The sequence below is a fragment of the Garra rufa genome, chromosome 20, assembly GCF_049309525.1.
Source record: "Garra rufa chromosome 20, GarRuf1.0, whole genome shotgun sequence".
Lineage (NCBI taxonomy): Eukaryota > Metazoa > Chordata > Actinopteri > Cypriniformes > Cyprinidae > Garra > Garra rufa.
In genome coordinates, this window is record NC_133380.1 from 30771134 (window position 1) to 30832654 (window position 61521).

Below are 61521 nucleotides of genomic sequence, written 5' to 3' on the forward strand. Positions count from 1 at the left end.
CTATGTCTGCATAATCTTCTATGAACTGACGCGAGTAATTGCACACTCCTAGGAAGCTACGCAGTTCAGAGACGTTTGTGGGAGGTTTGATATTCTTTACTGCTTCAATTCTACTAGTCTGGGGTTGGATACCATCAGGACCAACAGTCAGTCCCACATACTCCACCTTGGTTCTGCACCATTGTCCTTTAGCTAATGACAGTTTAGCACCTGCCTCAGTGAGCTGGGTGAGAACATGTCTTATCTCAGCTACATGATCTGGCCAGGTCTGACTACGCATGAGGATATCATCAACAAAAATTACATTGCTGCGTGTAGCTGCATCACTCATTGCCTTGCGTAGAAATATATTAAACTCTGCGGGGGAGTTTGAATAGCCAAATGGACACCTGTTCCAAGTGAATTGTCTACCTCCAAAGGAAAATGCTAGCTTGTACTGGTCTGCAGGGTCTACCTTCATTGTCCAAAAACCATTTGCCACGTCCACTGTGGAGAAATATTTGGCTGTTGTCACCTTGGCTAACTCTTGGTCAAGATGTATCATGGGCCAACGTGACAGGGGAACCTGTTTGTTGAGCTGGCGGTAATCTACAGTTAAACGCCACTTTCCACTCGGCTTTAGGACAGGCCAAATTGGAGAATTGTAAGTGGAGTTGCATTCGCGAATGATCTTTTTCTCTAACAGGGAATCGATAATTTCCTGAATAGAGTCAAAAGCAGCAAGTGGGATTCTGTACTGACGCACAAAGGTAGGCGGGGCATTTGGATCTGTGGGAATACGGACAGTGTGGACATCTGTGACACCGCAATCATAGGAATCCCTAGAAAAGATTTCCTGGTGTTCATAAAACACCTGCCGTAATTCCTGACGCTGGACCTCTGTGTCCAGAGCATCTGCCTGTGCTAACTGTTGTTGCACCTCTGCCTCAAAACCAGGGTATGGTTCAGTACAAGGTTCCGCATCTTGCTTATCATTCAGTGGTACGGATGGCTCCTGGGCCATCACAATATGTACCACTATCTCGCCTTCACTGTCAAAGTGTACTCTGCACATAGTCCCCTCAATCACAGCTGGATGGGGTGTGATGGAAATCATTTTTGTAGGGTAGGTGAGATACACTTGCTCATAGCTGTCTTTCTCTATCGGCAAATCAGGAAGCTCTCCTATAACAGGAATAGTTAATTCAAAATCATGAAAGGAGCTATCAATTATATACCCTAGAGGGGTGCGTGGGGGAATGTGGATACTTCCTCTTGTGAGGTTTTGTACCAGCATGTAAGTTGAGCGGTTGTACAGTTCAAGCTGTGGGTTCCCACAGATTGTGAGTCCCAATTTGCAAAATTGAGCAGAGGGCTGGAAATAGGCTAGTACCGTCTGATTCAGTTCTTGACCCCTTTTAATGATAAGCCTGATGGGGACCTCTGCCGTTTGGGCAGGAACCACCATTTCGAACTCATTCATTACCTGACATGCTTGAGGGATTGTCTGACCCGAACGCATGTTGTTAGAATCACCGGATAGCACGTTAGGACCAGTATCTGCCCTGGACCACAACACATTGTTGACTGTGTCTAACAGCACTCCCAGTCTCACTAACACATCAGAAGCGATGTATACTGAGTGTGGCAGGTCAGGTACCACAAGCATGTAGTGCTTGAACTGTTTATGGCCAAACTTAAGAGAGACTGAGCAGACTCCAACACTCTTAACTGTTGTCAGGGGACAACTGGAAAGCCGCAGCTCCTGTTTCTTTTCCACCATGGGGGTCATGCAACATTTATCCTGTAGCTGCATATAAAGTTCCTGACTTATTGCTGACTTCTCTAACCAGAGTGTAACCACAGCATCTTTGACAGGTACATCATTGATGTGTATGCCCCCTACCACATGGGGATTGTACACCTCAGTGTTATGAGGTTCCAGGGCGCACAAAAATGCATCTTTCTTCTTTAACAGCTGCAAGGGAAGTCTGTTCTCGTGAGCTGTGCCTGCTAAGATTTGCATGTCCCTCGCATCAGGTGTTTCTCCATTGAAACTGGAGTCCTGCATTGTCTGCTGTCTAACGTGAGATGTTTTTCCTACCTCGACAGCCTTGCAGGACTTCTGACTGGAGCTAGTCTCTCTGATGGGCTGTGGGATTCTGACCTGTGCCCATAGTTGACAGCTGTGATAGTCAATCAAAGGTGCGAGTCTATCTAACAAATCCTGGCCGATAAGAAGCTGTTCTGTATTAAAACCAACAACATAGAGAGGGTGAACTATTTTCATTTCACCAAAAGTTAACTCCACCCAAACCCTCTGACTGATAGGGGCCTGGTCTTGTGTGTAGCTGGTTATCTTGATCTGACAGCTCTCTACCTTAAGCCACTTGCCTAGTGAGTTAGTTGCTTGGGTAAGCTCTTTAAACAGTCCGGGTGACACTAAAGAAATTTCTGAGCCAGTGTCTAGCAGCGCATCACATACTAAGGCACCTTCAATGGAAACAGAAATGTAAATCCTTCCAGCCCTGCCCTTTTGTGTCAAGTCACCCAGAAACTGACAGAGACTGGGGTGGGGTCTGCTGACATGTGAGTGGTTAGGCCTCACAATCTGTTCCTTACTTTCCCCTTTCCCTGGCTCTTCCCCCCACCCTATGAAGTACACTTTAGGTGGGGGAGGGGAGGGGTCCTGGCCTAGTCATTGCTTAAAAGGAGGGTCTTTCTCCTTCTTGGAAGTGTTCTCCTCAGACTTAAGGTCTTGGAGGGCTTTAGCAATCATTTTCTGAATTTGCTTAAAATTTACCTGGTCCCTTTCTTCAGTACCTTTGGACTCCCTTTTCTTCTGACTGCCCTGATTGTGACTGTCCTTTGATCTATCTCTGGGTCTCCTCTGCCTTTCCTCTCTGTGTGCATGCCTGCCTCTCTTGTATCCTCCATTACCGGAGGATTTATGGCCCTGGGTGTCCTGTGTGGACTCACCAGATTTTGGCCGAGAGGAGCAGTTGGTCCGCGCAGTTCCACTTTGGGGAAGCTCTGACCCTTCTAGCTCCAGAGGAGCCTCACTGTCATTTCGCAGTTCAAACACATGGGCACCTGTCTCCCTGTCTTTCTTGTCTGAGTGCAACTTCTCATTCTCCCAGGCCCGCATGGCCAGCTGTCTTAACTCTGCTGCAGTCATGCGATCAACATCTACCAGAAGTGAGAGGGATTTCCTAATGGTAGGATGCAAATTACTCACAAATAAGCTCTTAAACATCACATCTTCTTCGGCTCTAGGGGAATCTGCACCAGCAAAATACACTCTGCGTAAGCGTTCATAATACTCTCTGGGTGACTCATAGCGACTTTGCTTAGTCTGCAAGGCAGAGAGTCTGGAAGTAGACGGGTTCTGGTACATTGTATATTCTGCTCTCAGGGCCCTACACAGTTCATGGAAATTACCAGCAATGGCCGGACTTTGTCTCTCCATGAAACCGTGGACAGTTCGCACTGTTGTTTTCCTCAGAAGGAGGAGTTTATCTGCCATAGTGGCCTCAGGGATATAAGACAATGCATAACTCACATCCTTAAGGTACAACTCTATATTGCTTCCTGGAGTATCAGGATTAAACACTTCAATGTCACGTGCTAATTCCCTAAGCTGCCGCAGTCGGCTATCCTTGGATAGTGCTGGGCTGGGAAAATCAGGAATGGGGCGACTAGTCTTTCCCCACGCTGGGGACTCAGCGTCTGTTCCATGAGAATGGCTGGGAGTGGAGACGGTTAGGTCACCCGGTGCTGCAGCATTACTATGGGACTGATAACGCTGTTGCTGTGAGGGGCTACCCAGTAGGGGGTCTTTTACTGCTGAGACAAATGAGCTGAAGCGCACACTAGGTGGTTCAGGTTCAAGGGGCGTGTCCCTACTTATGTCTAACTGCTCCATCCTTTTCTCTATTTCCTCTAGCCTCTGCTCTGCAACAACAGCTTTATCTGCCCACTCTCTGGCTCTGGTAGCCATTCTATCGTGCTTGTGTTGGACTTCTAGCAACTTATCATCTGCTCTATCTAAGTCCTCCCTGAGTTGGACTTGGGTCTGTTCTGAACGGTACAGATGTTGTTTAAACAACTCAGACTGTTTACGAGCATCAATGTAAAGTTTGTGCTCTCTTTCTAAGTCCATTTTTAGACCAGAAATTTCAGACAAGGCTGACGTTAATTCATCTTTAACCTGTTTTTCATTCCTACTCAATAGCCTTAGTTTGTCTGCCTGTGCTGACAAATCATACTGAGCCTGAGCCAGTTCTGTTCGCAGAGCGGCTACATCCTGGCCACCAGGTATGGTGCCTGGACTTGAATTGTCAATTTTGAGTTGCTCACACTCAGTTTCTAGGTCTAGATTTTTATCTTTTAACCTTTTAATTTCTGCTTCTTGGCTGTCAGTGATACACTGCAAGTCTTCTTTCTCTGCAGATAGCCTAACAGTTTCGACCTTCAAATGGTCGTTTGCCTGGCGCAGATCAGCCAGCTCACTCTTTAGCTCCTGGATTCTCATATCCCTGTCTCTCACCTGTTCGTTGGCAAGGGATACTCTGTCTATAGCTTGGGTTAACTGAGCAGCCCAATTTAGTGCTAGACTTGAGAGGAGTTTGGCTAGCGTGGGGCCCTTTAAGGCCTGGCCCGCAGCTTCAGCTGTTAGCTGTGCTGTCTTGAGACTGATTTCTTCATAGGTTAAGCCCTTAAGCGTTTCAATGTACCCTGGATTCACAGCACTGGTCAGGTCTACGACCAGCTTTTCAGGCAGGGTTAATTCAGCCATTTTAAAACAGATATTCTACTGCACTTAGCGACTAATCTGTCCTAACGCTTGCCACAAAAGTGTTATTAGTTGGAATCACTGAGACAATGTAAGTGACACTTACTAGTGATAAAGCTTTAGCACTTGGCTACGCGTTGTCAGAGGTAACTACCCTTATCTGACACTCATCTAAGTTTCACCAGGACTCACTTGATAGACTTACAAGGTATAGCAACCCTTGGCTATACTTTAGAATCAATTAGCTATAATCTAAAATTACAACTTCTTCTAACAGTAGAGTTTCCTGAGTGAGGAAACCTTTACCAGATCTATGCCACTGTAAAATGGTCCAAAACTTAACCACAACTCTTATTACTGCAAACAATTCAACTGCAACAAATCCTATTCACAAATAGTACCACAAAGCTGAGTAAGGAAACTATGAATCAGGCTTGGGAGGAACCACCTGCTTTTACAAATAGTAACTGACCAAACTGAGGAACCTAGTTTCCTGTTAAAGTAATTACTCTTGAAATCTTTAAGTCAATTCTTTTGTGTTGATAAATCAACTGGCTCGTTTCAATCTTAGCTAGCCCACCCAGGGACGCCAATTATGTAGTAAACGGGGCTCACGTCACCAATGATGCTGTGATTTTGGGTCACACGTCACTCAAGGTGCATTTGTGAGTCTATCAGATGACCAATTCCCACCTCGCTGGGTTCAGTGTATCAGTCAAAGACTGTTAATTTGGCAATAGGTCAATAAATTGAGACTTGCACCCTGGAAGGAGTTGGTCAACTGATTTATCTGAAAGATTGGTGGTTTAGCTAGCTAGTAGAGCCTTGAATCATCAACACAATGAAAACACAATTGTAATAAAATTAATGAAATTTATTAACAATAGATATGCAAGAGTAAATACAACACTAGTGATAAACCAATAAATGAATACACACTGCTAATAGATAATAGGCAACTAAATGTGAAAGAAGATACCAAATAAAGTGTAGAAACTAACAAAATGGAATGAACGCAGAATGGCAGAATGCAATGCTGTTGAGCTAAAAGTAGCAATAAAAGAGATTTCTATGGTAATGTTGTCTATGGGAAACCCACTTAATGGCTCTGGTAGGTTTAATGATAAATAACTGCGTATTTATCTTGGAACAAACAATATAGCTATCATTTGTAATGCTGACCACAAGTAAATGTTATCTAAACAGGTTAGAAAACATAGGCTGCAGGTATAAACTAAGCCAAGGTCTTTAGGAAAGAGGTTTGGTAAGTTTATAGTTACGTTCCACTTGGTCGGGTGATCAGTCCGGCGGCAGAGACGTCTTCCACTGGTGATGCGGTTTGCATATAGTGGGGAGGGCACAGAGTTGCGTTCCGGTAGCCGTCGAGGCGCTGACCTGGAGGATGCTTGACTTCTGTTGTGCCAAAGAGGGTCCTTAGGGCGTGGACCGGGCAGCTGGGTCAGATGGATTCTCACAGGGTCCTTTGCAGCAGGGCTGCGTCGTTGAGGATCCGTGTGTTCAAGGCAGTGTCTGCCAATGTGGAGGTCCTTTGCGGACTGGGCTGCGCTGCTTTCGGAGTGGCAGGAGTCAGACGGGGTCCGTCACTGCTGGGTCCTTTGCAACTGAAGGGCAGCCGAATTCAGTATAGAAGGTTTACTCAAGAGCTGAGTGGATCCTTAGCTGTCTTGAAGTCTCTTTCCTCGTCAGGCCAGAAACTCAGGACCTTGTATCTGCTAATGTCTTAACCTTGCGGGGTTCAGACTCAGAACGGTGTAGCTGTTAATGTCTCTTCCCTTACGGGACTTAGACGCAGTACAAGGAGTGTCTTTTCGGAGGCTACCTTTATCTCTTTTTGATGAGGAGGAGATTGGAATCTAGCGCCTCTCCATTCCAGGAATGTGATTGGCCACTTGTGTCTGAGGTGGCCATGGTGTTACCCGCCCTAGTGTGGAACTCATTTGCATATAGTAGAGTACAAAGTTAGACAGTGTCTTTTACAATTTACCCAATGCAACATTTCTTTACCAAACCTCTTTCAAATTGTTACCCACATTATGAGGAGCAAAAAGAGTCCAAACATGATAGAAAACTGTTGAACAATCACTTATTCATATCATAATATGTTAATACGCCTGCTTCTGTGAACTGTTAGGTTAACAGTCAATGGCCATCAACATACACTGTACTTTATCAAAGGGTGAAGTGAATCTGTTGCAGTTTACATCAATTTAAGGTCCCCAAACATATGTATGAATGGATTTGGATGGATCTTTGTGGCCTTCTTTGTTTCGGCCACTGCTGTTGCATCCTGAAGGAATTTTTATGGCAGTCATTCCCAAACCTTAGGATTGGAGAGGGTCAATCCGTAATCCAATGAGAAGTCCTCTCTTAGGTGGTCGTGGTTGCAGAAGGTCTCTCTTCCTGTTCTGTTAGAGGTGTCTGGTAGTTGTCTTGGCATCTTATCTGATGTTTCTGAACATTTGTTTATGTTCCTCAACCAAGATCCAATCACAGTGTGGCACATCTCCCTCCACCCTGGCAGATAGGGAAGGGGGCCTGCCATAAACTGACCCTTGGAATGCCATTTCGACCGTTGTTCACTACACAATACATCAAAATTATCAACAACAACATCAGACAGTCTGCAGAGAAACTTGGCCTTGGGCACCAGTGGACATTTCAGCATGACAACGACCCAAAACACAGAAAAAGTGTTGAAGAAATGGTTAGCAGACAAAAACATTAATGTTTTGCAGTGGCCCAGCCAAAGTCCTGACTTAAATCCAATTGAAAATCTGTAGATGGAGCTAAATTTTTTCCATAATGATGCCTCTTGTATATCGTCTTATTATTTTCTGGGAGACGTCTGTGTCACTTCTAATCAAAAAAAAAAAAAAAAAAAAAAAACTGCTGGTTGAATAAAAGCAACTTTAAGTCAGAATTTGCCAGGTGTATGAATAATTTCGGGCTTGACTGTATGTTTAACAGGACTTGTATCTAAATGTTTCAGATTATAAGTGTAATGCTGAAACCATGTGCACTATTGAGCAAGTTTATGTTAGAAAAACAAACAGCTAAACAACGTGTAGCTGGTTATATGATGCAAGCATTAAAATGTGTTTACAAATCATGCAATAGGGCTGGTTCTCGACGATTTCACCTTTTTTAAGTTCAGTTAGTGTGTAATGTGCCTGTTTGATCATAAAGGACATCTGCAAAGTTACAACGCTCAAAGTTCAACGCAAATTCGATTTGTAGGGCCTACAACAAACAGCTGGTAAGGACTACAACAAGCTTCTTCCTGGGTTAGTGCCATCATAAACCCTGCCCTCGGGAACATCCAATAGAGGGGGTGGGGCCATGTTGGGCTGCTTTAGCGTAAACAGACCGTTTCTTACGAGAACAGAAAAGTGGTCTGAAAAAATAACGCAGTTGGGTCATACTCCATTTGTGGTCGTCCCTCTAATTTACAACAGCTGAAATAAGCTTTAATAAATCATAAAATGTTTGCATGTTTGTATTCTGTAGGGTAAACACAATTTGTGCACTGCTAATAGTTACATTTTTGTTTTAAAATACATATTTAATTGAGTTTGAGAGATTGCATTTGTAACAAAATATGAATGTTCCCGTAATACCTCAGAGAGGTATCACGAAAAAGTAATTGCAACAAACATTTTTAACACATATAAAGAGGTTGTATTGTGAATAAAGATTTTAACATTTACAATGTTATTAAATTGTTTAAAAAATATATATTTTGTTATATCTAAGAAAAAAAGTTATGTTATATTGATGTCTGTGGTGTTACAACAATTAATGTCACCCCTTTAAGAAAAGGGGGAAACCTATTTGGACTACTTCCTGTGTGTAAAGGTCATTGCAGATGCTGGTTAATCTAAAGAGGAGCATGGTGAGTACATTCTTTCTTATTCATTTTTTAAAAGTTAGCAAAATTTCTGACAGTTTCTTATTAGTGTCTGTAATGTTATGTTGATATCTTGCAGATCTGACATATTTTAATACAAAGTTTGATTAATACATACTTAGCAATATTTCCAAAATGTCCCCTGATCTTGAAATTATCATGATGGTAGCCTCTATTTTAGAAAAGTCTGTATTTAGGCTAATTTGTCTGTGGTGTTACTGTCTGAGGTGTTACTTTCTTTCCTGGTAACACCACAGACTCTAGCAGTGGTTCTTAATTGCAGTCCTTAGGGCCCCTGCTCTGCACATGTCTTGCACATTGCATGTCTCCCTTTATTGAGATCATCGTTTGTTAGTTTAGTTCATGGATCTCTCTCCGAACAAGCTGATGAGCAGGACAAACCAACATTTTACTTCAAATGTTAGTAACACCATAGACATAAGTGGTTGTGTCACCAGTATTTGATTAAAATTATTTAATAATTGCTTCTATTTGATTGGATATAGCATATTAAACAAATTTAAATGCATAGCATTTTTACAAATTCTGCCTCTCATTTGTCACCCCAATTGAAGAACGACCCAATTTTTTAAAATGAAGCATGAGCACGTTACAGTGCACCCCATAAACACAATCCAGCCTTCGGAAAAAGCTGGTAGACCACCTCTTTAATCGATTCTCATTTTTACCAAACTATATCGAATACCTAAATCCCAAGAATTGACTGGTCTATAGCTTGTTTTTATTTAATGAACGGAACATTGTAGCACTAGCCTAGAAATCTAGACGCACCCTAGCGGCAGCAAAAATTATTTTGCAGCCAGGTGGGTCTAGACACTCTCAATAGACCCAAATTGGGTCAGGCCAATCACAACGTGTATAGAGTAGGCGGGGCGGGCTTAACATATGACGACAGAGTTGCGACGGCTGCCACTTGAAAAACAAAGAATGGCGGCTGCAGCTGTCGAACAGCGGTCTTTCGAATCGGCTTTGGCCGCGACTCTGGAGGACTTGGAGTTAAGATTTTCTTTAAGAAACGAGCAAAGAACGGCACTTAAGTCATAACGTCACTTAACGTCACCTTCTTCGTTGCTCTGATTGGTTGAAGCGCTATCCTATTGCGTGCATAGGGATTTTGAGAGACAACCGTTTATCCCGCCCCTCGGAGTAAGCCGCGTCTATGGAGAGTTTCCAGACTAAACATCTTGATGTAAGTCTGGCTCGCCAGGCTATTGTAGCACACCTCCCTTTTAATTAATCGCAATAAGCTTTGTGCTTTGTTACTTTTGATATAAAACGAAGGGTAAGATTTCACATTTTTTACATTTAATTAAAATTTTCAAACAAATCTTGTCTTTTTTTGGGCATTTTATGCCTTTATTTTGGACAGGACAGTAAGTTGACAAGAAGCAGAGTGGAGACGGGATTGGTAAAGGTCCACGAGCTGGGACTCGAACTCAGGAGCGCATTGGCACTGCATGTTAAAGGAACCGTATGTAGGATTGTGGCCCAAACTGGTACTGCAATCACTTTCAAAATACTGTAGAACGGTGTTTCCCCTCCTGCTCCCCCCTGACTCGAGGTTGCCAGCTAAGCTGCAGGAGTAGGCTGCAACAAGGAGCTTCCAATGGCAAGTGACGAGTCCTACACAGTAATTTGTTTTTCTTCTGTTAATTATGTTTATGCTTCACAAGAGATGTTTTGCGAAGTAATTATCTATCACAAAAATTTACAGATGGCGATTAGCCAAATATTTCGTAAAGATGTACTGTAATACCACATTTCAGTCGGAACATAGGTTGTTTTCATACCCTGCTAGTGGTGCGATATAAAGCTTTTTATGAACGCATTTAGCACGGCCGATCGTGGGAAATCCACTGTGTACGGAAGCAAAGTTAGCCAAACATAGATGAATCTTACCTGTCCAGGAGAAAATTACCAACGATGGCGTCTATCTTCAAATTCTTCTCCGTTTTCAGCCATCTCCATCTTTCAAAGGCATATACAAATCCTTGTTTTATTTCCGACTTTGTCACGACGTATTTCGGATTCATAACGAGGTCTTTTAGGTTTCGTAACGTTATACATGTTTTATCCGACACGTTCGTATAGCTAGCTGCAGCTCTAACAGAGATGGCAACCCGTCTCACGAAACTCTACTGATTTCGTGATTGGTAGATAGCTGGAGGGTGAAGCCTCAGACCAAAACACAAAATGACAACAATAACATCAGTTGAGGGCTGCAACTCTCACTTTTAAATGACAATATCCTGGCCGGACCACTGTTGTCAGTGATATAAGTATTTGAAATGAACATGATTTCTTAATGTCTAGTGACATGTTAGGGCCATTTTATAATTAACTGACATACATTTCTTACATACGGTTCCTTTAAATATACCTCAATAGAAAGCATATATTTAGTAATCATAAACTCGTTAGTCAGCTAGAAAAATGAACTCTAGGGGGGAGAATTTAAATATATGCACCATATAACATATTCATTATCATTTTTACCATTCTTCAATGTTTTAATATTTATATGTTTCATTAAATATTTTATTTAATACAATTTAATTTATGGTTAAATAAATCCGTCATGTTTTTAAGATAGCCGTCGTTTAAATGTTTATATTTCAAAAAACAAACTGGAGAAATATAACTGTAAAATTGCAGTTGTAAATAAAACTCTCAATAACTTTATTAATATAAAAACTTAATTGACTGTAATTTGTGTTTGTATACAAATCAGTTGATTTTAACCTCCAATATTATGTAGTACCAGCTCATGTTTATTTTACAGCATTAGTTGAGAATTTTTTTCCTGAGAAAATTTGCCATGTACTGTACCTGATATATATCCAAAATAATCAATATTGAATCTAATCTAATTGAAATCAGAACCAAATCACAAGCTTGTGAATAGAAATCGAATAGAAATTTGTGTCAATACCCAGCCCTATCATGCACTATGATAGTTTTTGGAGCTTTTCAAATAGTATTGTGCAAGAACCTACAAAAATACGTTTTCATTTATCAATAATCCTTCCCTGTAATCATGATTTATATGAAAAGGAAGAAAAAATGTTGGTGTTTAATTTGTCTACTTCTACCTTCCGAGTCAAAATAAATACTATCAAAATGGCCCAGTGTGCTTTTGTCAGAATGATGAATTGTAATTCTGACTCTTGTTTTATAACTTTATGCTGAAACAATCATTAATCATTAATAAGGGCATTGTTTAATCTAATGTTTAATCTATATGTAATGCTAATATAACAAAGTACACCTGAAAAGTACACTGCCAACAAATGAGAAAAATCAGCTTGACTGCTCAAATACAGTATACTGGGAATCACCTCCTAGTTGGTATTTACATACTAAAACAAGTGTGCTTAGTGTGCTGCATACTAATCATTCTGCATTTAAATGAATTCTGCTTTGATTACATTTGGCTACATGACACAAAGGAACAGCTGAATGACTCTCTTGGTAATATTAAATATAACCTAGCAGAACACCGTACTGTACTGCCAATAAAGATGAAGCAGTGCATTTAAAAGGACGTGTTCATCATGTCAGATTAAGATACGGTGCACTTCATTACGCATTATGAAAACAAGCACTCCATTTCCAACAAGCTTCCAGATCTAAATATTTAATAAGCCTAAAATACAACAATCCACCATAATGGAAAAGTATCAGAGAATCTATTCTAGAATAGTCTATGTATCTATGCATGTATAATTACTTTTTATTGTTATAGAGCAAACCTGAGCACATTATGTAGTTAATATTTCTTATTTATAAAAGTCAGCATCATTTCTGTAATAACATTTCGATCCATACAGTCCAAGTCCAGTGAACAAGTAAAACAATTGTGACCCTGGACCACAAAACCTTAAGTAGTCTTAAGTAGCATGCAGCAATAGCCAAAAGTACATTGTATGGGTCAAAATCATCATTATTTTTTTTATTAGTCATTAGGATATTAAGTAAAAATCATGTTCCATGGAGATATTTTGGAAATTTCCTACCATACATATTTTAAAACTTCATTTTTGATTAGTAATACACCTTGCTAAGAACTTAATTTGGACAACTTTAAAGGCGATTTTCTCAATATTTTGATTATTATTATTATTATATATATATATTTTGCACCCCCAGATTCCAGATTGTCAAATAGTATCTCAAGCAAATATTGTCCTATCCTAACAAACCATACATCAATGGAAAGCTTATTTCGCCAGCGTTCAGAAATTTTATGTAAAAAATACTTATGACTGGTTTTGTGGTACACAAAATTAAGACACAGTAAAAATTGGAAAAAGTTAACACGATTATTCTGGTGGCAAAACAATGTCGAAAAGCTGAAATATTATTTCTGTACATCTCAGTGGTGTCCCTGTAGCCCAAACAGTAGAGCATGGTACTAACAACACCAAGGTCATGGGTTCAATTCCCAGAAAATGTATGAACTGATTAAATGTATACCAGGAAATGCAATGCATTATCGAGACAACATTTCGATAAGAATGTTGTAGTCTTGTCTCGAGAAGACTGTTGAAACTTTAACCACTCACTTTCTTTCGGTTTGAAGAACATGCAAAACCACAAAGAGCATTTTCACCTAATATGCGACCCTGGACCACAAAACCAGTCTTAAGCAGAATGGGTATAGCAATAGCCAAAAATACATTGTATAGGTCAAAATGATCTTTTATGCCAAAAATCATTAGGTTATTTAGTAAAGATCATGTTCCAAAAAGATATTTTGTAAATGTCCTACCATCAATATATTAAAACTTAGGTTAAAAATTCAGGTTTATTGGGACAATTTTTCCAAGTAATTTCAATTAGAAAATGTGTCCCGATCAACCTGAATTTACCCTAATGTTTGATTAAAAATATGCATATCTAAGAACTTCATTTGGACAGCTTTAAAGGCAATTGTATTGTTTGTATCTCAGCCAAATATTGTTCTATCCTATTATTTAGATAGTTGTGTGACTAGTTTTGTGGTCCAGGGTCAGCTTATCTCGCTCTTGTAACACTTCGTACAGTGAAAGAATGGTAATTCCTTCAGTTCACTGCTTGTTTCATAACTCTGTCGACCCAAAATATGGGACAATATATCTAAACAGATGTAGACCACAAAATAAATTAAATGAAGCCAGCAGTTAATTCCAGTCAGAAACAGTCATCAGCTTTAAGAAAGAGTGAAAGTCCTCCATCATCTCATTACATCAACAAAAGTGACATATTAGTGCTATAAATTATGTGGATTTGAACACACTGTTTCACCGAGGTCTCATTCCATTGTGAAACATGCGCAATGTTGTTCTCATTCCCACAACGAAAACAAATAAACACTGCCATGAAAACAGATAAAACCATAAACTTAGCCATAGTGGGGCTCGCCGCATTGCTGACTTTATGCATTTAATTTCATCCATCTCAACTTATATTTAGCCTAGATCAGTTACTTTCAGCCTCTTGATGTACTCGTGAGGGTTTGTATTCGCCTCTTATGATGCTCGATCACCTTGCGCTCTCTCTCTCTCCGTCTCTCTAGAGGAGCATCAGTGTTTCTCAGCATTACGCCAATGCTGTCAACAATTATATGATCGCAGCAGCGAGAATTACGCGTTGGTTGCGGTAAAGCCATATAAACTTACCTCGTTTGGTCCTCTGGCGTGTGTTTGGAGCTCCAGCCAGTTTGCTGGAGATCCGGGGGCTGAGTAGATTGAAGTGACTGAGATTTTTCCATTACGTCTCTTATATGTTACCCCGAGGGGGAAAGCAAGCAGCTCTCACTACACATGGCGAAGTTTTCATTCATTCACGGAGACAAATGCCCTTCATCTGTGAGCAGGGTGAATTACACCCTCTCCCTCCTAAAACACCTAAAGTCAACAACTATTGGTATCCTAAAAGGTACGCGTTAAACGCGTTAAGATTTACATAGTAGTTACACGGTGATTCCCATGTATAGAATTAGATAACGTTTCGCCAACTGCTAAAGTTAGATGTTCGTATCTCTAGCGCTAATCTAAACAGGTAACCATCAACAGTACGCTGTTTAAACGCAATCCGTTGTGATTTTTTTTTATTAAACAGTGGCCAACTTGTTTGTCTCCATCATATAAGATATTGGCAGAGTGTGTTACTGATTCCACATTACATAACAAAAAGTTTAGTAGTAACGTAATCCGTTACATTACACATTATCTGACTACTTTTGGATTACTTGTGACTAGAATAGAATGTAAATAGCACAACATTGTACCATATTGATATATTAATACACAGACACATTGGTTGTTATTAACAATATCAAACTTGAATCAAACACTTGTGCATTAAAAATATTATTATTTTGTCAAGGTTTCTGACTTGGGTTTATGAAGGAACTGTAGTGGGTTCTAATTAATAAATTAAACAAAAATGTAAAATTGAAATCAAGAACTACTAAAAAGATTAAATCTTTTATATATGTTTATACCTTCAGAACCGTAATTAGCATGCAAATGTGTTACTAACATGTAATTATGTACACAATGATAAAATCTGAATACTGGTTGTATCAGCGATTTCTAGCCTGAAACATAAAGTGTCAATTTCAGCTGACCTTTCATCACGATCCGCTCGCTGCCTGCCCCATAAATTGTCTGTGAAAAAAAGGCGTCTCTCTGGTCAGCCTAGGGTCCGAGATATGCCAAAAAAACAATCGGCACTACCAACCTTTCCACAGATAAACAAACAGTGTTCCAACCAATCAGCGTCAGGGGTTTGGTGTTGTGGACTTTCCTACTGGTGCAGGGATGTGAGGGAGGCGGAGCGAAAGTCCACAACACCAAACCCCTGACGCTGATTGGTTGGAACACTGTTTGTTTATCTGTGGAAAGGTTGGTATGTTTTAGGCTAGAAATCGCTGATACAACCTTTAAGATAACAAAATTATTTTTTCCCCATTCACGGCTGTTCAAAACCAGGTACATAAATTAATATTCCAAGCAACATACACTACTAGTCAACATTTTTTACACAGTAAGATATTTAATGTTTTTTAAATAATTATTTTCTGCTCACCAAGCCTGCATTTGTGTGATCCAAAGCACAGCAAAACCGAAATATTTTTACTATTTAAAATAACTATTTTCTATTTGAATATATTTTAAAATGTAATTTATTCCTGTGATTTCAAAGCTCATCATTACTCCACTTATGATTCTTGAGAAATCATTCTAATATTCTGATTTGCTACTCAAAAAACATTTCTTATGTTGAAAAGAGCTGAAGAGAATTTTTTCAGGTCTCTTTGATGAATAAAAAGTTCAGAAGAACAGCGTTTATCTGATATAGAAACAGATTTTGTAACATACATGTTATACATAATCTGAAATCTGAATAACTACGTTTTCAATTGGTGATATAACCAATCAAAATTAAGTTTTGATATATTTACGGTAGGAAAATTACAAAAAATATATTCATGGAACATGATCTTTACTTAATATCCTAATGATTTTTGGCATAAAAGAAAAATTGATCACTTTGACCCATACAATGTATTTTTGGCTATTGCTACAAATATACCTATGCTACTTAAGACTGGTTTTGTGCTCCAGGGTCACATATAATGAAGGAGTTAATGAGCAGGTCCAGATCTGTGGCGTCAAAATGCTCTCAATCCGTCATGGAATGCGCTCACTGAACTGTGTGTGGAGGAATTAAAGCTGCGGTTGTTTTGGGAGGTGAAGCAGGTGTTAATCTACAGCTTGCACTGCATACAGGCTTTAGAAATTATTCCAGTAATGCTGTGAACCCCGTCTCAAACACTTCAGCTGTGTGTAAAAGTGTGGACACATAGTAGGATGTAGTTTCGAAAGGAAACAGTGGAATCACCAGCAGAGACACATCTATGAAAATAGCCTATAAAAATAGCCAAATCTGGTGCAGAAAGGTTAAACTGTTTTGAACTGTAGCACTCATGATGTACGTTGTTAAAAAAAAAACATTAAGATCCGTAGCTGCTGCTGTAAAATCATAAAGTCTCACTATATGCACTGAACTAAAAAGTATGCTTTAAAGGAGTTTACTTTCAGAACAAAATCCTACCGATAATTTACTCGCCCCTTTGTCATCGAAGATGTTCACGTTTTTTTTTCTTCAGTTGTAAAGAAATTATGTTTTTTAAGGCAAACATTTCAGGAATGTTCTCCATATAGTGAACTTCAATGGTGCTCATGAGTTTGAACTTCCAAAATGCAGTTTAAATGGAGCTTCAGAGGGCTTTAAACAATCCCAGCTGAGGAATAAGAGTGTTATCTAGCGAAACAATTGATTAATTTCGGGGGGGAAAAAAAAAAAAATGGTCTAGCTTTGCATATAGTCTGCATTCCAGTTCATGACAGTTAGGGTATGTTGAAAAACTCCCATTTCATTTTCTCCAACTTCAAAATCATCCTACTTTGACACTGGGACGGTACTTCTGCAGCGATGTAGGACGATTTGAAGTTGGAGGAGAAAATGAAATGGGAGTTTTTCAACATACCCTAACTGTACTGACCCAGAGTTCACACAGAGCTAGACAAGATGAGCATTTGAGGTAAAAAACATATATAAATTTGGAAGTTTTTTTTAGAAAATAACCAATCATTTCACTAGATAAGACCCTTCTTCCTCGGCTGGGATCATTTAGAGCCCTTTGAAGCTGCATTTAAACTGCATTTTGGAAGTTCAAACTCGTGGGCACCATTGAAGTTCACTATATGGAGAAAAATCCTGAAATGTTATAGCCTCAAAAACAATTTCTTTACGACTGAAGAAAGAAAGAATGAACATCTTGGATGACAAGGGGGTGAGTAAATTATCTGTATATTTTGGTTTTGGAATTAAACTTCTCCTTTAATTTCCAGACAAGGGGAGTATTTAAAGCAATTACCGTACACAAGGTCATTTACTAAGTAATACCGCATTATACACCACTGCGCTTACAGTGATTCCAGAGATGTTAACGTGCGGTACATATTTTGGTTTAACACATTTATATTAATTCTTCAATAAAACTGTGGTTGAACTATGAAACGGTCTATATTTTGCCACTTGTCTCAGTGTACCATCTCCAGACTTCCACAGCTAGTCTGTCACTGTAAACACAATTGAAAGCAAAGGTTTTAAGAGGACACTTGAAGATGTTCAAGAGCTGGATCAGAGTGTCGCTGCAAATGAAAGCAGAGGAGTGTCGTACAGTGGCAGATTTGGGTCCATGCGGGAGTCTCTCAATAGTTTAATTATTAGTGATGGCTGAACAGAGCGAGTGTGTAGCAGATGGCGGACTGGCCGCTCTGTGCTCCTCCAGTGACTTCAGAGAGAGCTAGTGGTGAGCAGACAGATGGTGAAGGTTTGTTTAATATTCACTCAGCCACAGTGGCAGCAAAAGACCAAGTCACTGCAATTCAAGGATGAGCCCGCTCAACTCACGGACAGGGGCGATGGCAGACGGGACAGATGCTGTTTCCGCAGAGAATCCAAGGGTTTGTTGCATGTTTTAGTTCGGTGAATCAAGAAGATTGCTGAAAGATGGTGTCATTCTACAGCAGCAGCTCCAGATGCGTTACAGGTGGAAAGCTGAACCACTGCTGTGAAACAACTGTGTTCAATCTGACTGACATCTTCAGTCTTGTCACGGCGTCTCAATGTTTTTCAGCATCTTACGTCATGAGCTCTGCGGTTTTAAGACACTCAGTGTGAAAAGAGTTGGAATCAACACGAAGCTGATTTATAAAAGGCACATTTTGATCACTACACTATTCCTATACTTCTCCAGTCATTTTTTTTCACATTTTATTACATTGCTGCCTTATGTTAAACTGCTTTAAATTACTTGTTTCCCCACATCAGTTTACACTCCATAAACCATAAAGGCAAAGCAAAAACGGGTTTCTTAAATCTTTGTAAATTTATTAAAAATAAAAAACTTAAATGATTCCATTGCATAAGTATTCATACCCTAATCTGGGACAGTTGAAATTTAGCTCAGGTGTATTCATATTGCTTGTAGATGTTACTATACTTTGAGTGAAGTTAACCTGTGGCAAACTGAATTGAATGAGACTGATTTGGAAAGGCACATGTCTTAATACAAGATCAAACATCTGAAAATGCATATCAGAGCAAAAACCAAGCCCTGAAGTAAAAAAAAAAAAAAACTGCATGTAGAGCCCAGAGACAGGACTGCATCAAGCCACACATCTGGGGACGGGGTTAAGAAAAAGTTCTGCTGCATTGAAGTTTCACAGAAGCTTGTCGTATTTATTACCCTTAAATGGAAGAAGTTTGAAACAGTCCCAACTCTTTTTTAGAGCTGGCCTCCTGGCCAAAGTGAGCAATTAATGGAGAAGGGACTTGGCTACAGTTATGACCAAGAACCTAATGGTCACTCTAGTTGAGCTCCATGATCATACAGAAAAACAAACATCATTGCAACACTCCACCGATTTAGGCTTTATGGTGGTGTGGCAAGATTCAATCCTCTACTCAGTGAAGACACATGAAAACCCACTTGGAATGTGCAAAAAAGCACTTAAAGGACACTCAGACTGTGAGAAATAAGATTCTCTGGTCTGACAAAGCTCAATTCCAAGCATCATATTTGAAGGTAACCAGGCACTGCTCATCACCTGCAGAGTACCATGCCAAAAGTAAAGTGTGCTGGTAGCAGCCTCATGCTGTTGGGCTGTTTTTCAGTGGCAGGGACTGAGGGACTCATCAGAGTGGAAGAAAAGCTCAATGCACCAACATGTTGAGATAGCCTAAATGAAAACCCAGTCCGGAGCATTCAGAACCTCAGACTGGGCAGAAGGTTCACCTTCCAACAGGACAATGACCCTAAGCACACAGCAAGAGTAGCTTATAGAAAACTTTGTGAATGTCCTTGAGTGGCCCAGCCACAACCTGGGCTTAAACTTAATCAAATGTTTCTGGAGAAACCTGAAAATGTCTGCCAGACCTCATCCAAGCTGACAGAGCTTGAGAGGTGAAGAGATGAAGCGAAGAATGGCAGATAATTGCCAAATGTTGATGTGCAAATCAAAAAAGACTTGAGGCTGTAAAAGTGCTTCAGCAAAGTACTGAGTTAAGGGTATGAATACTTATGCAATGTACTTAAAAAAAAATATTATGAAGTTGTGACAATTCTGTCTTTGCTTTGTCATTATGGTGCATGGAGTGTAGATTGTAGGGCTGGTCCGAATACCATTTTTTGAGCTTCGAAGCTTCGGTAGTGATCAACATCGAATATTCGAAGCTTCGGTGGGAGGGGCTGAACATATTATTCTCTCTAATAAAGGCAGGAATCTCTGTATGCCTTTCTGTTTGCATTTTTATTATGTCAAGAACAGTACATCCAAACGATTTTTGCTGTGGACCCAAGGAAGTGCAGTGTTGCATTTTGGTGTAATATGGACACACCACACGTTCAGAATTAATAAATTATAATAGAACATTGCTAGTTGGATGCGGTGCGCCTCACGCAGGCAGAGCTCATATGCTTCATGAACGGACACCGCGCTAGTGTTACAAACACACAGGTTTGTTAAGTGCAATACTTTTAATAAGGTGGCCTAACATTTTTTTTAACAAACAAATCACTCCCAAATCAGAAATTAGCACAGTAATTATGGCACCGTAAAGGGTAGGCTGTTTAAAAAAGAAGAACGAAAAAAAATGGCGCGGTGTTTATATATAAATAAATTATTAATATCTAAATTATTTATTAATAAATATATTTATATTATATATAACGTTTGTGTATATAAGCCTATATACAATACATAGCCTAAGTATATTATTTTTTAAACCCAAAATAAATGAGGCCCAAACATTTTTAACAAACGTGCGTGTTTATTTGAGCACTTCAGTCAGTGAACAATCAGCCTACAAAACGCTAAAATAAATCAAATAAATAATACATTTAAATATGAATCTAGCCTAAATAAGAATGTTAAATCGGCTATTAAACAAACATTCGTTGCAAACATTACTAAAACTTCGCCCGGGCCTTCTCCGACAGCTCATCAGAATTACTGGCCCGAGTCCGACTGGAACCGGTCTGTTTTCTCTTTCTCTTCCCCATTGCACAGCTGTTGTTTTTAATAGCAAAGTGATTACATTTATTTTCGTTTACTTAGGTTATAAAGTTCATTTAGAAATATATTTGGAACACTTTTTATTTGTTAAATTTAAGTTTTTGTTTTTTAAAGTAACGACCAAGTCATCACGATTTCAATTAAAACCCATATGCACGCTTTGCAGAACATGAAGCGCCAGCCAGCGCTATGTGAAACTTCATTTTTGCTCATAAAGGTAAGACTAATATATCATCCGAAACTATAAAAAAAGAATTTTAATAATTTAAATCGAAAACAAAACTCTTCCTTTAGCTATAGGCCTAATGCATTTGCATTTAGGTATTAAAGGCCAGTCAAATGAGCAAATGGCATCAGGGTCGTCCACTTCATCTTTTTTTTCAAATACTAGTTTATTAATAAATAATTCAAATATCTCCTTACTTTTTCCCGACACATTCATGGTAATTATTTTTGCTGGAGCTTTGCGGCCAGCTTACTGCGTGCATTTAAATGCAGAGGCGCGGTTGTCATTACGACAGTCACAGCCCTATAGTTTTGCTTCAACCATTTAAGTGTCCGACTGTACTTTATAGTGTCTCTTAAGTATTACTAAATTTCTCTCTCGCTCTCTCTCTCTCTTTTTGCTGTTTCTGTGTTAGTGGCGCAGCAGTCTGATCTTCTTCATTCATTTAAGCGTGAATGAGAACCGTTTTGCGGGGGATGCGAGGTGTATGAAAAAAAAAAACGAATATTCGAATCTCAAAATTTAAATTCGAATGCCAACCCACCGAACGAATATTCGAATATTCTGGTCCAGCCCTAGTAGATTGGTGTGGAAAAAAGCTATTTAAAACAGTTTGACGTAAGGCAGCAACATGACAAAACGTGAAAAAAACGACAATAACAGCCAAACTACTCACAAACAACCCCCTCACGCCATTTACATTTTCTCAGTGAAATTTTGAAGGTGAAAAAAACTGGCCAGATATGACAAATATGACGAATGATACAGGAAAGACGATAGCTATATAAATATCCAAAGCTATTCTGCTGGCTAGCGAACAAACCAACCAACCACCTTAAATAACTGCTTTTAAAGCAGCCTTTTTATGGATCTAGCGTTTGGCATTGCAAATGTGTCTCAAAGTTCACTCAACTTGAACTTGAAGCAAAATGCATCACTGTGAACGTCTTCACGCCAATTCCCATTAAAATAACTGGATGAAATATTTCACAGAGAAATGATAAATCTAATCACACCTTAATAGAAAAAAAAAGTCACATATTTCCATTTTGGACTTTTATGCTGAGGTTTTGGTTTAGTTTCCTGTTTCTTGTTCTCATCCTAGTAGTATCTGTAGTTTCTTTGATTAGTTCCTTGGTTACTTACAGTGTTGTTTGTTTCCATGGTGCCTGATTCTTGTTTATTTCCCATGTTATCCCATGTGTATATTGTTCTTTGTCCTTCATTGGATGTATTGTCTGTGCTCTTAGTTTTCTTCTTTGTTTTCAGAGTTTTCAGAGATACTTTGTATTGTTTTATAGTATCTTATTAAGGGCCGGTTGCATAAATTGCTTAGACTAGTCTTAAAAAGTTAGTCACCTATTTTTTTCAGATCCTGGTCATAACTTTCTCATTTGACTCTGAAAAGACTGACAACCCCTTGGCTAACTGCTAGTTGGTTAAACTAGTTCTTAAGACACAGTCTTAACATACTGGCTATGTTTATGCAGGATCTGACTTTCCTTTGTTTTTAAGTTCACTTGCATTACAGGATAAGACTTTTTTTCACCTTTGAAGCACAAATTAAGATATTTAAAAACCTACAATTTACATACAGTTGAAGTCAGGAGTCATTTTGCAGAAATAATGAAATAATCTGCAAAATGTTATTATTTTACCAAAATAAGAGGGATCATACAAAATGCATGTTATTGTTTATTTAGTACTGACCTGAACAAGATATTTGACATAAAAGACATTTAGATATAGCCTACCAGAGAAAATAATAGTTGAACCTGAATGATCCACAGCTGTATTTTTGTTTAGTGATATTTGTTCATGAGTCCCGTGTTTGTCCTGAACAGTTAAACTACCTGCTGTTCTTCAGAAACATCTTTCAGGTCCCACAAATTCTTTGGTTTTTCAGCATTTTTGTGTATGATTTTGAGATCCATTTTTTCAAACTGAGGACAGCTGAACCATCTGTAATATGCAAGCTCACTAATGCTATAGAAGGAATAACAATGCACTACAAGACAGGGGGTGAAAACTTTCTGAACTTGAATATCAGGGTTAAATTAACTTATTTTGTCTTCTGGTAAACATGTAAGTATCTTCTGTAGCTTCTAAGGGGAAACACACACACACACACACACACACACACACACACACACACACACACACACACAAAAAGATGTTTAGGCAAAATAAGAAAAATGTAAACATCCCCAATTCAAAAGTTTTCACCCCTGGCTCTTAAAGGATAACTATTGCCAAAATGCAACCTGGGCTGTTTTTTTTTTTTTAACTGTAAATGAGACAAACTTATATCTAAAGGCATAATTATGACAAACGAGCCGTTTTTGAGATTGACCGTGATTTCGTTTTGTGGTCAATGGCCGGTGAATGGGAGTTCTAGGGGCATAACTTTGAGCGCATCAAAATCGATATTTTTACAACACCAAGAAGGCTCGACACACCATGAAACTTTGCTCGAAGTATCGCCTGGGTCTCTACACATGAACTCGAGCAGTGAGAACATAGTTTGTGCACACAGAGTTTACTAAAAAGAACGTTTTTGAACAACTCACTTTCACTGTTTGAGTTTCCGCTCGCGGCAGTCTTGCCAGTCAAGAGGTGTCGATCTCCAGGTTGCATTTTGGCAATAGTTATCCTTTAATGCGTTGTTTTTTCTTCTAAAGCATCAGTGTTTCAACCTTCTGTAATAGTTGCATATGAGTCCCTCAGTTGTCCTCTGTGACAAAAGATGGATCTCAAAATCATACAGTTATTGTTGGAAATCATTCAAATACACAGAAATGCTGAAAAACCAAAAAAAATCTGTGGGACCTGAAAGACTTTTCTAAAGGACAACGGGCAGTGTAACTGTTAAGGACAAACAAGGGACTCATAAATAACTATCACTAAACAAACAACAACAAAAAAAAAACACAACTGTGGATCATTCAGGTAACAACACAGTATTAAGTATCAAGTGTATGTAAACTTTTAAACAGTGTCATTTTTAATAAATTCAACTATTATTTTCTCTTGTGGACTACATGTAAACATCTTTTATGTGAAAAATCTCATTCAGGTCAGTACCAAATAAAAAATAGCATGCATTTTGTACGATCCCTCTTATTTTGGTACAACAATGTTGAAACGAGGTGTATGTAAACTTTTGACTTCAACTGTATACATTTCAGCACATCAAATATGGTCAACGGAAGTTCCTTTATTAATGAAGTTTGGATTGATTTGGACTGCCTTCAAGTCTTTATAAACTTTTTGAAGCATCAATGTTATGCTTTCAAATTCTTTCAATGGAGGGACAAAAACATCTCCGGTTTTATTACAATTATATTCATTTGTGATTTGAAGATGAATGAAAGTCTAATGGGTTTGAAACAACAACAGATTAAATGATGAGGGTGATTCAATAAAGTATTCAATTAAGAAACATTTCTATACCATCTGTTCTCATTTTAAGCAAACACACACTGTTGCATGATAATGATAAACAAATAATTCAAAGGTTTTATTTGCAGGTTTATTCAAAGCTTCCCCACAGAAATCCCACGTTCATAGAAGAAAGCTCCAGTTACAGTACGCTTGTCTAAATCCTCACTTACTCATCAAACATGACGAGATCTGAGTTATCTGTTACCTGACCTTTCCCTTTTCCATTACAAACATCATTGCGAACAGACGTGAGGAAGAAGAGCTGTTGCTGAGGATCTGTATAAGATGCAGGTCTGATCTGGTTAGGCTTCTGCTGTTGTAGGAAGAACCTTCACATAGAGGGTCTTGCTGCTCAGAGTCTGCAGAGAAGACGCCTCCAGCTCTGAAACAAAACAACAGTCAATTAAACACAGCCAAACATCAAGATTACAACTCATTCATTTTTTTGTGACTTCTGAAGTGAGCTATTGTATATTTGTCTGCAGGGTGTGCAGACTGCTACTGTAGATGTTTTCCTCCAGTCTGATCTTCTGATTTCTAGATATGCCTCAAGTTCCTCCTCCAGTGCGTGCATGTGAGAACACCTTTTCTATCTATCGGACTTCAAATCAGACAAACAGGAAATAGACCAGAAGCTCTCAGTGCAGATGAGGCTCTGAATGAAACGGTTCTGAATGAAGATCTAGAAGGATGTGTGCCATCTCTGAGAGCACGGCGGCCATCTTCCTCTGTACGTCTGATAGAGGAAGAGTCGAGGCCTCTGGGATATGACCCACTTTCTTTTAGACACCAACAAACAAACAAACTCTTTTCTGATCTGTTGGGCTTTAGACAAACAGCATGAGTCTGATGTTTGAAGACAAAAAGGGTTCTGGCTCCAAGATGAGAAATGAAAGGAGGAGAAATGGACAATGTCTTTCATTTCCAGATGTTTTAGAAGAAAACTGTGGAAGAAGATGAAGAGCAGGATCACGCTGGCACTGCACTTCCCACGGCCAAAGGAAAACTGCATGTCAGGCAATTTTTCAGACAACATTGGTATTATATATTCAGGTTCTGTAGCCGAAATCACATTAGAAATGCTTTTCTTCCCCCAGATGGGTTCAGGTTGGCTCCTTTGTCTTCCATTTTGTTTGTGCTCCAGACATGAATGATTCCTTAGATCTTGTGTGTTGTTGCTTTACTATTGATCGACGCATTATCTTCATCTGCTAGACCAGAAAACAGATCAAAAATCTCAAGAATGTACATTGGAGGAGGAACTCAAGCCACATCTACAGACCAGAGGATCGCAGACAGGAAGAATTGTGCCACAGGAATTTTGCACAGACAAGTTGTCCTCATGAATGCTCAGATTTCTATTCCCACTGTTTTCATTCTAACATTTAACCTCGAGAGTTTAATTAGAGCGATTGTGAAAACTGTTATACTGTTGTATTCTTCTCACACTGTCTGCGACTGAAAGCTCAGGAAGCTTGTTGCTTCTCTGTTTTACCAGGTGATGGCTTCGCAGGCAGCATTTGCAAACATACCTCTTGAAACTGTTTTCAGACAGACCTCTGAGGCAGTGTAAAGGTTTAATGATCTGACTGTGTGAAATTTAGACGACTTTAAGCATGAGTATCTTCTCAACTCTGTGTGGGCGCATAGAAACGTCCTACAACCTGACTTCTATGCTGTTAGGCAAGATTTCATGATCAGTGCCGAAAATATGAAGGCAAAACGATTGAGCGTGAGGTCTGAGCTCATCTGCCCTGCTCAAGCCTAATCTGAAGGAAAGCACATTACAGCAGGGAATTGGTTAGGGATTATTTAAGTGATGCTGAACGTCTGGAATTCAGGAGTGAAGGTATCCTCTTGTGGAAAATGTGTGAGTGCATGTCACTAAAGCAACCTTCAACACACACACTCTGGTATTATGGGTTCATTCCATAGCCGTAAGGGTTTTTGAAATGTACAAACTGTATTTTCTATCCCCTTACCCTAAACCTACCCCTCACAGAAAATTATTGTATTTTTAGATTTTCAAAACACTTCATTCTGTATGATTTATAAGCTTGTTTCCTCATGGAGACCTAAAACATGTCCCCACAAAGTCTAAATTAACGGTTAACAACTCAATACGAACTCAAGCAGCAAACCGGTTGAAGAACTGAATTCATGTCTTTCTTTCTTCAGTTGTAAAGAAATTATGTTTTTTTGAGGAGAACATTTCAGGATTTCTCTCCATATAGTGGACTTCTATGGTGCCCCCAAGATTGACCTTCCAAAATGCAGTTTAAATACAGCTTCAAAGAGCTCTAAATGATCCCAGACGAGGGAGAAGCGTCTTATCTAGCGAAACCAATCAGTTATTTTCTAAAATAATTTACAATTGATATACTTTTTAACCTCCAGTGCTCGTCTTTTCTAGCTCTGCGTGAACTCTGTGTATTCTGTTTCAAGACAGTTATGGTATATTGAAAATCATCCTACATCGCTGCAGAAGTACCGACCCAGTGTTTACAAAGTGAACATGCAAAAAAGGTCAAACACGCTTTACAAAAAAAGTAAAACAGCGATGTAGGATGATTTCAAAGTTGGAGGAGAAAATAACTAACTGCCTTGAACCTGAATACACAAGAGCACACGCAGAGCTAGACAAGATGAGCATTGGAGGTTAAAAAATATATAAATTGTAAAGTCTTTTACTAAATAACCGATCGTTTCGCTAGATAAGACGCTGCTCCCTTGGCTTTGATCGTTTGAAGCTGCATTTAAACTGCATTTTGGAAGTTCAAACTTGGGGGCACCATAGAAGTCCACTATATGGAGAGAAATCCTGAAATGTTTTCCTCAAAAAAACAATTTCTTTACGACTGAAGAAAGAAAGACATGAACATCTTGGATGACAAGAGGGTGAGTACATTATCTGTAAATTTTTGTGAAAAAGTGAACTACTCCTTTAAGTTATTTACACTGTTAAAGAGTTGGATTCATGCTAAACATGGCTAAAGTTTCAAAAAACGTTTTGGACGCATAAGAGAGTATTTCTGTGCCAAACACACACTTCTGGGTTTCTTACAAGTTTCTGAATGTTTTTTTTTTTTTTTTTCCTCAATCATGGCTCTTCATGACGTCCTAAAGGGTGGAACTCCTTGTATGGGCATTTCTCCCGAAAGAGCGCGTCTACGCACACATCGACCAGAGCGAGCACAAGAGCGTGCACATCAACCCGCTTCAACCGGCTGCATGGGACTTACTCGGGAAGAATGTCTCTAAAGAAGTGTGGTTTTGGTTGTAAGGCAAAAATAACCTTGCTCAGCCTCCCGAAGAACCCAGTGTTATGTGAACAGTAGATGCAGTTGTTCTGGGGCAGAATGGGAGTTTTGCAAGTGTGTTTGTTGACAAACATTTTATAAACAAGGCCCAGTTCGACGCTGGATTTACACATCGCTTGATACTGAAAGATGGAGGGGTCCCAGCTATAAAAGATACCGATCATAATTTAGAACTGCAGCTGGTAAGTGAAACGGCATCAAATGTATGCGTTTTGTTGGCAATGGGAGCGCTCATCAATCTTCGTAAAGCTGTATCTTTCTTTTGCAAGTATGATAAAACTAAAGACTTTCTGGAGATATGAAGGATGCAGTGCTACTCTATAGGTAAGATTAACATGAGATTGGATGAAACTGAAATGTGTGTTATATTTAATTAATTTTTTTATGTATTAAATAACTTATTATGCATTAAGTATTTTTCACCAAATATTGCTAAACATATTGCTGTGTATTATATAATTTTTCTGTTTCCTTAACGTTCATCCAGTAATTTTAAAGCTGATATTGTATCTGTAATTAAATCTCATTTACCTTCACAGAAATGCTGTTTTGAATTCACAATAAACAATACTATTAGTTCACTTGTATGGCTCAAATATATATATATATATTGTGTGTGTGGTTTATTGTATATGTGAAGACTTTTGTCTAGTATCTGAATATTCGCTTAAATGATGGATGCTGCTGTCAGATACGGTGATTGTGTATCGTGTATCATTCATATATTTGTTCTGCATTACTGACTGTTTACTTGAAGCTTAAAAACAACTTTCCTTTCAGCCCAGTTCTTCTTCATTTTCAGACAGTTTAGGGCATAACAATTTCTGATTGATGAAATCAAACTGCTCTATTTTTTGTTTCCAGTCTCATTTCACTCAAAAATAGCTCACATATGTAAGATGATGAGCTTTACTAACTTCTTTAAGGGATAATTCACCCATTTAAAATTCTGTCATTAATTACTCATCCTCTTGTTGTTTTAAACCCGTAAGACTTTTGCTCATCTTAAGAACGCAAATTAAGATACTTTTGATAAAACTTGAGAGCTTGCTGACCATCCATCTCTTTTAGCTCATCGTCTGTATATTCTGGTTTAAATAAGTAAGGCTGAGTCATCCTCTCTGTTGAAATCTTAAACATGTTCATAAAGACTGTCCAGAATGCATCTTATTATATATTTTTGTTTTCTTTGCACACAAAAAGTATTCTCGTAGTTTCACAACATTACGGTTGAACCACTGATGTCACATGGACTATTTTAATGATGCCCTTCACTACCTTTTTGGGCCTTGAACATGTCAGTTGCATTGCTGTCTATGCAGGGTCAGAAAGCTCTTGGATTTCTTAAAAATATCTTAATTAGTTTTCTGAAGATGAACGAAGGACTTCCAGGTTTGTTGCTGGTATGTTGAATGCACTGAGACTTTAGTCAATCTCCTGCTCTGGATTAAAGTACACATTGTACTGATCCAGAGGTGTGTTCCTCACCTTCTGTAAGATCTTCATTCATGTAAAGCATCAGTTTCCTTCCTCTCAGGCCGAAGACTTTAGCCGTTTCATGCAGCAGATCAGGGAACTGTAAGGCGTTTTTCCCCTCTGGGTTCATTAAGAGCAGTGTGGCCACGTCTCCAGTCTGACACTCTACGGGACAAACACACACAAGCCTGAAAAACACACACCACTGCCCCAATTACAACAACAACAAAATGCTTAAATTAGTTTTAAAAACAGATTGACTGCAGTGCAAAAACACAGAAAACAGCAATCGTAGTTGTCAAACATTAGCTTTAAGACTGAACAGCACAGCTCAAAACGAACAAAGGCCCAATCTGTAAAATGTCATCCTAATATGGCTAGCACTCATTTACCAGCAAATCAGTTTTGACTGCTGGGCTAGTGTTATGTAATCTTATTAATATTCATAAGCCAGGTTTATAATGTGTCCCACCCACTTTTCAGATCATTCAACCTGCTCTGATCAAACGCAATGTAAAACATCCTCTTGATCAAGGTGGTGACGAGATCTTTCTTCAGGACACGTGATAAATGTTTTAAAATAGATCATTTTCACAATCTGAAGAATGTGCCCTAACTGAAAATCAGCTAGGAACAATATGTACTGTATGAACAGCTACATTCAAAAAGAGCATCCAAAATGAAATAAAAGATCATTTGTGACCAGTGTTATTTTGGTATCACTGTCATACTTTTATAGTTTTTACTAATATTTTGAATTAGTTTTTAATTGCTATTTTTTTTGAGTTGTTTCGGTTAGTTTAAAAAAAAAAAAAAAAACATTTCAGTGGATATTTCAGCTAGTTAACAAGGCAACATTTCACATTTTCATTTAGTTTACCCTAGTAAAAAAAGTATCAGATTTAAAATGCATTTATTTTGTACTAAGTATAGGTCAAGTCTATTAATATAACTACTGACATATCGCTCAGGACTTACTGATATAAAAATTTTAATTAAATTTTATTTGGAGCACTACTTGTGCACAATGCACATTTCTTAATATTAGGCCTGAAATATGTTTTAATGTCACCATTGATGAAGACTGTACGATTTTTAAACAATATTGACCTTTAAATGTAAAATATTTAAAGTGTACTTAAGTATATTTGATTGTTCCAAAGTGGAACTATTGGAAGTATACTTTAAGTATATCTTTAGTTGGACGTCAGCACTACTTCCGCACAATTAAAGGGCATGAAGTACAAAATTAGTTGTTTCAATTTAGCAGACTTTAAATATACCAATTTAGTATACCAAAAGTACAGTGTATTTGTAGTATACTTAGCATAAATAAATGTAAATTCATTTAAATTTTAGCATATTTATTTTTCACTAGGGTAACTACAACTAAAAAAATAAACATTAATTAAAACTACATACACATTTAAAACAAAAACTAAGAAAAACAAACAAAAACACAACAAAGTTAACATGAAAGCAGAAAAATATACAAAATAAAATGCTTTATTTTTTTTTTTTACTTACTTTTTTATTAATTTTGTTGTTTGTTTTTGTCATTTTACTATATATTGTTAAATGTGACCCTGGACCACAAAACCAAAAAAAAAAAAAAATCAATTTATACACCATTTGAAAGCTGAATAAATAAGCTTTACATTAATGTATGGTTTAGATAGAATCTGAGGGTGCAAAAAAAAAAAAATCCAAATATTGAGAACATTGTTCTTAGCAATGCATATTACTAATTAAAAATTAAGTTTTGATATCTTTATGGTAGGAAATGTACAAAATATCTTTATGGAACATGATCTTTACTTAATATCCTAATGATTTTTTGGCAAAAATCTATTATTTTCGACCTATACAATGTATTTTTTGCTATTGCTACAAATATACCTGTGCTACTTACGACTGGTTTTGTGATCCAGAGTCACAAATGTCTAAATGGTTTTTATTAATTTTCTATTTTTACATCATGTTAAACTAAATTACAATGAGAAATGAAAAAACTTTTTTTTTGGTTTGAGTTAACTATAGTATGTATTTTTTTTTTTTTCATTTCATTTAATTTAGAAAAAAAAAAAAAATTAATCAATACTTACTTATGTCTTGAATGAATTACATACAATCAGCTTTTCTTTTGCAATCTAGGACACATTTTTCTCTTAGAATATAAAAATGAATCATTTGATTGTCTTTTTTTATGTGATTAGGCCAAAGTGAGGTAATCATATGACACTGTGCAGTATCTTTATTGTAGATCCTCTGACAGACTAACTGAGGTCTCCATAGGGGTAGAACAAGGTTACAGTCTGTGTGAGTGTGTGTGTGAGAGAGTGAGTATGATACTGCTCACTCAGTGGAACAAGAACAAATGGCATGACTGAAGAGTAAAAACTCACCTGCTGGACTGGCGTTCATGAGTTGCAGGTTGACATATGGACATAGCAGAGAGTCTGAGCTGCTCACGTCCGCAGGACTCGAACCCGAGGTCACCGTCAGCGTTTGCCCGCTCAGGGACATCAGGTCAGTCTGGGCATTCAGCACTGAAAGACACAAACACAAGTATAACTGAAAGTGTGTTTCTAGCACCTTCAGAGGATGAGTTTCATGTTTGCCCTTCCAACTGTTTTAAGAAATCTAAATGACCAGCACTTCACTATGAAGTCAATACTGAAACTATACAAAGTAAGAGTCTTACAGTCTTATAATACTAGAGCACCAACTCAATTCAGCTGCATTCAAACCTGTCTGCTTATGTTAAATCTGAAAAGCACTTCAAATTACTCAAATGTTGGTATCGTGACACTCTCTACAAGTGTGGAAAAATTCAGATGAAGAGAATGCACACTAAATACCAAACACACATAGACAACTAAACACTGACCAGTTCATGAATCAGTGACCTGATTAAAAACACACTCAACTGCTTGACTAAAATCCAAACAAGAATGGATGGCCAAATAAATAAACCCTGGCACACAAGGGTTCAGCTGACCTAACTGAAACCATGCCATTATTCCTAATTATTAACAAAAAAAAATCATAAGCTGAATATGAGTGCACTAACTTAATAAAAAAAAAAACATGGCTTCTACATTTGTGGAATCTGTACATACACTGAGTCAAAACTGCTAGTTACTGTGCTATATCAGTATACTGGTCACTCAAAACATGTCACTGAAAACCAAATATCAGTACCACTAACATAACCACCAAACCATTCTGGAAGTTTTTGTCCAAAGTCTGAACCTTGAGCCAGATCTCACCTGTCTTCCCATGAAATATGGTCACAGGTGCACCGTTGAGTCCAAAAACACTGCAGCAAACCGTCTTGAGCCGCTCCACGTCCAGTATGTTATCACCTTTTGGATTCTCCAGCAGAACTACGCCCTCTGAGAGAAACATGAATGGAGATAAGTAAACATGGCTCTGAATGAGAACAACATGTGTTTACAGCGCAGACAGTGGAGCAGAACCACACTCTATTACATGTGTCCTTTTCGTCACTTCACTAAAAACAAAGGTACGTCAATGCTTACAAAAGCATTCGCTCACAAAAGGTCACTTGTAATTGTGTCTTAACTAAAGCCGTTGACGTACCTTGCTGTTTGTCCTTGAGCGTGACTCTGAGGTTGACGTAAGTGCAAGCTGCAGTGGTCAGAGGGGCTCTGGAGACTGCAGCCCCTCGCACGATAGTTAAGTCCAGATCCGAGCCTTTCAGCTGTCACACAACAGAAACTATTACAACCCTGATCGAGAATATCTTTTTAAAGATGTCTTTAAAACAAATCTTTGTCAAACATTTTTAAAAGACACAACACGATATGCATGGAGGGATAGTTCACCCCAAAATAAAAATACAAATGTCAATTTACTCACCCTCAGGACATTCAAGATGGTCAGCAAGACAGTAAAGAAGATTTTTATCTGAAACTGTGGTGCTTGGTGATTCATAAAATGCAACTCCACAACTACTTTAACTACTTAGAGGTAAAAAGTGTAAGGGAACACTAAATGAATATATTCTGTGGCTCCTGATGATGTACTGAGGTCTTATGAAGCAAAACAATCAGCCTGTGCAAGAAAAACTGAATATTATTTATAACATTATTACCTGTAATCCAGAGTCTCAGGCAATTGCTGGTTCAATTCACTAGTTTGTTTACGTAATCACATAATGACGTTTCATATATGCAATTATATTATTAAAGCACCCAAAAATGATGTGAACTGTGGATGTTTTGCATGTCTAAAGCATATAAAGTGAATAAACGTCTTCATCAGCTCACTTTTTTACATAATGAAAAAACATAAACTTGTATTTGGCCCAAAGGTCACATATTGTACACCTTTCTGGAGGTTTATTTTAGCTGTTGATGCCCTTAAGAATATATATTTGTGGTGTAAGTGCCAAAAACCACTCAATATCTTTTTACAGCTCCTCTCTTAGGAGCTCTGTCAAGACCAGGTCATTTTTGGCCAGTTTAATTAATATTCAAAAGCCTCTCTTCTGATTGGCCTGTTTTTTGAGTGAAGCACGGCCAGGCCAACCACAGGTAACTAGTGTCATGTATGCTGTAGCCTGCTGTGGCTCGGTGATACTCAACAGGATGTTTCAGAATGGTAATTCATGTTTTTTTTTTTTTTTTTCAAACACCAAATGCAGTAAGCTACGTAACTATTGCTTTAGTAAAGTCCCTTTCACACTGCACGTTGATTCTGGAAAATTGCTGGAAAGTTGCCTTCTGTGTGAACGCAAACACGTCCCGGGATTGATTCTGGGAACGATCCTGGGTTGGGGACCTAGTAACATTGCCAGGATCAGTCCTGGAACGAGCACTGTGTGAACAAAAGCCAGGACCAATGCCATAAAGACTGCATTGTAGTGATAACTCTTCACGACGAAACAATATGTGCAAACTGGAATGAAGCAGCGATCAGGGAGCTCCTCACTATCTCTATCGTTCACCAGTTTAGTTTCAGTTTAGTGCAATGTACGTGTTGCATTACACGTCACATCCAAATGTCACATGTCTTTACAGGATCTTTACGGGTTGTGTGTAAAGCTCGCACAGATTCCTGAAAATCACTGTGTGAATGAACCAAATCAAACAATTCTGGAACAAATCATCGGACACATTATCCATTTCCGGAATCACTGTGTGAAAGAGGCTAAAGTTGACGTGCCACTGGTCTCGTATATTAAAGGTCCCATATTGTCAAAATCAAAATTTCCTGGCTTTTTTCATGATAACGAAGGTCTAGGGGCTATGTAACTACCATATGAGTTTCAAAACAGTCAATCCACAGTAAACTGCACACAGCCTGCTTAAAGTAGCTGTTCATTTTCACGAGCCGCTGTGACTTCCGTAACGATGTGACGTCCGATCTACTCAGTCACTGCCTTCAGTCACCACCCCGAACACCAACCACCGTTCCACCCTCCTTTTGTCAAACCCAGACAACAACGCATCCATTCCATTGTTGAGCAACAACAACACGAAAACAAGTCGAGAAAACCCTGTTCAGTCGATAGATGACGAAACTACATCATTGCACAGGCTTCCGAACAACGTGAATATAAGAGACCAGTGGCAGGTCAGCTTCAGCCTCTTTCACACAGCGATTCCGGTAAATACAAGGATAATGTGTCCCATGATTTGTTCCGGAATTGTTTAATTTGGTTCATTCACAGTTGTTTTCCGGAATCTGTGCGTGCTTTACACACAAACCATAAAGACATGTGACGTTTGGATGTGAGATGTAATGCGACGCGTACGTTTCACTAAACTGAAACTAACCTGAACAAACTGTGCTTCAGCGCTGATAGTGCGGAGCTGGCTCTGCCTGATCGCCGCTTCATTCCACTTTGCACGTATTTTTTCGTCGTGAAGAGTCGCAGGGTAACGTGCATCATCACTACAACACTGCCTTTATGGTTCTGGCTTTTGTTCACACAGCGCTCATTCCCGTAATTTTCCAGAATCAGCGCGCATTGTGAAAGGGGCTTTACTAAAAAAACAGTTATGTAGCTTACTGCATTCGTTGTTTGAAAAAGAAAAAACATTAATGATCATTCTGAAATATCCTGTTGAGTATCAGCAGGCTAGGCTCTCTCTATGGCTCTGGGTTCGGCTACAACGATACATGACCGTAGTTACCTACCTATCAGAAGAGAGGCTCATGAATATTAATTAGATGGGCCAAAATCGACCTGTTTTTGACAGAGCTCTTAAAAAGGAGCTGTAAAAATATATTGAGATGGATTTTGGCACTTATACCGCAAATATATATTCTTAAGGACATCAACAACTAAAATAAACCTCCAGAAATGTGTACAATATGGGACCTTTAATGTTGTTTAGAAGCCTGTGCAATGATGTAGTTCCAGACATCCATCAAACAGCACTTTATCGAATTGTTTCCGTGTTGTTGTTGCTCAGCAATGGCATGGATGCGATGTTGTCTGGCGGTTTGGCAAAAGGAGGGTAGGATGGTGGTTGGTGCTCTGGGTGGTGCATTGGTAACATTGTTACGGAAGTCACAGTAGCTTGTGAAAAGGCACAGCTACTTTATTCAGGCTGTGTGCATTTTACTGTAGATTGACTGTTTTGAAATTAGTAGTTACATAGCTCCTAGACCTCAGTTATCATGAAAAAAGCCAGGAAATTTCAGTTTTGACAATATGGGAACTTTAAGTGCTCTCTTAATACATTTGCATATCAGTGGCTTGTCTGTCTTTGGTCCGAGTCAGAACTGTTTGCTCAGTTAAGTGACTGTTGGAGGAACTGGAGCACTCAAAATTCACTCATCAAAGAATCAGGTATGCTGGTATTTTACATCATTTTGAGTCAAAGGGACTGTCATGCATGCAAAAGTGAGTTTGGATTGAGTTGTCAATCTGTGGTGATCAAGCTGCGAACTATTACGACCAGGGCTCTGAACCGGTTTAAGGAACGAAAACGAAAAACGAAAACAAATGACATTAAACAGGAACAGGAACAAAAACGAAAACAAAATCAATTTTAATCGTTCTGAACAGAAACAGAAACAGAAATTCCAAATTAACCGGTTAATAACGGTATTTTTATCGTTCTCTTTATTATATCAATTTGGCAGACCAAAAACATGAATTCAAATTGTGTGCGCAAATGCGACGGTGACGCATACATACACCGTGAAATGCCCGCGAAGCAGACGTCATAAGCAGAGCCCTTTCTGATGCGACGAGCTTAAGGTTACCAAGCACCTGACTGTTTCATGTGCAAAGGTATGTTTAGGTTTAAGTTATTGTAGCCTAATTAAAACTTGTAGTTAAAATTGTCTATTGTTTTTAGTTCTCTTTTGTTTGAGTGAAAATAGCCTATAATAGGCTATGTATATTAGGTAAGGAATAATTAAGTCAACAGGTTTTTATCGCAGATTAAGCCTTGTGGTCAGAATGTGAAGCGGATGGTCTTGAAGGGGCTTATTTCGCTATAGTATTATCAAACAAGAAAATTGTTTAAAAAAAATGATTAGCTCATTTGTAACGCGTTTCCAGGCACGGCCGTAGCCAGCTATGAGGTCACCGAGGTCCGGCCATTGGTCATTTTTGTATATTCAAAAATAAAATGCCAAGCTCTCTGAATGATTATTAAGCCGTTTAAACCACCTCATATCACATGAGTGTTTGCAATTCATGTTGATGCGAGAAGCTAGCGCAGTGAACGGGGCTTGAGAGCGCGTTGAGTTGTTGCCAGATCCACCTATTATACGTGTATTTTTCCAATTTAGTGTGACACTTTGGGACGTTTATAAAGTGGAAAGTTGAACGTTAGTGTTACTGATATATTAATCTTGTTTAAAAAACACAAGCTTTGAACTTATTTCGGATATCTTTTTCTCTCTTTTTGTAATTGCTTGTTTTTCGTAGCAATATCTGGCAACATTGTACTTTCATAAAAAAAAATCTTCTGACGCTAGGCTATATCAAAGACTATAGAATACCATCTTACCATTTTACCATTCTTAAAAGGACTTTGGCTATATGTAGTGCATTTGAGGGTGTTAATATAGCACAATTTTTTTGACCGCGCTAATTTTCAAACCCTGGTTGTGAACTCGTTTACTTTCGGTTTTAAAGACAAGAAGTTCAAATGACACGAACACGGAATTTGGTTTAATCATTTGTAAACATAATGCCAAACATTATTAAAAGGCACACACTATCTATCTATCTATCTATCTATCTATCTATCTATCTATCTATCTATCTATCTATCGTGCTGTGCAATAAAATAACGTTATTAACCGGTATTTTTTCTAGAAAACCGTTCTCGGAACGTATTGTTTAATGAGGAACGCAAGAACAGAAACGTTATAATATCGATTCTGCTCGGAGTGAACCGAATGGATTTTTTTTCCGTTTTTAAGCCCTGATTACGACAGTTCAGTCCGATTTGATAAACTGGTTCAAAAGAATGATTCGTTTGTGAAGCGGACGTCACTTCTGATTGATTGCCTGAGGCTCTGGATTAAATAATGTTCAGTTTCTTGCACAGGCTGATCATTTCGCTTCATAAGACCTCAATATATCACCAAGAACCAAGGGTACAAATTTTGTGTTTCTTGATATGCTTTTTTGACTATCAAAGTGGACCACAATTTCAGCTAACAATTTCTTTACTGTACTGACGGAAACAAGTCACCTACTATATCTTAGATGGCCTGAAATCATTTTTTTTTTAGGGTGAACTTTCCCTTTAACACATCTTTATTTAAAAAATACAGTACAGACCAAAAGAAGGTGTGTCCAAACCTTTGGTCTGTACTGTAGATATGAATTCAACTGAAAAACTTGTGAAAAAATATCTTTAGGTGGTCAAATAGCAAATAGTGGAGCTCTGCAGCCACCCACTGGTAAAAGTAATTTTTTTTTAGTTTTAAAATTGGATTTTCCAAAAGATGGGCAAAAATCTATGTAGACGAAACCATGTAAAAATTATCCATTTCATCCCCATGAATTAAAGTTAGAAATGTGGGTCTTTTATAAAGTGAATTTTACATAAAAAAGCAGTTTTTGTATAAAAACTCATTAAAAAAATATTTATTTATTAATTTATATATATTTAAAAAATATCACTAACCCACTGAAAACTGCACAAATGTAGAGTAAAAACTTTAATAAACAGAAAAATATACAGTACAGACCAAAAGTTTGGACACACCTTTTCATTCATTTGAATGAGAAGGTGTGTCCAAACTTTTGGTCTGTACTGTACATCTCAATTACTTTAGACTTTATATAGAGTTTATAATATGAGAGGGAAAAAAAATATTTGTTAATATGCTCAGATCAACTAATTGTCTTACTTACTCAGAAATAAGCTGAATTCAGTTGTGCAAATTGTGACAAACCCAAAAGTCCCAGTCATGCACTGATGCCAACTTCTTAGGGTTATTAAAAATAATTTATCAATGAGAAAAATCTTCCAAATGAAGATGAAGTTCAATTATTGGATTTGATTTGCACATGTACTAGCACGCATATTCAATGGTGGATTTAGTATCATTACTGATGTATAGAAGCTGGGATGGAACTGAAAATGTTGCTGTGGAAAGTAGTGAGTTTGCTGTGGACTGGCACTAAAAAGCTAACAAATTTCAGTAGCTGGAGACAATGTGATCCCCACACACGACATGCAGACAGAAATATGCTCATGGCCGCAAATTAAGAACTGGTTCCCTTGTTGTATTAAATTGTGGCCATGTTGTACAAATTCCTTCTCTTGTTTTTAGAATTACTATAATAATAATAATAATAATAATAATAATAATAATAATAATAATGTACTATAAATATAGTTGTCAATAAAGTTGATCAAAGTTGTTCTAAGACAAGAATGGGTATTGTTTTGGTTTTAGGACAACTTTGATGAAAGATTTTGATCCACTTCAAATGCTGACTCCTATATTAATAAACTACAGTGTATTACAGAGGTACCTCAAAATGCATGCAACACTGAGGAAAAAAGGGTGAGTTTTAAAGTAAATCAAAAGTATCTGGGCTTCTAGATAAACTCTAAACTGCTGATTCTTCACTTCATTTTCAATGAGTGTGTCACCTGAGTTTTCTCCTCGACGATCACACTGGCATTCTTGGCCACTGGATAGGGCTTGAGAGGAGCTTTAGTCGTGGCAAAGATGAAGTCTGTGTGTGCTTGGATGACTTTATCCAGGTATTCCCCTGCTGGCTGACTGCTGTAATACACGGTGATCTCATCTGATGGGACCAAATGACCCTGAGACGACATGTTTGACATGTTAAAGACACATATGCAGGAGTACAGTAACCCAAATTAAAACCACCCACTCAGTTGATATTATTCAACAATCACAGACACAAATCTCACCGTTTCAAATAATAATTCTAATAGACTATAACATAAACAACCCCTGGCAAAAATTATGGAATCACCACACTTAGAAGATATTCACCCTATTTTTTGACTTCATAGGAAATAAACGAATCACAGATATGACGCAAAACTATTTTGGTTTGATAATTAAACATTCTGGTTATGTGAAACATATCTCAAACAAATGAGATTAAACTCTTTTAATTAATGGAAAATGATTTTCCGTATCAAGTGCAGGATACAATTATAGAATCATCAACCAAAAAGTTTGTACTTTGTTGCTCCTCCTCTGGCTTTTATGATGGCCTGAATTCTTTGGGGCATGGACTTCACTAATGAAAAACAATATGTGTATTATAATACACAAACTGAAGAAGTTTAAGTCTTTGGTTCTTCTAATTGTGATGATTTGGCTCACATTTAACAAAAACGCACCAATTCACTATCTCAACAAATTAGAATACTTCATAAGACCAAAAAAAAAAACAAAAAAAAAACAAAACATTTTTTGTGAATTGTTGGCCTTCTGGAAAGTATGTTCATTTACTGTATATGTACTCAATACTTGGTAGAGGCTGATTTTGCTTTTATTACTGCCTAAATTCGGCGTGGCATGGAGGTGATCAATCGGTGGCACTGCTGAGGTGGTATGGAAGCCCAGGCTTCTTTGACAGTGACCTTCAGCTCATCTGCATTTTTTGGTCTCTTGTTTCTCATTTTCCTCTTGACAATACTCCATAGATTCTCTATGGGGTTCAGGTCTGGTGAGTTTGGTGGCCAGTCAAGCACACCAACACCATGGTCATTTAACCAACTTTTGGTGTTTTTGGCAGTGTGGGCAGGTGCCAAATCCTGCTGGAAAATGAAATTAGCATCTTTAAAAAGCTGGTCAGCAGAAGGAAGAATAAAGTGCTCTAAAATTTCTTGGTAAACAGGTGCAGTGACTTTGGTTTTCAAAAACCAACACCAGCAGAAGACATTGCACCTCAAATCATCACAGACTGTGGAAACTTAACACTGCAACAGTCGCCCAGTGATCCAAAGTCCTCTTTTCAGATGAGAGCAAGTTTTGTATTTAATTTGGAAAACAAGGTCCTAGAGTCTGGAGGAAGGGTGGAGAAGCTCATAGCCCAAGTTGTTTGAAGTCCAGTGTCTCCTTAGCCTAGGTAAGACACCTCTGATGTTGTCTGTTTTTCAGTAGTGGCTTAACAATAGGAATACGACAACTGTAGCCAAATTCCTTGACATGCGTGGTGGCTCTTGATGCCTTGACTCCAGCCTCAGTCCATTCCTTGTGAAGTTCACCCAAATTCTTGAATCGGTTTTGCTTGACAAGCCTCTCAAGGCTGCGGTTTTCTCGGTTGGTTGTTCATCTTTTTCTTCCACACTTTTTCCTTCCACTCAACCTTCTGTTAACATGCTTGGATAACAGCACTACGTGAACAGCCAGCTTCTTTAGCAATTAATGTTTGTGGCTTATCCTCCTTGTGAAGGGTGTCAATGACTGTCTTCTGGACAACTGTCAGATCAGCAGTCTTCCACAAGATTGTGTAGCTCAGTGAACCAAACTGAGAGACCACTTTGAAGGCTCAGGAAACCTTTGCAGGTCTTTTGATTCGATTAGCTTATTGGCATGCCACCATATTCTAATTTGTTGAGATGTGAATGGGTGGGTTTTCGTTAAATTTGATCCAAATCATCACAATTAAAAGAACCAAAGACTTAAACTACTTCAGTCTGTGTGTGCTGAATTTATTTAATACATTTATTTAATAATATTTGAATTTAATTACTGAAATAAATGAACTTTTCCATGACATTCAAATTTATTGAGATGCACCTGTATATTCCTGTGATCAAATCTGAATTTTTAGCCTTATTACTCTTCAGTGTCACATGATCCTTCAGAAATCATGCTAATATGCTGATTTGCTCAAGAAACATTTCTGATCATTATCAATGTTAAATACAGTTTTGACGCTTCATATTTTTGTGGAACCGTGATCCATTTTATTTTTCAGGATTCTTTGATAAATAGAGATCTTTGAAAGAACAGCATTTATTTGAAACAGAAATCTTTTGTTAAATGATAAATGTATTTACGGTCAATTTTATTCAACTCAACACATCCAGAATAAAAGTGTTTATTTCTTACCCAAACTTTTGATGAACTCCTATGAAAAGTAAAAATACTATTTAGTTTGAACACTTGAGGTGGACTATCGCTGTTTTTCTGAAAGGTCAGCACCTCCTTGAGGTCTCTCGATGGTAAAGAACAGCTCATTTAATCTACCTTTAATGTACAGAGTAAAAACAGATGCGCACTGGGAAATGGCAGCAAGTGCTAATCATTTTCCCAAAGCAGACACTATGACAAAACAAACGGGCTTGTTGTGGAAAATACGGGCTGGGCATTCGGTACCTTTGAACTACGAGGGGAAAAAAAACCCACAATGGCTTCTCCTTTTCCATGAACCTCGCTCACACTCCTGCCCCCTGGTTACCACCTCTCATCTCAGCAAACGCTGAAAAATTAATTCCCTCCCATGGAAAATTCCCTTAGATTTTTTCAGACTTTCAATAAGAGAGGAATTCGGGCCTGGCAGGCGTCCACATGCCCTTCCCCCTCACATATAGAGCCCAGTGGAAAAAACGTTTGTTTATTAAGAAAAAAAAAGAGGGACGAGAAAGGCGACGGGGGCGAGGGACGGAAATCCGTCTTATTTTACTGATTTACACACAACTTCAAAGTGCTGTTTGTCTTCAAGTGCACTCTGGGTAATTAAGCTTTATTAAGGCAGTGCTGTAAGACTGAACAGTTGCTCAACTCTGCAGAACTCTGGGTTGGAAAGATCATCCAACTAGCATCTCTCATGAGCCTGGGAAAAACAAGTGAGCTGGACCCGAGAGAGAGCAAAGACAAACACGCGATGGGAGGAGACGTCAGAGGTGTGGAAGCAGACGCCAGCTGCTTTAATTCACAAAACACACCGGTCTTCAACCTTCACCCAAATAACCACAACAGCTTTGGGACTGACTGAACGGTTCTCGGGAGGAAACTAGCCAGCACTGCAGCACTGGGGCTGAACAGCACAGATGAACGCTGCTTTAAATAAGATTCAGATAAGGTCAGATGTTAAGTCCCACCCAATCACAAACCACTGCTTGAGCTGAAGGTGATAAATATCCAGCCGTTTTTAAACAAACAGACTGCAAATCAACCGTCTTACACTACTGGTCAAAAGTTTGGAATAATTGTGATTTTCTATTGCTTTCGAGTTCGCTTCTGCTCACCAAGGCTGCATTTATTTATCAAAAAAATAAATAAATAAATAAATACAGCAAAAACAATAACATTGTAAAATATTACCTTTTCTTTCCTATGTGAATATGTTCTGAAATCCAGTGATCAAAGCCGATTTTTTAGCATCATAACTGCAGTGTAACATGATCCTTCAGAAATCATTATAATCATACTTATCATACTAATTCCTTACAGTTGCATTAAATCGAGACATTCTTTTAAATAAATGCTGTTCTTTTGGATTATCTATTCATCAAAGAGTCCAGCAAAATAAAAATGTTTCATGGTTTCCACAAAAATATCTGGCTGCACAACTGTTTTTAACATTGATAATCATCAGAAAAGTTTCTTGAACAGCAAATCAGCATATTAGAATGATTTCTGAAGAATCATGTGATACTGAAGACTGGAGAAATTATGCTGAAAACACAGCTTTGATCACAGGAATAAATTATATTTTACTATACACTACCAATCAAAAGTTTTTGAACAGTAAGATTTTCATTGTTTTTTTTTTTTTTTTAATGTTTAAGTCTCTTCTGCTCACCAAGCATGAATTTATTTGATCCAAAATACAGCAAAAACAGCAAAATTTAACATAACCGTTTTCTATTCGAATGATTCTTCAGAAATCATTCTAATATTCTGATTTGCAGCTCATTAAACATTTATCATTATTATTATTATGTTGAAAACAGCTGAGTAGATTTTTTTCAGGTTTCTTCGATGAATAGAAAGTTCAGAATAACATTATTCTTTTGTAACATTATAACATATAACATTTTGATCAATTAAAAGCATCCTTGCTAAATAAAAGTATTAATTTAAAAAAAAAGTAATAATCATTTTAAAAGTCTTCAGGCCAGGACTCTTACCAAACATGTGAAGTCTAGTGCAGATTAGACATGTTTAGCATGCATGTTTAGGTTAGTTTAAAACAAATCATTTCCTGTTGCCAGCAGGTGGCACTATGATTAAAACAAAATACTTGCCTTTAGATGTGTTCAGGCCAGGACTCTTATCAAACAGGTAAAGTTTGGGGCAGATTGGACATTGTATGGATGAGTGACAACAACTTTCTTTTCCATGGCGAAATATCAAAATTTGTCAGACTGTTTCGGACACGCTCTTTAACGAAAACCCAAGATCTTCTCAGTTTAACATTGCAAAGGCCTTTAGATTAGACTCACCAAATATAATGCTGATTAGAATGTAAAACATGCCACTTCCTGTTGCCAGGAGGTGGCACTATGGCTATAACAGAATATGGTTATGGGCATGTGTTCGAGACAGGACTCTTATCAAACATATAAAGTTTGGGGCAGATCGGACATTGCATGTCTAAATTATAACAACTTCCTGTTTTATGGTGAAACATCGAAGTTTGTCAGGCCGCCACGGACACGCCCTTCAACGAAAACTCTAGATCTTCACAATTTAACGTTGTAAAGGTCTTTAGATTAGACTGACCAAATTTGGTGTTGATCTGTTTAAATCTCTAGGAGTTTGTTTAAATACCAGGCCTGAAAACGACTTCCTGTTGGGTTTTGGACTTCGTACCGTGAGACTTTTTTGTAGGTACTGGTGTGATATATGCGTTTACAGAATTTCGTACATGTATGTGAAACATATCTCGGGGGCACTTTGTTGAAATTTTTAATAGGTGGCGCTATTGAGCCATTTTGCCACAGCCATTTCTGAAACCCATACGTGACCCTGGACTACAAAACCAGTCATAAGGGTCATTTTTTTAAGATTGAGATTTATACTTAATCTGAAAGCTGAATAAAACTTTCCACTAATGTATGGTTTGTTAGGATAGGACAATATTTGGCCGAGATACAACTATTTGAAAATCGGGAAAATCTGAGGGTGCAAAACAATCTGAATATTGAGGAAATCGCCTTTAAAGTTGTCCAAATGAAGTTCTGAGCAATGCATATTACTAATCAAAGATAAGTTTTGATATGTTTATGGTGGGAAATTTATAAGATATCTTTATGGAACATGATCTTTACTTAATATCCTAATGATTTTTGGCATAAAAGAAAAATCGATCATTTTGAGCCATACAATGCATTTTTGGCTGTTGCTACAAATATACCTGTGCTACTTAAGACTGGTTTTGTGGTCCAGGGTCACATATTAGATGTAATTTTTCACCATTTCTAGCACGTGTGCAAAGTTTCATGAGTTTTCAAGCATGTTTAGGCCCTCAAAAAAATCTTACAAATCTTACTGTTCAAAAACTTTTGACTGGAAGTGTATATTCACATAGAAAACAGCTGTTTCACAATATGACTGTTTTACTGTATTTTTAATCAAATAAATGCAGCCTTGGTGAGCAGAAGATGCTTCTTTCAAAAACATGAAATCATCTTAACTCCAAACTGTTGAACAGTGTACTTCAACAGGTTTTCTGCCAATTGTTACCTTCTTGCGTAGTTTCTGAATGCGATTGATGACTTCACGGGCCACACCTTCATCCACCATGGACTGATCCGGGGTGACATCAAGAAGAACCAGCACCTATGAAAAAAAACAAAAAAAAACAAAAACATGTCTATTCTGATCACATCATGATAGGAGCATGTGGATTTAGACAGTGAGTGCAGAATGAGTGTAGAATGAGCACCTGAGCATCTGAATGCGCCTCATACTGGGACGGGGTTCCTGAGGTCTGATCGAAGGTGTACATCAGACGCAGGTCATCCTCATGCAGCTCATGACCATCCACAATTATGGATCCTGCAGAGGAAATATCAGCCATGAGATGGGCTCACAGACATGATGGGACAAGCAGCCTGCTATCAAAAAATTGTTTTAAGACAGCTATTTCTATATGTTGCTTTATTTAGTGTGTTAGTAGGAAATATCAGTTTACATTTACAAACATTGATTTTGCAATTAATTGTTATAACCCAATGAGATTTCCGAGTCTGACAACTCCAGTCCCTAGTAACCCACAACGCCTGCGCTCATTCAGATCTCATCTATTTCAGCACAATATCCTAGTCTTATCCAGCGTTCTGCTCATTACTGCGCCAGTGTTACATATAAAAGGCATGAAAATGCTTTAGAAAGGGGAACGATGAACACGACTATCAGATCATTGCAGTCTAATCTGAGATTTGCACGGCTGGTTTAGCTCTTCTTATCCCTCCAACGCCCCGCGCACACACACACAGGTAACAGCTCTGGAAAACTACCACCCACTTCAGAGCCAGAAAACGGCCTTCTTCCCTACCGGGACACATCATGCGTCATACACGAGCCTCGACTTTCTCTTCCTGAGAACAGAGAGTCTGATAAGTTTCTTCTCACAACTGTTTCTACTAGTGATGCTCATATGGTCTATATGCCTCAGTATATTTTCAATACAGCTGACTTTTTAGCGGACTGACACTTTTTTTACACCACAGTATAAGCACACATCCACCTTATTTGTCATTGTAATTGTGCAGTAATTTTTCAGTAATCAAAAACCATTAATTAAAATCAAGAAACACTTACAATTTAGCAACAATAACAAAAGTTATACAAACATTACACTTTAGGACCCTATGAGATCCACTGGTGGTTTAATTAAGGCGAAACACTGCAGATGAACTGGGTAAAAAAAATGTACTAATAGTTATCACCTTACTTACCCAGTTAATTGATTAAATTCATTATTGCAAACATTTTTTTTAGAAGTATTAGAAGTTTTCCAAAATGTTAGGTTTAAATATGCAAATGAGGCATTATTTAATGAAATATGCGCTAATTTGCATACATTTCTAGTACAAAAATCTAAACACTGGATGAAATTCGTTTCAAAATTTTTGTTTAATTTTTTTTGACATAATATCCCCTTTTTCAGAGGGGATTTCGGGTCTCATATTGTCACTCCATAATTCAGAAAGAACTTAGAAATTGTTAAAAATTACATTGTTTTCTGTCTGTTCTGTTTTTAAAAAAAAAGCCAATTATATATGAACAAATCCCAATGTAAAAACCTGCATGAAAAAGGTGTTTTTGCCTGTAGTGTCTCCCCTTAAAATTAAATATTTAAAAAGCAAGTCTAATCCGTTGAATAAAACAACTAATAGTAATAGGGACCTCTTTGAAAAGTTTTCTTTTCTTTCGTTATTTTTTTAAGAAACTGTCTTGTCTGTTTTATTTTTTTCTGGATTTACAATTTAATACTAATACATATATTGAATAAATGCATAAAAATCAACCATTTAAATCATTTTTTAGAATGGAATCACATATAAATGTAACAGTTCTTTTAATTTTGGCAAACAAAGTGCTGCACATGGAACTCATTAAACATGGAACATGGAAAATAAAAATATAAAAACATTCTGCCCACATTTTCCACCAGTCTTAAGGTTATTTTTTTTTTTTTTAATGGAGATTTATGAAGCTCAATAAATAAGTTTTTTATTGATGTATTGTTTGACAGGACAATATTTGGCCGAGATACAACTATTTGAAAATTTGGAATTTGAGGGTGCAAAAAAAAAACGAAATATTGAGAAAATTGCCTTTGAAGTTGTCCAAATGAAGTTCTTAGCAATGCATATTACTAATCAAAAATTAAGTTTATATATATTTATGGTAGTAAATTTATTAAATATCTTAATGGAACATGATCTTTACTTAATATCCTAATGATTTTTGGCATAAAAGAAAATTCAATAATTTTGACCTATACAGGGTATTGTATATATGTGACCCTGGACCACAAAACCAGTCATAAGGTTAAATTTTACAAAACTGAGATGTATACATCATATGAAAGCTCAATAAATAAGCTTTCTATTGATGTATGGTTTGTTAGGATATGACAATATTTGGCCGAGATACATCTATTTGAAAATCTGGAATCTGAGGGTGCAAAAAAATCTAAATACTGAGAAAATCACCTTTAAAGTTCTCCAAATTAAGTTCTTAACAATGCATATTACTAATCAAAATTTACATTTTGATATGTTTACAGTAGGAATTTTACAAAAAATCTTCATGGAACATGATCTTTACTTAATTTCCTAATGATTTTTGGCATAAAAGAAAAATCAATAATTTTGACCCATACTATGTATTTTTGGCTATTGCTACAAATATACCCCAGTGACTTAAGACTGGTTTTGTGGTCCAGGGTCACATATCTATACCTATACACCTATGCTTCAGACTGGTTTTGTGGTCCAGGGTCACGTATGATGATATTTATGAGAAGATGTGGACATAGCTTTGACAAACTAAAGTATGAACTTCTGTGCTTATTTTATGGTGAATTTGTGGCCTTTATTAATCTTGACAGCCCCAGTCTATCCTAATTTAAGTTCTGCAGAGTTTTCAATAATTCTACTTTTGTGTTTTGCAGAAGAATGAAAGTCATGCAGGCTTAGAATGACAGGAGGAGAGTAAATGATGACAGAATGATGATTTTTGTGTGATTCATGTGTGAATGTAGTACATGCCTGTCCTCTGGAAGTTCTCCAGCTCTTCACTCTTCAGCTCCTTGATGGATGCAGTAACAGATTTAAATGCCCCTTTCAGCCGCTTGCCCAGCACCATGTGATCAGGTTCAGCTCTCAGACGAATGCCGTATTTGTCCTTGTCGGTGGACAGAGTGAGTTGGCGAACATTCAGCTCCTGGTGGGAAAAAAAGTCATACCACTTTAAGACTAACAAAACAAGATTTAAATCACTTTACTTGTAGAAAAACAACATTTCATCATTGAATCAGTGCAGTGAACTCTGATGCCACTTCATCCCCACAGTAGAGGACACTCACAGTCATGAGGAGGCTTACACTTACATTTTTAAAGCAATAGGAATTTGCTGAAAATCAATTTGTTTCTTCTTTAGATTTGGAGAAATGCGGCATTACATCAACTGCTCACCAATGGATCTATTGCAGTGAATGGGTGAAGTCAGAACACTTTTAACTTCAAACCATTGCTTTCTGCAAAATTCTGAGTCCATAATCCATAATAATGCTTCCTCCAGTGAAAGATTCCATCCTCTACTGTCCTCTCACATTAAAATCCACCCACATTTCTAAATGGTGCTTGAACTGTGCATATTTCTCCACTGACTTCTGATAGCCAGAAGCTACAGTTTAAAGTTAAAAACCTCTTAATGATGGATTTGTTTCTTACAAACACGCAGCTTTTGGCTTCACATGATGTTGATGGATGGACTAGAGTCGCATGGATCATTTTGATGTTTTTATCAGCTGTTTGAACTCTCATTCTGACGGCACCCATTTGCTGCAAACAGAGCTGGATAGATTACTTACAAACTGTAGACTACTTTTTGATTCCTTTTAGATTACTTTTGACCTAACTCATTTATCACATTGATTTAAACAGGACAATCTTTTACCATACCAATATAAAAGTATAAAGAGAAAGAAAATTTATCCCATTCTTTGTTATTTACAACATTAAGTGTAAAAACACTTCTACAGTCAATGATTAAAAAAAAAAAGCATTTTTGGCAAATCCAGGTGATTTGTCATAAAAATATGTTTTTTAACATTTATAACTCCCTAAAACTTTGCATGCTTGTTTAGAATCATCTGCGCATGTGCTCACCAAGTTTTGTGAAGTTTTGAGTTTTTATTTAGGCTTTATAGGCTTCTGGGTATATTTGGACATGCCCCCTCTCTAAACAACCCTGTTATAGCTTCCCAAAAGGTTACATTTACCTTTTTTTGATAATTAATGAATCCAGAGAATTGCACTGCAGTGCGTTTTTTCCAGATTGAGTGAAATACCACTAATTCGCAAAAGTAGGTTTTTTACATTTTCTCAATCAATAACAAACAGTTTGATTGACAGCAGTGGTTATAGAGGCAAAGTTTTTCGGAATGAGAAGGTCTATCGTATGATACGAATATCGTGCATATGTGTGCAATATAAAATTGAGAAAAATGCGATACCCCTAGTGGCCAAATTCTTTCGAATGTCTCACAGACCTTCGAGGCTGTGAGTCAAAGAGGCCCACCGAGTTTTGTCCCAATCGACCTCCATTAACCTTGTCTAAGGGTGTGTTTACACTTATAGTTCCATTTGTTTGGATCATTTTGTCCGGACCAAAAAGGAAAATCATACATTTGGTCCTGGTCTGCTTATCGTTCACACTGGCATTTTTGGCAGCGAATCTAAAGTTACCAAACCTAAAGGCATAGTGATACGTTCACAACCTAATTGGTTGATTTGAGTGATGTATATTTCGTGACGGAACTCACCGAACACTCCAAACAAAAGGAAAGCGTATAACTTATGCTTTAAGACGAATACACCTAATGCCATCTGCTGGACTAAGTGCGATCATTGTTGTGTGTACATGTGATTTTATTTTCCCACCTACAAACTCACAAAGAGCTTATATAAAGTTTACCTACATGTTGCTCCACGTTTTCCCTCTGCTCATATTGTTTTGGATACACCATGTGTTTCCTTTGTGAAATCATGCCGCATAGTATCACATTGTGTCATTACTTCATGTTTTTGGTTTATTTAGAAGTATTTGGTCCATGTCGAGTTCAAATTTCAAATCGAACCCCACCAGAGTTCGTTTGGAAATCAAACAGCTTGTTTGGTGCACACCAGGGTTCGGATGAAGGTGTACACACTTACTCAAATGAACCGCACTAACAGAGCAATCACACTACAGTTTGCTTTAAATCGAACCAAAAGTGACAAGTGTGAACACACCCTAATAAGTCCTAATAGCCGGATATGTTTTTTAAGATACGCAAATGTATCATAGCCACTTGTGACCGAAACTATTTTTATGTCGGACAAACGTTTGTGTAGTTATGGGCATTTTTATGTATTCTCCCTCTTATAGCGCCACAAAGTTGCCAATCTCTGCAATTTTTTTCACGTGACCTCAGATTCAGCTCTTACATACACGTTGTGAGTTTGGCTAAGATATCTCTTTCCGTTCAAGTTTTTGTCGTTTTAGTAAAGACAGCCCAGCCCCTTTCGAATGTCCATTTGCGATGGAGAGTTAAATGTTCAACTTTTTTTTTTTTTTGATAATTATTGATATTCACTCTCCAGACAATCTTCCTGCACTAGTTTGGTTCTGATCAGGCAAAAAACCTAGGACTAGTTTGCAAAAGCAGGTGTTTAAAAAATGCAAAATACCCGAAAATTCCACCAGGGTAACAGATGAATACGAAGCGTGTATTTTGTCCGGCGTGAGCCAAGGATTTCAATGACATAATGACATAGGATTTCGACCGCCATCAAATCGTGGCAGTAAATGAAGTGGTATCATATCGATCACAAGTGCAGTATGGAGTACCTCAAGGCTTAGTACTAGGACCTAGGGTTGGGTCGATAGACGATGCCATCGTCCATCGCCGATGGACGATAGACATCACGATACTGAGCCGGCATCGCGATCCTCCGCCCCGCCCCGCCCCCGCCCCCGCAGCAGCAACCCGCTTGCAAAAAACACACACTTAATCACACTATATAGCCAAATAAAATGCATGCTTTCAATTTCCGCATCTTTACATATTTTATTACTATTATTATTATGAATAATAACAATCAAGTTGTTAGCGATCACAATACAAATTACAGTGAACTCCAAACGAATTACACGAACTAGTTCGTTAATAAATGAGGCATTCAAAAACAGCTGAAAAAAAATCAAAATAATTTTAATTAAATTAGATTAAATAAACTACACCAAATATGCACTTTTCATGGTTTTACCATAACGAACAGAGCTTGCAACAAAAAACAAGAGAATATATTTTTTTCCATCGAAATATGAACATACAATACAAAGCCTAGTATACATTATAAATAACAGTGTATCATTCAAATACATTGGGAATATGGAAACACTTGGATTTGTGCCGAATTACAGAGGTACGTGAGCTAGTGATGCGCAGGTTGATCCAAAATGAGCGGGTGCCTGAAGAAAATTGTATTCCTAATAAATGTCTGGAATATTTGGGTTATGTCCAATGCTTCTCTTTCTTTTTGGAATTATTAGACACATTTCACTATGTCTTTTCAAATGCCTAGGTCTGTTTAATTTCCTTAATTATAAAATTTCTAGCACTATTTTTAAACGTTTATTCAAGCAATAATATATAAATGATCTCATGTATATGCTTGTTTAAAACCAGGGATTAAAACCGAATTCCAAGTAAAAACTGTATTTTTCTTTACATTTCCAGAGAGCGAAACGAACGAAATTAAACATGACTTAATAAATTCAAAGCACTATAATTTCCTTATTCATTTGATACAACTATTATAGCTATACAATTAATATAGGCTATATAAAATAATACTATTTTGGCATATTCGTGATTCCTGAATTTGTACATGAAAACTTCGTTTTGAAGTGCATTCGTTATGTTTGTATAAGAAAATTCCTTAACCTAGGCTATTAAGTTGATTTAATATTCTTGATAATTTTTAGAAGTTAAAAATGAAGAAAGAAGGTATTAGCTTGTAGTCTATATATATTTAGGGCTATAGGCTAATCTTTTTCTTAACTTTTATTACACTGTAGATCGAAATAAAATAATTCTTGATATTTAACATCGGAGAATCACTGACATAATTTAGAGTACTTCGAAAACGAAACTATTTAAATCTGTATAAAGGAAAGACAAAATAAATCACAACGAGAACAATCTGTATTTTTCTTGTAATCAAGAACATTTCTTTTGACAAAATTACCTAATTAATGCCGAATGACGCATCTCCACCGCATAGCCGCATATAATCGCTGCTGTCAGTCGCCAATATTAAACATGCGGGTCAGGAAGCTGGTCGGGTACAATATTTTCTTTATTTTTTTGCGGTCCGAGTTGCGGGCAGGTTAGATGAAAACGTCGGTCGGGTTCGGGTTGTTTATACATTGACCCGCGCATCACTGACGTGAGCCCAACGCCTGGTATTTTTAGTTTCGCTTTGTTTTGGTTTCTTAATTTAGTTTCATTCTGAATACCGTTACATTTAAATGATTCGTTTTGGAGTCAGGGTAACTAACTTATAGCTATGTTTATAGTGTTTATAATGTTATTACATAATACTATTTCGCTTGATTTGGTATTATTTCTGATATTACACTTTCTCTCTAAACATTCCGCTGCTCATTAAATGCGTTTGGAGAGTGGGTTAAGCAGTAAGCAATCAATGAGAGCGATTTTGAACTTTAAAAGAAAGCTTTAAAAATCCCGCTCAAATTAAGCACTGGTAGAAACGATGCCATCGTCCATCGCGATGTTTCACATTAGACATTGTACAATGCCAAATTGGTCAACATCGCCCAACCCTACTAGGACCATTACTTTTTACGCTTTACATGTTACCCTTGGGAGATATCATCAGGAAACATGGTGTTAGCTTTCATTGTTATGCTGATGATACTCAGCTTTATATTTCTTTGCGGCCTGGCGAAACATACCTATTTGAAAAACTAAAGGAATGCAAAGCTGATATAACAAAAATTGGATGACGAGTAATTTCTTACTGCTCAATTCTGAAAAAAAAAACAGAGGTGTTTTTTATTGGACCTAAAACCTCTGCATGTAATAACCTAAAACACTGTCTAATACTTGATGGCTGCTCTGTCAATTCTTTGTTATCAGAACCTAGGTGTGCTATTTGTGTGCTTCCTTCGAAAGCCACATTTCTAGCATTTGCAAAACTACATTTTTCCATCTCAAAAATATATCGAAATTACGACCAATGCTCTCAATGTCAAATGCCGAAACGTTAATTCATGCGTTCATGACCTCAAGGATAGATTATTGTAATGCATTATTGAGTGGTTGTTCTGCACCCTTAATAAACAAACTCCAGCTGGTCCAAAATGCAGCAGCTAGAGTTCTTACTAGAACCAGAAAGTATGACCATTCTGTCAACGTTGCACTGGCTCCCTATTAAACATCGTATAGATTCTCTTATAGAAAATCTTGCTAATACTTATAAAGCCCTCAAAGGTTTAGCTCCTCAGTACTTGAGCAGGCTCTTATTACATTATAGTCCCTCACATCCGCTGCATTCTTAAAACTCTGGCAATTTGATAATACCTAGAATATCAAAATCAACTGCGGGCGGCAGATCATTTTCTTATTTAGCGCCTAAACTCTGGAACAATCTACCTAACACTGTTCGGTAGGCAGACACACTCTCTCAGTTTAAATCTAGATTAAAGACCCATCTCTTTAACCTGGCTCACACATAAAACATTAACACATTTCTATAATTCAAATCCGTTAAAGGATTGTTAGGCTACATTAATTAGGTCAACCGGAACTGGGAACACTTTCCATAATACCAGATGTACTCTAGTCTCGCGTAGCCAGACCTTCAGACTGACGGCTGAAGGTCTGGAATACACTGCAGCTTTCATTGGCCAAGGCCCGCACATAAGGCCGTTTGACCGACATGTCAAACAACCAATCACAGTTCGTTTCGTTCAGCGTCACGTTTCGGTGTGTGGAAATGCCCCCACAACAACAGACTGGCATGTAACAAGTCAATCATTGAAAGTTAAAGAAGAAGAGGGAGAACAAGCAGTAAGTCCGTAATTTGTTCGCGACCGTCGCAAATGTGTATAACAACAATGGCATCTGCATAAGCACCTCTTAGCAAAACACAGGAGTAAATCAGTCTGCGCTTTGTTTCCCGGCGGACCGAAAATAAATGCGACACTCGCGTCTCCCAGGAAATCCGATCAAATTCAACTAATCAGATGACGACTTCGACATTCCTGAAGTGTTTCCAGTTAAGTGTACCATATGCATCAGACGTTCAGCCAACATTCCGTGGGTGTGACGTCTGAGGCTGAGACTAGATGTACTCGTTTCATCGTAAGAAGAATGTACCCAGCTCAGATGGTGGATCAGCACCTAGAGACGACCTCTATAGCTGTGAATGTCAACTAGATGAGCTCCAGAGACAGATCGCCAGTGAAGACCTCGCCATCAGCTCAAGACCACGGGAACCTGATGAGTCCTCTGAAATCTGACAAACTGCTGGTTTCGTCTGACCAGAAGAGAACTGGCGCCCCGACTGAGCCAGGTTTCTCCAAGGTTTTTCTCCATTTCTGTCACCTGTGGAGTTTTGGTTCCTTGCCGCTTTTGCCTCTGGCTTGCTTAGTTGCTATATAAATAAAGGTGACTTGACTTGACATAAGATAAACGGGTTTAAAGTTATGAGCAATTTCATACTTTTGATCACTGTAGCGCTTCTGCCAGGCCAACTGGGGTGAGCCGTGGTGACACTGTAGTAGGCGAGTCCTACCATCCTTCCAAGTTTCAAGTCTCGACGATTTACGGTTTTATGTGGAGATTGCTGATCCTATTCTAACAATTATAATAGGGTTTCAGCGCTACACATTTGCGAGGGTTTGTGTTCAGTGTATTACAGTGAGAGGCTGTTCATTAAATCAGGTGACTGCAGTGTCTGTTGTGTTTCTCACATTGTGAGAGCAGAATAAAAAGAAGCTCAGTTTGTGCCTCCACTGCGCCGCTCATATGTTCATCTGGGACAGGAGTCACAGAAGCGTCAAAGTCATCTGAATAAAACATGGCATCTAATGAAGCACAGCGAGAGCGTGCTTTATTCCACCTGACAAGAAGCCCTTTCAGCTCTGTCCGTCTCACCAACAAATTCATCAGCTTAAGAGCATTATGCTAAAAGATATGTACAGGGCAAAACTGAAATAATGCAGAAATAAAACCAAGCGGTCTCTTTGACAGCTTACACACTGATGTACATCAGTAAACTGTCTCAAATATCTGCAACTGGAAAAACGTCCCATTTCATCATCTGGTCTGAATGATTTTCTCATGAATATATTTGCGAGTAGAGCAGATCATGGTAAACGCTGAAGCTAGCGTTCTGATCAATGGCAGGCGTGTGGCGCGTGCCGCCCATTGCTTTCTCCACGGGGGTGTTTAACAATCGAGCGTGGCAGACACAGAGACAGAGCGGCTAATTTTAGCTCGGAGGCCCAGCCCACCCATAAATCATTGCGGCAGGGGCTGGAGATGAAGGACACAGGTTGAGCGTCTGCTCACACACTCTCACTGTACGACCTGTGTTTGCAGTGACGTACACATTTCTGCTCTATGCTTAGATCAACACATCTACACAGACCTCCAGGTGAAAATATAACCAAAACTCAGCATGTGGGAGAAAATGAAAGCGTGAATATAAATAAACCCTCTTGGAGGCTGTACTGAAAACAGACAATGCTGGCTCTGCTCTCGCACTGAATGCATTTTGAATTCACCCGCCACGCTCTCCTGCTTGCCTTTTTAGAAAAGCCTGGATAAATATGCATGAGGTGACATTAGCATAATGAGCTGCCTCTGAATAAAGAGCTCTCCGACACTGCTGACTAGTAAGAATAACCACCGCACGTCTCTTTAATTACATTTTCACGAGTAAAAAATTAATCCTATGATATCTGCAATGCTATTATGACTAGTATTGTGAATAAATCAGATTGTATCTGTAAATAATTCACTACTCTTACTACTATTAAAAAAGCAATTACAGATATCAGCAACTTTAGTTTGACAAGTCAAAATGTAACTATTCAAAACTGAATTACGCCCAATTATAATTCTAATTAGAATGATGTACAATCTAATCTGAATTAGTTATAACTGGATTACAGCTAAATTCATTCTGGATATCTGAAACGAAACACATCTGAATGTGAATTTTTCTTAGTAGAATGCAAATAGAGAAGATATATTTAATTATTACACAACTCCCTGGAGTACTCAATTCTGATTGGCCAGTTGTGACATTCTGAGGCATGTTATTCCCCAATAACAGCTTTCACATCTCTCTCTTTCTCTCACTCAGAGTTAAGAGTATAACTGTAATTTTTAAATGTATAACAGGTACAGAGTTAAAAGGATAGTTCACCAAAAAATGAAAATTCTGTTATGAATTGCTCACCCTCCTGTTGTTCTAAACCCGTAAGATAACAAAATAATTACTTTATTCGACTTGAACATGGTAGTACAGTTGCTGTCTATGCAGGTTCAGAAAGGTTCAAAAATATCTTAATTTGTGTTCTGAAAATGAAGGAAATTGGATTTGGAACAACATGAGGGTGAGTAATTAATGTCAGAATTTTCCTTTTTGGGTGAACTATACCTTTAATTGTATAACGGGCACTTCTGGTGTTTATTGCCATTTATAATGAATCTCTTGTTGTTTTCCTCAACTGTAAGTTGCTTTGGATAAAAGTGTCTGCCAAATGAATAAATGTAAGTGTAAATGTAGTAGACCTGTGGAAAAACTGAACTGAAAGTGTTCGTCTCGTTGCTAGAACGATTGTTTTGTACACTGTAATGGATTTAAGATAAACAGCTAAGATGTTAAACGCTTTCTTCTCAAATACCATTTTATGTCCTCGTCTTTTTTTATATAGTGAAAAGCTGTGTAATTAGTACTACGACTGTACATTATGCCTTAAATATCCGTCGTCTAAACTTCATCTGGACTCAAAGGTGTTTGTTAGGAACTGTTCTTCATTGTGGAATCTCAGTATTTAAAGGAGTAGTTCACTTTCAGAACAAAAATTTACAGATAATGTACTCACCCCCTTGTCATCCAAGATGTTCATGGCTTTTTTTTTTTTCATTCGTAAAGAAATTATGTTTTTTGAGGAAAACATTTCAGGATTTCTCTCCATATAATAGACTTCTATGTTGCCCCCGAGTTTGAACTTCCAAAATGCAGTTTTAATGCAGTTTCAAAGTGCTCTAAATGATCCCAGCCGAGGAAGCAGGGTCTTATCTAGTGAAACGATCCATCATTTTCTAAAAACATTTACAATTTACATACGTTTTTTAACCTCTACAGAGAGTACACACAGAGCTGGACAAGATGAGCATTTGAGGTTAAAAAGTATATAAATTGTAATTTTTTTTTTAGAAAATAACCAATCGTTTTGCTAGATCGTTTAGAGCCATTTGAAGCTACATTTTGGAAGTTCAAACTCAGGGGCACCATAGAAGTCCATTATATGGAGAGAAATCCTGAAATGTTTTCCTCAAAAACATAAATTTCCTTACGACTGAAGAAAGAAACACATGAACATCTTGGATGACAAGGGGGTGAGTACATTATCTGTACATTTTTGTTCTGAAAGTGAACTACTCCTTTAAAGAGCTAATAAAACATTTAAACTCAAATCAATATTTTGTGTCTAATTATTTACTTATGTAGCAAGTATCATGTAAAAAACCCTTCATGTCATCCTGATCAACCTATCAGGGTTCATCTGCGATAACAACCAGCTTGATGAACATTATTCCCTACCTTGAGTCAACTATACAGATCTGAAATTAAAATCCAGTGAAAGGCAAATCAAGTGATATGTGAGAATTGTTTTCACTGGAAAAAGTGTACAGATATCTTAAATAGGTACTATTTGTTGTCAAAATTACAATGCAGATATTTAAAATTGTAGTTTTAATCAGTTCAAACTGAGTTAGGACTAGGTACGGGATAGTTCACTTAAAAATTTTAATTCTGTCATTAATTACTCACCTTCATGTCATTCCAAACACGTAGGATCTTAGTTTTTTCTCTGGAACACAAATTAAGATATTTTTGATGAAATCTGAAAGCTTTTTTGACCCTGCATATGCAACACAACTACCATGTTCAAGGCCCAGTAAAGTAATAAGGACATGGTTAAAATTTTCCATGTGGCTTCAGTGGTTCAATCTTGATTTTATGAAGCTACAAGAATACTTTGTATGCGTCGTGGTACTCTCATGAACACGCATCGAAGAACAAGACACAGAAGAGAAGAAATTGTTGAATAAAGTCATTATTTTAGTTTCTTTATGCACAAATGGTACTCTCGTTGCTTCATTATATTACGGTTGAACCACTGATGTCACATGGACTACTTTTGTCCTTACTACCTTTCTGGACCTTGAACATGTCAGTTGTGTTGCTGTCTATGCAGGGTTAGAAGGCTCTCAGATTTCATTGAAAATATCTTTTATAATGAAATAATGTTTTCAGAAGATGAACAAAGGTCTTACAGGTTTGGAACAACAACTAGGATAAGTAATTAATGACAGAATTTTCATTTTTGGCTGAACTATTCCTTTAAAATCCTTTTTAAAGTCCTCATTCATTGCATTTTCCCAGGAAAGCGTGTGCAGCTAAATAATGATACATCACAGGAAGCATGTTCACACATGTGAAACTCTTACCTCCAAGATGTACTTCTGCAGGGACTGGATATCTCTGAGAGCTTCTGGGTCCTTATGGATCACCACCACCTCCTTCAGCGGATACTGAAACGGATCCCAACACACTCACTGTCAGCAGCTCACCAAACCAATGAAATACAGCTGATGTTGGTTTAAGTTGTACTGCTACATCATGATGATGGTCTCTCACCTTGACGGGCAGGGTCTTCCTGTCTCGGATCACACGGCCCAGCTCAATGACCGACTGCATCTGAGATACGGCGCTCTCAATGCGCTTGTCAATCAAAGTCTCCCTAAAAACACAAAACAACCCGCAACAAGTGGTTTCTAATAAAATGTTTGCTTGAGTTAAAAGCCACAAAAGGTCAAATGGTGAATGTTCTGCTACAGTTACTATCTGTCACTGGATGCCATTCATATTTTATTTTATCACATGTTGCGTTTGTCATCCGAGATGGTTATGTCTTTCTTTTTTCAGTCACAAAATTTGTGTTTTAGAGAAAAACATTCCAGGATTCTTCTCCATATAGTGGACTTCAATGGTGGTCAGTGGTTTCAAGGTTGCAACTTCAATGCAGCCTCAAAGGACTCTACATGATCCCAGCCGAGAAAAACATAATCATGCTGGAAAGGTCACACGGTTAGTTTTTCGTCTGTGTACTTCAGTCAAAAAAGATTGGGTACGGTAAAAAATAAAAATAAAAAAATCTATCAAATTTTTTCTTCCAACTTCAAAATCATCCAACGTTGTTTTATCACTTTTTGTAAAGAGCATTTGACTTTCTTTGCACGTTCGCTTTTTAAATACTGGATCGGTACTTCCACATGTCACCCATGATCTTTTCAACATCACGTAATGAAGACTAGCCGAGCATTTGTGGTTAAAATGTCTATAAATGTTATATTTTTTAAGAAAATTACTTATCCTTTCGCTACATAAGACTCTTATTCCTCAGCTAGGATTATGTAGAGTCCTTTGAAGCTGTTCTGAAACTGCAATTTGGACCTTCAACCCATTGATCCCCATTGAAATACATTATATGGAGAAAAATCCTGGAATGTTTTCCTCAAAAACCTTTCTTTTTTGACTGAAGAAAGAAAGACTTCTCCTTTAGGAATCAGTCTGAAAAGCTAAAAGCTCCATTCTTGGTAAAATCTACAGTGTTCACTGCACCAGCAAATGTAGTTCACTGAAACATCAGGAAGAAAGTCCAAACTACTGAAGAGTAGGCAGAGGAAGATGTTCAATTAGTTAATAAGGATGCATGTCCTCTGGACATACTCCATGTCTTTGCTGGCAGGTCACCTCTATGACAAACATTAATACACACAGTAACATGGGACATTATGTGAATTTATAAAAGCAGCAGAGGCGGACTGAAGAATGAAAGACCTTCAGAGCATTTAACTGTGTAGGACGGCACTCAAACCAGAGTCCTCATCTGAGGTACTCTGGGAAATGTGTTTACAGGCAGACATTAAAGGAAATGCTAAATCATGTCAATATCACACAAGGACATGTAAGGACTGTCCTGCCCGGGCCGAATGTGAGGCATAAAACCTCCAGATTTCACTCTCAACATCTGAGCAGATGCAATAAAACCACAAATGTGACCCTGGTAGCACGGGTATATCCGTAGCAAATGTCAGAAATACATTGAGTCAAAATTATATATTTTTCTTGCTAAAAACATTAGGATATGAAGTTAATATAATGTTCCATGAAGATATTTTGTACATTTCCTACCTTAAATATATCAAAACCTTTGATTAGTAATTTGCATTGCTAAGAACTTTAACGTATTTAGATTTTTTTGAACCCTCAGATTCCAGATTTTCAAATATTGTCCTATCCTAACAAACCATACATCAATGGAAAGCTTTTTAATTCAGCTTTTAGAGTAAGTATAAAACTCAATAAAAAAATGACCCTTGTGACTGGTTTTATAGTCCAGGGTCACAAATGTTCTTCTTTACAAGGCTTTTCTGGGTTTCACACTGAAATTAAGACAGCTGATTAAGATAAAGTTCATAAAATAAGAAAAATCACTATTTTATTTTGTCAAACAGTCTCTGAAGGCACCATTTCTTGCCTGTCAAATGAAAATGAGGCCGTATTTATGTGGAATGACTTTAAGCTCTACCATCGAACCATCTGATCGAGTTTTAACTGCTTCATCAGTCACCTGATGGAGAGTTTTTCCAGCATATCAATCTGTTCACGCTCTCTAACACCACG

General features: G+C 37.8%; 1 protein-coding gene across 1 annotated transcript; it reads right to left on the reverse strand.

Annotated features, from left to right (window-relative positions):
• Positions 1-24576: 24576 nt before the first annotated feature.
• LOC141293517 (isoleucine--tRNA ligase, cytoplasmic-like) lies at positions 24577-60569 on the reverse strand. The gene is made up of 12 exons (XM_073825547.1): positions 60565-60569; positions 59473-59575; positions 59283-59366; positions 48505-48679; positions 45669-45781; positions 45467-45562; positions 39436-39612; positions 32930-33050; positions 32596-32721; positions 31729-31872; positions 29336-29488; positions 24577-24909 (listed from the first exon to the last, which is right to left on the reverse strand). The coding sequence occupies exons 1-12, from the start codon at positions 60567-60569 to the stop codon at positions 24830-24832; spliced, it is 1377 nt and encodes a 458-aa protein (XP_073681648.1). The 3' UTR covers positions 24577-24829.
• Positions 60570-61521: the final 952 nt, after the last annotated feature.

Coding starts and splice junctions, on each gene's coding strand:
- LOC141293517 (XM_073825547.1), bottom strand. Junction 39,613..45,466: donor TTCAGAAACTACGCAAGAAG/GTAACAATTGGC, acceptor ATGTCGTCTCAG/GGTCATTTGGTCCCATCAGA. Junction 31,873..32,595: donor CATATTTCATGGGAAGACAG/GTGAGATCTGGC, acceptor TGTGTCTTTCAG/TGCTGAATGCCCAGACTGAC.